The 71,486-nt window shown below is 41.8% G+C and overlaps 3 protein-coding genes across 7 annotated transcripts; 2 read left to right on the top strand and 1 right to left on the bottom strand.

Annotated features, from left to right (window-relative positions):
- Nucleotides 1-1,603: 1,603 nt before the first annotated feature.
- PTDSS1 (phosphatidylserine synthase 1) lies at nucleotides 1,604-28,348 on the bottom strand. 4 transcript variants are annotated; one of them, XM_015855909.2, is made up of 13 exons: nucleotides 28,082-28,348; nucleotides 23,041-23,132; nucleotides 21,568-21,612; nucleotides 19,440-19,564; nucleotides 18,002-18,160; nucleotides 14,266-14,417; nucleotides 12,671-12,812; nucleotides 11,485-11,597; nucleotides 10,565-10,630; nucleotides 7,753-7,852; nucleotides 6,713-6,781; nucleotides 6,140-6,209; nucleotides 1,604-4,903 (listed from the first exon to the last, which is right to left on the bottom strand). In XM_015855909.2, exons 1-13 carry the CDS (start codon nucleotides 28,258-28,260, stop codon nucleotides 4,794-4,796), a joined length of 1,422 nt encoding a protein of 473 aa, XP_015711395.1. In that variant the 5' UTR covers nucleotides 28,261-28,348; the 3' UTR covers nucleotides 1,604-4,793. The 4 variants fall into 4 exon arrangements, with proteins under 4 accessions (XP_015711395.1, XP_015711394.1, XP_085395528.1 ...); XM_015855908.3 differs by having other exon boundaries at nucleotides 1,604-4,906; XM_085539402.1 differs by lacking the exon at nucleotides 23,041-23,132.
- Nucleotides 28,349-28,513: 165 nt separating this feature from the next.
- MTERF3 (mitochondrial transcription termination factor 3) lies at nucleotides 28,514-42,264 on the top strand. 2 transcript variants are annotated; one of them, XM_015855910.2, is made up of 7 exons: nucleotides 28,514-28,912; nucleotides 30,856-31,008; nucleotides 31,988-32,177; nucleotides 36,865-37,012; nucleotides 38,235-38,306; nucleotides 40,521-40,682; nucleotides 42,005-42,264. In XM_015855910.2, exons 1-7 carry the CDS (start codon nucleotides 28,618-28,620, stop codon nucleotides 42,197-42,199), a joined length of 1,215 nt encoding a protein of 404 aa, XP_015711396.1. In that variant the 5' UTR covers nucleotides 28,514-28,617; the 3' UTR covers nucleotides 42,200-42,264. The 2 variants fall into 2 exon arrangements, 1 of the variants encoding a protein (XP_015711396.1); XR_014943320.1 differs by lacking the exons at nucleotides 36,865-37,012; nucleotides 38,235-38,306.
- Nucleotides 42,265-42,421: 157 nt separating this feature from the next.
- Nucleotides 42,422-46,225, top strand: UQCRB (ubiquinol-cytochrome c reductase binding protein). The gene is made up of 4 exons (XM_015855911.3): nucleotides 42,422-42,466; nucleotides 43,455-43,526; nucleotides 44,712-44,878; nucleotides 45,995-46,225. Exons 1-4 carry the CDS (start codon nucleotides 42,448-42,450, stop codon nucleotides 46,070-46,072), a joined length of 336 nt encoding a protein of 111 aa, XP_015711397.1. The 5' UTR covers nucleotides 42,422-42,447; the 3' UTR covers nucleotides 46,073-46,225.
- Nucleotides 46,226-71,486: the final 25,261 nt, after the last annotated feature.

A 71,486-nucleotide genomic window follows, 5' to 3' on the forward strand; every position in this document is an offset into this window, starting at 1 on the left:
AGTTTGACAACATGGGCAATTTGCAGGCCTGCATGTACGGCACACATAATTGAAGTTAACAGAAGTTACAAAGTCTTTAAAACTGAGCCAGGGTGGCTAAAGTTAGTGGCCCCAAATTAGAAGCAACGTCTGAAAACCCAGATAGGTTTGTCTGCGTGTTTGTGTTACAGCATCACCCAGAGGCTGCGATGCAGATTAACGCCTGTTGCAGCGCACGTTGTTCGGATGTTCTCATGTACAGACACAGAGACTGTGCTGCACCAGGGCCTGAGTATTTCCAAGGGACGTATCTACCAGATGAACTCGATGTATACATACGTACTCTCAGGCATTTAATGCACTATTTTTTCTTCAGCAAGAACCACCAATGTACAGAATTAGAAAGCACGATAATCGCAGGACATATTTTGGGTTACATCCATAAGAATGCTACCGCTATAAATTCCCCTACTCCAAAAATAAAAAATAAATTAAACTATCCAGTTATTCCACGATCATCTGAGAGCTGAGAGCCACAAAAGCCATGAAAATTAAACCCATGTGTCTGCTCAGTATAGTCTGGCACTTACATCGTTGCTGATTATAGGAATTCAATGTTTACATTTTACATTCTTTCCCAGACTTTTTTCCTTCCCTGAATTGAAGTAAAAGCTCGCTTGGCCTTACCATGAAACAAATCAGACCACTGAGAGCAGCAGGATTGTGTCTTTGTGAGACAGGCAAAGTCCAAACATGAGACAGCAATTCCAGCCTGAGAGATGATAGAATCAGAAGAAGATATAATCCAAATGAAAGATGTAGGAAGGAGCTGGAAATAAAATTTGTTAGCAAACATTCTGAAAGCCTTTCAAAAGTGACCGTGCTTTGGGCTCGTCTTTTAAATATAAGGAAACTTGGTATGTTTTGCTGAGAAGCTGCATTAACCTGCATCGCAGCCTCTGGGTGATGCTGTAAGTGTAATCAAGTGATTCTTGAGCCCATTTTGTAACTTGGTTCTCCCATCCAATAGTAAAACAAATTCCTAAAGACTAACTAAATTTAAGACAAGACTCATCCTGTAAAATACAGAAGCCCCAGAAGACATCGAACCATTCATACTATCAGATTTGCTGCGTGGAAACGATAAATCACAGCAAAATCTTAAGCTGCTGAGGAACTGCTATAACTGTCAGCAGGAAATAGCATACAATAGCGTAGTACAGAATCACAGAATTATCAAGGTTGGAAAAGACCTAGAAGATCATCTAGTCCAACCATTACCAATACTTCCCGGCTAAATCATATTCCTCAACACAACATCCAGCCATTTCTTGAACACTCCCATGGTCAGTGACTCCACCACCTCCCTGTGCAGTGCATTCCAATGCCTGACTACCCTTTCTGAGAAGTAATACTTCCTAATGTCCAGCCTGAATCTCCCCTGGCGCAGCTTAAAACCATTACCTCTAGTTCTATCACTGATTACATGAGAGAAGAGGCCAACCCCCAGCTCACTACAACCTCCCTTCAGGAAGTTATAGAGAGCTATAAGGTCTCCAAGTAACTTCTGAAGGTAGTATATAACTTTTTTCCTATGCCTTACAGGCACAGACAAGCACACACATAGAGTGACATGGGTTGATTTACTGAGTCATTGCAAAATACAATACTTTGCAATCAATACAGAGCAATTCCATTCAAAACCATTAAATACACGGTAACATTTGTGTCCTCTTGTGATAACATGGTAAAAAATACTCAAAGTTTTAACAGCTGGAACATCAAATTATCATCTTCACAGAAGAGTAACAGAAGCACTGGTCAAACTCACACTTCAGAAAGTTAGTTAGATGCTGTGTATAATCTATACAGCAACTTTAGCACTTGAATCAAGTACTCCAAACTAACACTGGTTTTCTTCATGCCTGCATCTTAAAACTCTTCATTTTCATTTAGTCAACCACATAAAGTTCATGCTAACACCCTCTGCTTATGCCATGCTGCCCCAAATTACCCCCCCTTCAATGGCTGACAGCAGGAATGGACAGCCTCCAGAAGGCCAATTCAGCTCTCATTAGCAGCAGGGGAGATCACCAGAGGACAGAGAAAGGAAACAACATCAGAAGCAAGAAAGAAAGAATGAGAAAGTGAGGCAGAACCAGCAGTTGAAAACAGAACAGTGCATCTGTGACTATTTCAATGCACTGTTCAAGCAGCAGAATTCATACATGGATGCTTGTTGCTAAACAGCTCAATGATTTGCCATTGTAGGTGTCACACACTCCAAATTCAGCAGAGCATACTAAATGATAAAACCGGGATCACTTCAAGTTTATAATGGTGATCAAAAGCACCTTTCCAACGTGAGATAGCACAAAGCTCATCCCCAGAGATGACAGGGCTGAAAATACAGTTGTCAGTCAGTAGAGGACCTGTGAGAACATGTGTGAATTCCAGCCAGAACTGTTAACAGAGGACAGGAAATGTAATTTTCCAAGCAGCATTTGAAGAGCTGACTTAAGTTTATGCTCACCGTAGCCCTCCCTCTTTTAAGGAGCAAAGAAAACTCAGCCAACCAAACAGAAAAATCACAGGAAATATTAAAAAGGTGATGTTACGCAACATTTCTTCTAGGCCAGCGCTGCTGTAACAGCATAAAGAACCAGCTTCCACCAGGATAACACTTTGTATTTGCCTTTTTCATATTTTTTAGGGTGCAGTTCAGGAGTGTAAGCACCAGGTCTGCAATTACAAAGCGCGTGCTCATCCCCACAGGCAACTAGATAGTGTACTTCAGCACCTGTGTGCACATGCAAGGCCTTGTACACACAGTTGGTGTGTATGCACCTTGCAAGTACAAGGCATGCTCTCACCTTTCAAAACCACAGCACTTAATGTATCCAAGCCATCAGACTTCCAACCTCTTGCTTTGGTATTGAATCGACAGAAAACGTACAATGCCACTCTGCAGTCATACACAGACTGACTTATTAATAAAAAAAATAAAATAAAATAGTAACAAGTCCAAATATCCAAAGAAATCTACAAATACATTCATCAATATGCAGCACACCACGAATAAAGACAATACATGGAAGTGAATGACAACCAAGTACTTTCAGGAAAGCTTTGAAGTCTCCTTATCATTTTTCTCATGTAACATTTAATGTTACCGTATCGACCATTAAATAGCAGCTTCTACGTTACCTCTGAAGTTGTACAATTGCTTTGATTGAAAAAGGGAGGGGAACGAAGGGCCTCCAAGGAATTCAGCAGCAACACAGTTAAGTGCATTGAAAATGACAATTTGTGGCACATAGCAATTCATGGCTTACACAGGATACTTTTTTTTCCTATTTACAGTATCATACACTTGTATAAAGTCTTTGCTGCGTTTTCTTCAGTATTTACTCTGCGGCAAACTGTGGTAACTTAATCAGGGAACAAGAAAACCCCAGTCTCTTTGCAGATTAATAACCAATAGGTATTAGCCTTACTTAAGCTATCTACTTCTATGAACTCCATGAATCCCAAAATCAAATCGGCACAAAACCATTCTGATAATTTAATACAGGAATAGATTGTTCGCGATTGTTTACCTCTTGACTTAATCTCTGTTCACAAATGGCACGTTATCCACTTTGCTAGACATCAGAACTAAGGCTTCACAACAAACAAGCCAAAAAAAAACCAACACCTGCATGAAAGAGTCCTTTTGTTGCTGGGTATCTGACTGCATGATAGAAAATACCAAATCAGTGTGGTATATCACAGTAATATCATGCTACCTCTCAGATACCAAAGGCTACAGAGTCTTCGCAAATCATTATTTATAGAAGCGGTAAGCAACTCAACTTCAGCAGAAAACCTGCCTTATCATCAGGCCTGGCAGTACATCAGAGCCTCCAAAGCAGTTTCTGCTATTGGTTTGAAGAAGCTGGGATTTCTTGGTTCCAGCTGAGGCAGAGGCAAATAAAAAGAGAGTAGAAAGAAACACTGAGCACAAGGTGACACAGCTGAAAGAATGACTTGAAAATGCAAAGCTAAGTACTGCGGTCAAAACAACTAAATGACATAACAGTGTAAGAGGCATGGCCTGCCCTCCCTACTTTGCAATAGGTTTTATGTAAGTATTTAACAAAGCCTGACAAAATAAAAGCATGTAACAATCAAGCAGGACAACACAGAACCAAAAAGTCATATTTGAAGGTCAATTTCACATCCTTTACAAGAAATCTGGACCCATTTCTTAGCTGGTAAAACGCTGTCACCAAGTGTGGAGAGCCTTTAAATAAAAGCAAGCAGCTGGATAGGAGTACAGAAATTCAAAACATTTACTGACTCCTGTATAGAAAAGTTGTGAGACTGAGAAAGACTGGCAGTTGCTTTTAGTCAAAGGATTGCATATTCTTTCAGACAACAACAAAAACAAAAACACAGTGAAATAAAACAGTCCCATGGACCATGCAAACTGATTATCAGCTTACTAACCTTTGTGTTTACGTCCTCAACTAAGATACTAAAAACCTGCAACACCTGAACGCAAAACAGGGTGTACCTGTTATGACAAGATTATATTCTTTCCAGCATACTCTTCGTTAGCTTTTGTTACCACATGCTGAAGAAACTAGATTTAAATCAGTGAATGGCAAGTCTCAACAGGCAATGATTTGCACTACACTGGTGGCTCCGTCTTGACCATCCTTATCTTCAACAACTTCTTTAAAAACTAAAATCAATCTTCCACTTGGAAACTCAGAGCCAAATCTGAATTTCTTTGTCATATCACGGTAGAACATCTTCAGACGCCTTTCTTATTTCTTGCCAATTCCATTTGTCACTTTTGACCGGGAGTGTCGATTCCTCCTTCGAGATGAATGGCTTTCGCTATTGACTGGGTGTTTTGGTGGACTGTTGTCAGCACCTGCTGAGAAATAAATACTTTTTGACTATTTGGCATTAGTAAGTTCCTGCCTGAAAGACAATAAAGCTTTCTAGATCTAGTGTGGAATAGTATGGAATAACTCAAGCTAATACAAACTGGCTGGTACTTGTACTCCATCTAGTGGCCTACTAAAGCAAATCTTAAAGATTTCTGCAAAATTCCTCATCCTAAAAGAAATTTCAGTTTTCTATAACAAAATACAGCAGTGCAACATCATCTATTTTAAATGACATCAACAGTATAGATCTTCACACTGTTATTGCTGTTATTGTACTGTCAGAAACTGAGAGCTATGAAGTCATAGATTCTTTGCGAGAACATTCCTTGTTTCCAGTCTTTCATATGACAGCCCATGTGTGACTGAAAAAGCAAAAGTAGACAACAGGGACTGAAACATGAAAGAGGCTGAAGTTTGCAGTTAATGAAGAAACAGATGAAGTTAGAAAATATATAACTGCTTGGCTAGATTTGTCCTGCAACGTGAGAGAGACTTTTTAACTGCAAGCAATTTAACTCCAAATAAAAACTCACAACTTCACAAAACTGCAAATAAGTTAATATCAGCATCTAGAAAAGTCGCATAATAGCATATGTAAAAAGAAGCTCTGATGTGGGTGCTTATCAATTACTGCTACATATGATGCATAGGTATTTTAATGTTACAAGCACAAGTGGAACATAAGCTTTGACGAGCAACTTCCAGATGTGAAGTCTGATTTATTTTTTTTCCAATATGCCCACAATAATGAGTAAAACAAGGAGTTAAGTAACGTAACTGGGCTGTAGGGTAGGGAAAAGGTGTCAGCAAAATGGGTTGTCTTTGCTTAGTACAGAGAAAGCTGTTTATGACAAGAACATAAGCTCCTGGCCAAGCTCTTGACTGACTTAATAAGTAAAAATAACAGCATTACCAACAATCACATGTTTAAAATCAAACATGCAATGTTCAGGTAGAAAACTCATTCAGAACAGTTATGAAATAAATTCCTAAAACTACAACAATGATTTAGAATAGCAGCAGAAAAATGAAACTACTTCATACATTTGCAATGAACTGGAAGAAAAAGGGCAGTAAAACCAAATATCTTTGTAGATAATTCATCTTCATAGCTCCTGTAGGCTCATGAAGGAAGCCCATTTGTCTCCAAGTTTCATTTCCTAATGCTAAGCATTAATGCTACCACATTGAGAATACACATGCAAAAGTGGCAATACCTTTACTGAATTTAGAATGAAGCCAGGAAGCATCTGGACTGTATGGGCTGTCTTCACTTTCTGATAAGGTCTGTGAAAAACAAGAGGGACACGTGTCATTAGGATGCTGGTTATTGAAATCAGTGCTTCTCGAGCTCACAGCCAGACTCACAAATCCATACCATGGCAGACCTCCTGATAAATCCTGATACAGCCTGTACCTACCCTTCCTAGTTAAGAGGCACAAAAAAGATGATACAACTCACTAATTGGCAGGTAATCTGTTGTGAAATCATGTGTTCTTAATATTCCCCTAGTGTACCACCTGTACAGTGTGAATGTTAATGAACTACTCATCCCTGAATTCTTTGACAAAATCACAGCTTAATTTTGAGAGACTAAGAGGACTTTCCTTTAGAAACCACAGTATGATCTGGGATCTGTTCAAGGCTCCCTGAACTTAGAGTGCTTTCTATTGACTTCAGACTCTGGACCAACCTCCTCTCCCCCATGTATGTCAGCTCTGGTAAAAAAAAAAAAAATAAATTAAAAAAAAAAAATCTAACATCTAATTAGGTATAAAACAAGAAGTACCTTTTCTCGGTGGCCATAGTATTCTGCGTACCAAACCATGCCATATAAACACAGGAAAGTTGTAAAAGCCTAAAACAAGAAAGGAGAAAAAATAAGTTATTTTTTTCTTCCCTAAATTCTTTGCTAGTTCAAGATCTTTGAGTTCCAGGACATTCCACAGCTGGAGACTGCCACGACCATGAGAATACGTACATAGAAATGACTCACATACATGACTTGGTACAGTCACCATAATCAGGCAGTTGACAGACACTTGTAGGTATGTACCAGGAGCAATAAGTCTGGGAGAAAAGAATTCTCCTTCTCCGTGCACTGTCCTTCATGCTGCCTTTCAGTTTGCTTTTGCAGTGTTCTGATCTGGGCAGCAATTTAGTTCTACTCTTCTGAAGTTTTTGCAATAAGATCATCATGCTAAATAACAGAAAATCAATTCCAGCTCCCTACCACCTGTTCAAAGCTGCAAATTTCCCTTCTAAATGGACAAGTGTTTATTGTCTATTTTTCAATGACAACTAATAATATGTTTGAGATGGGATTTACAAGGTTGGCATGACTAGCATATATTATAAAATGGGCATCTCATGCTGCATTTGCACTAATCACAAGGAAGTACTGAAGGCAGAATTTGCCTGATAAGGTAGGGTTTATGCAGTTGCAAGACCTCAGTGTGAAACACACATTACTCATTAATGCTAGTCATTAACTCCTGCTCCTTTCCAAAGGGCACCATTGGAATCATCTCCAAAATTATCTTAAATTGAACTGCCATTTTCTCTCATAAAGATAAGAAGCTCTCAAACTAGAGTTCATCTCATTGGTAAGTATCATTACAGTGGCTACATTATGCTCTGTTGAGAACTGTGGGATATAAGTTATTCTAGCCCCTTCAAGATGTGTTCTCAATGACTTTGCATTTGCTTTTCCTAGGATGCGCACAAAACTCCTTAGTTGCATTTCCCCACAGTGACCCCCTGCTGCCAGTTTAGGTGCTTCTGATGCTTTCACTATGCCTTATGTTTCATAAAAGATGTCTCACTTACCACACAGAGAAGCCAAAACACAACATACAGTATTTGTGTTTTGGAGAAAAGATCCTGTCCAAATTTTATGCACACGATAGCTTCAAGGAAAGCAATAACCCTGTGGGTAAAGGAAAGAGAGAGGAAGGATTATAAATAATAATAACAATAATAATAAAGATTTCACTCATTGACAACCCAGACTCAGGACTGCCAGCTCTAAACAACACCCAAACTCTAGTGAACACACAGCTCCTCTATGACAATATTAACTGGGAGACTCTGGGAAATCTCTTTTTTATTCTTCTCTTTCCTTCTGTGTAAACAGCCTATAAAAAATGATCATCTAGCAGTCCAAAACTCCACAACACTCTGCTTGCACAAGGAGCAAGCAGGAGCATATGCTAATAGCAGAGAATTTCTATTTATACCAACCACTATGCTTCAGCCCTCATCAGATAAAAAGTCTTTTCCATGCTGAACAACCAACAGACTCTCTGTTTTGTGAAGCAAAACTGCTTCAGATATTTCTTGACACAAATTTGCTACAATTCCAATTAGACTATTTTGCTCACTTCAGATGGATCTTAATGAGAAAAATAACAGTGGAGAGTATTAGATGTTCTCTGAGAACCTGCGTATTTATTCTGGTTTCTGTGTAAAGCCAGGTCCACACTACAGCACCGGAGGATTTATGATGAAGACTGCAATATTTACTTCCCTACCTGGCATTATTAAGAATCAAAACAAGTGTATCCAGGTCTCTCCCATCACCAGATAATTACATTTTTGAGGCTCAGAGCTATGGAGTCTTGTCTAGCATGTGGTATGTAATAAGAGGGCTGTGGATCCAAGCCAGTCAGCTGCCAAGAACAGCCAACAGCACACAGGTCCGTCCCTCCATGAAAGAGGAGGAAAGATATTTGTATGATTTGGTCACTGACATTGCGGACACGGTCCTGATACTCATTAATAAATTGCAAATAATGCATTACAGCTGTTTTTGAACCATCTAACATGAACTGCAGCAGCTAAATGTGATCAAAACATTGTGAAAGTAACACCTTTTCTGACACATTACACTAATTTGCTCAGGAAGAGTTTTAAATCAAGGTTGATATGCTTACCACCCTCCTTAATGATTTTCAGAAGAGAGAAAGTAAGAATTCAGAATCATATTTTCCTTTATCTTACAAAGGATTAAATTCACATCTATTCATATTGCTTTCTTAATAGCACAGAACTTTTAAGCTCCCCCCAAACAGTTTAAAACATGTCTTCTACAAGACTCTGAGATTACCACCTGTTGTCGAGAAAGTCTTTTAGGGACTGATATGTATGTATGTATTGGAATGATTTGTTCCATATTATAGTAAGATGTCTTATTTAAATTGAAATATCTGAACTAGTAGGTAAACATCAAATGAACTAGCAAGATGCTTATGCACAAACAAAGCACATTTGTTTGGTTCTAATTGTAAATTAAATAGTCATATTAACTGTATAATTGATGAGTTATCTTCAGTACTAAAGCACCGTCTATACAATTACCAGGTCATTAAGCTGCAACAATTACCAAGAAAAATGCTTTTAGGGGTTATGTATGTTATAATCTCTCTTTATCAATCCAAGCATTGATAAGCGTGTTCCAAGGAGGAGAATCCTCTGCAGGTAAGTAGAGGCATACAGAAAATATTACAGACTCCTACAGAGCAGTAATAAAACTAAACAAGAACAGAACATTACTACCTTTTGAAAATCCAGTGGAAGTTATGATCATGAGCTGAACACAGTAATAGGTCCATTGAGGAAGATGGTAATTCAGTGAACGAAATCGGTACTTAGGTTCATCCAAACTCAAGGAGACCAGTGACACATTCTCCATAGTACATTTAAAACAAGATTACAAATCCCTTTGATGAAATTTCAGCACGTTCTGCTCTCATCTCAATTAACTGTTGCAAAAGGGATATTGCTTATGGTGGTGCACCTGAAAACCTACCTGCTAACTCAACACTTTCTGAAACACTGAGACTAACAGCAAAGGTGAGAAAGACTTTGCCAAAGCACTGTCTCTAAATAAGGTCCGAACATTTTATGGATCACTGATGTGCTATTCTAATTTAAAACAGCAACAGCTTCTTCTATGAAGCACAAAAATGGTTCAGACAACGGAAGACAAAGTAATCTCCATAATGATAATAAAATAGCTGTTTTAATTTACAATCAATGTAATCAGAAAAGAGCTTTTTGGTTAGTTTCTTAAAATATATATACATATATGTGTGTGTGTGTGTGTATTTCACAAGACTTAGTTTAGGATTTCTTATGCTTGCCAATTTGTAGGTTTCCAAATTAGAGACCAAACCAGACATTCATGTGTTACTTATTTACATTAAGCTGTCACAATGCAACAACAGCATACACTTCTGGTTTCAAGAAGGGTCCACTCTTGTCAAGCCATCTGGAGAAGGAAGCTCTCACAAGGAGCAATCTTGCCAATGCTTTATTTAAAGGTCTCCAAGAGACAGGAAAAAAAATCACAGGGTAACTATTGTTCAGAGTATTCTCTCAAAGAACAGCACAGGTATTTTTGACAACCGTGGCTTGTTTGACCATCTTTTATTGCAATTACTCAAGCAGACGCAATGTCCACCTTGACAGTCAGGTGAGCGTTACTCTAATGACAAGAAGGCAGTAGGTGCAGAAACTTTATCCTTTACACTAAAAGAATAGGGGACAGACACTGGCTATACCAAAAACCTGTATCTGTGCTGGAATCATGCTTAACACCTGTCCAATTTTAAGTTTTGATTGCATCAAGAACGCTTACCCGAATACCCAGCACTGAGTTCCCACCCTCTTGCACTGTGTATCAGTGAGGTATGCATAGTATTGCCTGAGAAGGAAAACATAAGAAAATTCTTCAGTGATGTTAAAAGTTCCCAGAACATTTACATTTAGAAAAGTAGTTTATATTTCAAGTGGATCTGTACTGAAAATGAAGTGCAGATGCTTGAATTCACATGCAATCAACCTGGATATCTACCAGACGGCTTCAATTGCAGCAGCAGAGATTATCACACAGATCAAATGGCTTGAAATAACACAGAAAACAATTCTGAGAGCAAGGAGTGGGAAATTACCTGAACTAGGTGAGTAAAGCTACAAATTTGCCTCCTGCTTCTCCACTGAATCTCCATTTCCTTTGTGCAACACACAATAGCCTCAGAAGAATTAGAAAACCCCTTACTTTTTCACAGTTTCTTGGTTGTTTAAGACTTCTATAGACTATGAAGTGTACTAAAATACCTGAATAAAACCACTTACACAGGAGCTTACAGGATGCCTAAGGTGATTTAATTAGCAGTGCAAAATCTCTGCATGTAACTCCTGAGATTACCAGCTATAAAAATCACTGTATTTTATGAATAAAGCAATGTATGTCCGCTATGTAATTGTCAAAGGTAACAACATTTTACTCATGAATACGAAATTGTTTGACCCTATCTTCAAAACTGAGTGAATTTTATCTTCAGCAGTGTCACAGGAAAAAAAAAAATTACGAGGACAAAGTGAACACAAGACTAAAAGGAGGTTAATGTTTCTACACTTGTTTACAGTGCTTATACATTGTTATGCCATTCTGAATAAGGTAACACTGTTGTTATTCACAGATTACACGCAGTTCTTAGGCCCCTGTAAATTACGCTACTCTTAAGGTAAGAAGAAATACCATGGCAACAAAATTACCTTACAGTAGGTGCTGTAATGATTCCTATGAAGAGAATCCTCCCCCAGCTTAACGGGTGACTCGCTTGGAAAACAAAGATATGTTTCAAAAAGAACGTGTTCAACTCAGTCAGCTAAAACAAAAACAAAAAGTCAGTTAACAGTTTTCATCTTGCATAACTTCTAATGATTTACCAACAAAAAAAATGTACATAGATTAACATGTTAACTAAAACAGAAGAAAAACTGTTTACGCTCCACTCTAAGCATACTTGTTAGGCTGAGAATTTATACAGAGCCTAAGACAAATAAGGAATCACAGAATCACAGGATGGTAGGGAACAGGATTGGAAGGGACCTCTAGAGATCATCAAGTCCAACCCCCCTGCCAAAGCAGGCTCCCTACACCACGTTGCACAGGTAGGCGTCCAGACAGGTCTTGAATATCTCCAGAGAAGGAGACTCCACCACCTCCCTGGGCAGCCTGTTCCAGTGCTCAATGTACAAATAAAAATGTACAAATAAAACACAGAATTCTCTTCTAGACACCTCTAAGAAAGTATTTGGTCTCTTTCCTGAAACTTGTTAAGAGATGACATGCTAAGGTCCACTGCAGATGTCTTCTGGAACCATTCCTACTCTAAATCAGATAGGAATGATTAAGACTAATTTGTAAGAGAGACAGAAGATATCGTATCTATTGTTTTGAGTTTTGTTTTGTTTTTTTTTAAACACACTAAACACTTCTTATTCCATTTCAAAAACTAAATGTGATAAATTAAAAATGTGGTCTTAGTGAAGTCTGTTGGCATTTGCATGACTACATGCTCAAGCACCTGGGACATATTAGGGAGTCTTGCTGGATCACAGCCAGAATTCTGGGTACCAGAGAACCATCTAATATTCAACGTGGAAGAAAGAAAAAGACAAAAGATAGGAGTTTTTAAAACTGTATCAGTTGCAAAGAGAAATCTGACACTCAGTGAAAAAACCTGTAACTTCTTTTTTCCTAGAGATTCTGTAATTATGCTCCTGAACTATCATGTAACTCTTGTGAATAATGGCCTGACCCATTCTGTATGATCAATTCATTTAATCGTGTGTTTCAATGACAGACATGCATTGCATTAGAGTATCTTCTAACCAAACACAGCCAATAAGTAACTGAGCTGATGGCAGCTTTGATTTCACAGAACTTATTTCTTACCTGCCAAATGATCATGAAAAGATAGATTCCAGCCACTCTTTGAAATGAAGACTTAGGGTCAAACCAGCGAACATAGGTCCAGCTGGCTGGGGTGAACTGTAATACAGCCCTTTTGATTTTCCCTGTGGTCGTGTGAATATCCCTAGAAAAAGAGAATGGCTGGAGTTAAAACAAGGAAGATGTGAGGAAGAAAAGAAAAAAAAAGCAATAGCCATTCTGCTATAAAAGGCTGCCCTTCTCAAGATTGAGTCTAAAAGCAAAATTCACCTATCATTCTCTCTGCGAGGGAAAAAGAAACAATCACGATAGTTCTGCAATTGCCCAGGAAAATCTAGAGGATATTTATCCTTATAGCCTATTCTTCTACCCAATGCCTCTTTTTTTCCAGAACTCATAGGTATCTGTCCTTCAAAGAGATCAGATTTGTTATTCATTATGCATATATAAGAGGCTGGCTCCACAGGTTTGGACATAGCGCACTTACAGCACAAACAACCCTTCCAGGTCTCATATTTGAAGCAAGGGAATCTTCTGGTAAGAAGTGCAATAGCACTGTTACAAGCTAGAGGATCTTTAGATTTCTTTTTGAAAGGGGATGTAAATGGAGGTTCATCTGACAGATGTTACAGTTTTTGCTTTTGATAACATCAAGTTAAGTAACAGCACCAAAGGGACTGGGAATTTTAAGAAAAAAAATAGTTCTGCCAAAGATATTCTACTGTTTTAATTCGCAGTGAACTCGAAACTCAGCATTCTTTCAAAATTTGGGAAAACTGAATTGAGACTAAAGGTTGGCTCTCAGAACTATGTATATATTTGCGAGGGAAGAAAGCCGGACAGAAAGCCCTCATAGGGAAAGGAACTGGAAGTCTGAGCTCAAGCTCCTTTTCCTTCTCCAATAGAAACTCAAGGCATTGGTTTTTGGCAATCCATTTTATTTAAACTAGTCTCATTTATGCTTTTGGTAACGTACAGATAACTGTGCTTGCCACTTACTGGCAGGGAAGAAGGTGAAGGAAGGGCGAAAACTATGGAAGAAAGCAAACCTGGGAGAGATAAGAACTGAAACTTACTGGGCCATGAGCTGCCATGTGCAAAAAGGTCTTTATTTTGCAACTTGATTTATTTTACAAGGTCAATAGCAGGGTAAGGCAATTCAAAGCATAAGTTTAATCAGCCTGATCTCTCTTCTGCACAGATAACTAATGCTGCCAGACTAATGTCTTATAAAGATAAGCACCAGTGTAGTGTTAGTGTATACAAAGAAAAGTTCAACTTGTTGTGTTCACTGTCTTCTTCAAAGTTTTATTGGTATAAATAATTAACTGAAAATGTAAGTAAATATTTTTTAAACTCAGGATTAATGCCTGTAACTTATATTGCAAAGGAAAATTATATACACATAATCATATTTTAAGAATATATGCTCTATAGGAACAGTAATTAGATAGATTTTTAACACTTCAATTTACAGCACTGTTAACATGCAGTCTGCATGTGCTATCTCAATACTACATGCATATTTCAAGACAGCTCACTTCCCAAAGTTTAATATTAAACTAACAACATTTAATCAAGCTTTAATTTAGACCTACTTGAAGCTTGCCCAGTGATAGGTCCTCATCTCCAAGAAACGACAAACTACCATGCCCAACCAGATGCCACCCCCGTTACAAAGCAGGATGTCCAATATGACTTGATCCCACCAGCATTCAGCAAAATTAGGCAGAAGATGCATGAAGAAGAGCTACAGAATACAGCAAAAAGATTTTGGGTGAGGAACAGCACAGAAGTCATATAAATTCATTCTCAGGAACACATTTTAAAAGATTGGCTTTTTCATATTTGTCATACCTCAAGGACATGAGCCACAGACACTGAAAATTTATGGGAGTCCTTCCATTAACATTAGAACGCCTTGAGTAAGTCTAGATAAGATCACAGAGGTCCTTCTCCCCATTCCCTGTTGGGACTATGTTGTATACAGGGCTGTGTTGGATATAAGGACAGCGTTCAGCTTTCAGCCGCAAAGAACATACACAGAATACTTACAGAAATGAAATGAAGCAAGCAAAACTACTACTTGGAGTTGCCGCGTTTTTTTCTTTTACTAAAACAGGTGTTTTGTGCTTAAAAAAAAAAAAAAAAAGGAAAGAGCATTTTTCTTTGCTGTTATTTGAAGCAGTATGTTTGTAACAAGCAGTAAGTTGCAGTAAGTAGAATGGATCTATTTTAAAATGTATTTACTGGAAATATTAAAAAATATATAAAAATATTTTTTGGAATTTAAGACTTAAAACTTCTTCTAATGTAAACACTTCAGAATTCTTCCTTTCAGTATTTTTTTGGAAATTTAATGACCATGAGAAGATTTAGAATTCACCAATAAATCAGACAATACACGCTTTGCTGTAATACTTGATCCAGAATGGCTAAAACCAATTGAGAGGGTATTTAGGTCCCTCTTCCTAGTCAGTCTCTGATAAGCACTAACTGTGAAGATACTATTAAGATACTGGAAAATAGGGCAAAACCAGCCAACATCATACTGAAAAGCTGCTGGGATGGGGATATATCAAAACATATTTAGGCTTTCCCTGGAACACGTACGAATGATGTAGTTCTTTAGCAAGTGGCTTCCCTCTGAAGTAAATCAACAGCTTAACTGAAGACCACAGTGAAATATCAGTGAGGCAATTAACGGTATCTGCAGATACACTGGGTAACTTTAAGCTTTTGGTAGAGTGAAGGACAACTGGCCAGATGGCCACAGTTAAGTCAAGATATAAGCATAAATTAATGTGAGCCAGCAATGGATTCACTTCTTCCCATTCTCATTTGAAAGAAATAATTGTATTATTTAGTTCATGTAATAATAATAATAACAATTTAAAAAAATAAAATCACACCAACCCAAGAATTAGAGACTGAAAATATCTACTTGTGGACTGGAAACCAAGACATCCTTATGTCAAGCAGTTCCCCTTGGAATACACACAGAGATGCTTAACAAACTATGTAAGCTAAATAACCCTCCCATAAACATGGCACATTTTGTCAGTTAACGAGTTAACAAATAGACATGATTTATGCACCTGTGGAAGATTATTGGTATGATTTTGTAATAGAGTATCTTTGGCTGATAAATGTAGAATAAGATACCCCCTCCCAAATATCCAATATGTGAAAAAGAACATGAAGAATGTTCTCTGTATACAGCAAGAACAAACAGAAGTCAATTGATAAAAATTACAGTGACCAGCACTGACAGTGTCCCTTCCTTTGAAAGTCTTTCTGAAGTGTACCTTCACTGTCAAAGCCACATGAATTTCAACCTGTAGAAAAGAAATCTGGAGTTTTCCCCCGCAGGAATCAAGCAATACAAGATTGCTCGTTATCTTGCTACAAACAGCTTCCCCTCCGTGTTTCAAGTAGATTTAACATGAAAGGGGCACTAGGCTATGAATCTCCATGTGCAATAAACCAGCCAAAGACACCAGAAGTTACAGATAGTGAGGCAGTGAAAAAACAAACCACAGGTGTCAGCCAGCCAGTTTCTGAAGTGCTTGCTGCTTTCCCAGAACAAGAGATCAAGGACTGCTTGAATCCCAACTTTAATCTGATAGACAGCAGCATGAGCCAAGTGTCCCATTTCAGGACGGGGAGCCAGCTGAAAACCATTAATGCTAATGGGAGATGCACAGCTAAATCCCCATGTAACTGCCCTGAGAACTTCTAAAGGTTTCTAGTGACTCTTCTGAATTAACTAATTCATTAAAAATCCATTTGGGTGGTGATAACTCTTCTATTTGTTGAACCTCACCCAACACATTGTTTGATCCAATGATCCACCTTTCAACAACAGGGAATACAAGACACCTCACGTGGTGTCAAATTGAAGATAATGGTTTGTGTGACTGAACAATAAGAGTGTGAGAAACAAACCCTAATTTAAACTTCTTTTCCAGAGGAAAAAAAAATAATAATAAGTAAAATAATTATCAAAGCTATTCTTTGTGGCTGGGTACTCTGACCTTAAACAGCTTCAAAATGACTTAAGAAACATCATCAAATGCTACAGAACAAAACCATTTCTTTGAAAAGGAACTCATGACATCAACATTTTCAAACCTGAAGTTTAAAGTTAGACAACCAGATCCTTATCTACATTTCTGAATTATAAATGCCCTCTATAGAAAACAGATTTTAAAAGATTAAATTCAAGTGTTTACATCTTTATTTAGTGCTTTAAGTGTGACATTTTAAACTGTGTTGTTTCCAAAGCTGATTAAAACTGGGCTTTTCTATTTTTGTTCTGAATCGTCCACATCATGAAATTAAACTCGTTTTTCATTGGAACAAATCCATACATTTTAGGTAACACATTCTATCAATCGACCTCTAGGTAACATGCTAACTAGATAATACTTGAAGAAACAAGAAACTATCAATCAATTTGAATTCTCAAAACAAATTTAACAGGAAGGACCAGCAATCCAAGCAATAGTCTAATGATTAACTCAGGTATCACAACACTTTTACACCAAAATAGGATTTAAAGGTGTCAAAAGACAACATGCTTAAGCACATGCTTGGGAGAACTGCTGTAAAGCTGGATAACAAACAAACAAAAACGTGTGTGGTACCTCAGATCATGGTACATGGTTCTATAATAGGTGTGAACTAGTTTAGATCCTGGTCCAGAAAAACTACGTTTTTGTCAGTGAAGATGAATAATCGAGGCTTTGGAGTATGATGTAAGAAAATGAGTGGCTGTGCTCTCAAGCCTCATGACAGAAAATGTCACACTGCATTATGTCCTGCCATTCCATACAGACTTCTTCTCATGGGTCTCTCACTTTCACTGGGGATCCTGGAACTCCTTTTTGCTGTACAGTATTCACAACTGTACAAAATGTTTAAATATTGTTATATTTGGAGCAAGGGGATAAAGACGGTAGATACCGCAAGGTGAAAAGGGGAATATATGTTCTAAATCAGAATATACAAACCAACACCTGAAGTCACAAGAGTGTTGGCTCCTATAACAGCAGAAAAAGAAAGAGTAGATGGCACCAATATACTGTCTGAGATTTCCCTCATTTCAGGTAATACTAAGTCTCCTTTTAGGTAATAGAAAGCCATCATCTGCCCAACTTACCTAGAGCCCAGTTGCAACTGCAATATTTGCTGGCATCTAGTTGATAAGGCTTAAAATATGAATGTATACTGAGGACTAGTAAGTTGTCCTTCTAGTAACAGTCATGTTTCCCCCCAGAACAATTAAAGTCCTACACATTTTCTCATACTTGAGATAAATGAGTGACCTACCTCAGTAAGCTCCCAGGTGATGCTGATAGTCCAGCACAGGCCATAGCTGCGGATCAGTAAAGCTTTCATTGCCCAGCCCCAGAAATGCCCAAAAGCAAATATATCAAAGTGGCTGAGGATTCTCTCCCAAGTGATAACATGGCAGTTCACAGCATACTCCTGTTAAAGACAGAATAAAAAACAAACAAAAAGCCTTCAATGAATAGGCAAATGCAAAGACGTTAGAATGAAGTAAATAATTTCTATCCAGTGCAACATGCCTGAAATTGTAAAGATAATTTTATCTTTGATCCCTTTTATCTCCTAAACTCTGTGAGAAAGCTTGTAGTGTTAAGACTCAGTATTACCACGCAGCTCCAATTTGAAGCAAGAGAACTAATGATTGCTAATTCTCACTGGTTTGAGATGTTGAGATACTCATCCCAATATTCACTTGGACATCTTTTTGTCTTACTTTCCTCACTCAGTTTCCAAGAACATATTCATATTGAGAAGGTCCCGTCATAGGGCTGAAGGGATAAAAAACAACAAGAAAGTGATCTTATAACTGCCCTGTCTCAGATGAGCTCACACAAAAACTTTAAGTGATCACATCAGGATCAATAGTACAGCATCATGTTTTTGCCACTACAGTCAGAAAACCCGCTGTACAGTAATTTGGCAACAATACTAACACTAGTCCTCCTCTGACCCAAATCTATTTCTAACTCAAGTGACAGGAGCACCAGGTGAGCCTGGCTTATGAACACACTCTACATGTCAGCTCCCTTTTGTTGCTCAGCAACGTCACTAACAACCATGCTCACGTTGCATTTAGGAATGTGCCCTCTCAGTACCCCAGCAGCAAGCTGTCCATGCCTCACCACCACCACCACATAATCCTGCAAACCAAAGTCACAGTCAGGCTCCAGATCTTACAGCTGCACAGTACATAATGCAGATTAACTGAGGTGCAACATCAGAAGCATTCAGTTTTCCACAGAAGGAGCTTATATGCAGCCCTCACTATCAATCAACTAACATAAGGTAAGTGCACTGTAAATAATACCATTCTTTCTTACATGTTACAGGGCAGTTTTGCAGCTGCATTAATGTGTGGTAACTGCTATTGGCAAATAGCAACTTACTACATAAGAGTATCAGTTTACTTGCTTAATCTTGAGGCAAGACCACATAATACCAGATGTGCATGGTGCAGAAAAACAGAGAGCAAAGAGAGACGCTGCTCAGGAGGAGTAAATCGATGTGACAGAAAAGGGTAAACTGACAACTCTTGCTTCTCCCTAAAATAACTCTCTTTTGGTACTCAAATGTTCACACCCTCTTTTGCAATGCAAATTTGTGCAGTTATGTTAGCAAATAAAGATGCATTCTTTCCCACCCAGGTAAAACACACCTAAGTAGCCAAAGTGTCCAACAAGACGCCAAGGATACATACCATAATATCTGCTTCCCTTGTGGCATATCGAAGATTAGGATCCAACCAGTACATGACTGCTTTCACCTGCTCAAAGTTAAGGAAGAGCACGAACACCAGGAACAGAAAATACAGCACACTGAGACCTGCAAAAAAGACTCTGCTTTAGAATCACACACATAAAACTCCTTGGGACACAGAGACCAAAAAGCTGCCTTGCAAGTGATACTCAATGTGTGCCTGGTTTGCACAAATAAGTTTTCTACACACAGCAGTTACACACCCAAAAACCTAACGGACAAGTCAGGTGGTAATGTTTGAGCACTCGGGCTTTCTTTCTTATCACCTCCTGTTTCACATTATATAATATACATTCAACTGTATAAACCCAGCCAAAAAAGATTCAGTCTAGATAGTTTCAGCATGAGTAGCACAAGTCTGTGATCAGAGAGCTCTGCAGTAAATGGCAGATTAGGATCACAGGATTTTTGGTTTTTTTTCCAACACAAAGATCAATTTATTAATCCCACTTGGCAATTCTGAGCTGTGCACAGAGTAGCTACAAACATGAACCAGCTTATTGGCACAATTAGTTTTGTAAGTTGGAAAACTCACTGTTTCAAACCTTTCAAGGTAAGGATAATGATGTTTTTACACCATTATACATCATGAAACACTAACACATTTGGGACAAACTCCACTTTCTTCCCAATGCCAAAATACAGCTTTATTAAAAGAATAAAAGCTTGTAAGAAGTTAAAAAGAGTCCTGCGTAGGTGTGTGGGTAGACAAAGCTGTTTCTGGCAACACATCTTTACATTATTCACAAGTTCACAGACATCTAAGACCACATAAACACTACCACTAGTTCTATAGTCTAATACTCAAACTTACTTGTGTCCTGCAATGTCATGGAAGGCAGAAAAATTAACACGAGTAAACTTAATATCTTCCAACTAAAACAAATTATAGCAATACTTAGGCAAATATATATATATATATATATATATTTTATAACTAGAGTATGCTAGAGAAGTAGTTCCATTCAAGTGTACATGTGTGTACAGGAAGTATATACTGCCCTCTGCAGTATACTCTGCAGGAGTATACACATATGCGTGTGTATATATATACATATATCCTAAAAACAGAACATGTACACAGATGCCCAGCTACTGGAAGGAATGTGGCTTGCAGGTGGGATACATTCTGAAATATAGAGGGCATGCAACTCCTGCTTTTCATATACTGCACAGGTGTGAGACCTCAAGCCAGTAGAAGCAGAATTACAGAGGGGAAAATGCTGCTCCTGAATGACAGAATTAGAATCATAGAATCACCCAGGTTGGAAAAGACCTTGAAGATCATCAAGTCCAACCGCAGCCTAACCATAGTACCCTAACTCTAACAATCCTCTGCTAAATCATATCCCTGAGCACCCACATCCAAACAGCTCTTAAACACAACCAGGGATGGTGATTCAACCACCTCCCTGGGGAACCTATTCCAGTACTTAGCAGTTTTTCTGCCAGGAGTACAGGGGCTCTAACTGAGAATGTTCTTTATACTTGCTCAGAAGGAAGCAGCAGGACCTGTGTTTCCCCCAACAGGATCAGGATTCGTTAAGGAGTGCTATCTCATCAGCAGTACCCCTCAATGTCAACAGATGAGTAATCAACCAATTTTGGAAGCTACTTATTTTTAGCTGCGCAAAGTGACATGAGAGAGATGCATTCATAATCCCTGCAAAAAAATAAACACTGTAGATAATGAAAAGAAGTGCCCTGCTGAACTGGATTTAGTCAGAAGTCAACCAGCTCATACAGTAGTTACAGAAGCTTTTTAGAGTGGGAAGAAATGGTGCTACAGAGAGGGAACGGAATTAGGACAAAACTGGATTAAAACAAAGAATTAGAAGGAATGTTGATGATTTAATTTATACCATCTTGACACAGAAACTCCACTGACATTTCCCAACATAATTAAGAACAGATTATCAGTAATTGCTCAGAAGTGGGAAAGAAGAGTTATTCACAGAAGTGTCATGCACAATTATTTTTCATGACAAACCTATTCAGCTCATCTGGGGGGAAGGGTGGGGGCCTTCAATCCCACAGAAGCACCATATGAATTATGAAGGTAAACTTACCAAAAACCATTCGCCATATCGCAGGGTGGGGGCGTGTAAAAGGTCCTGTGGACAGTAAACAAAAAGCCTATTACAACATAGCCAATAAGTGCCACATAATCTGTTTCTGAGCTCTCACAAGAAGATTTGGCACAAGCACTGAGAAATTCTCCATTAAGGTGTGTAACATACCATAACGTTTGGGGATCCTTGCTGTATAATTAAGAAAAAATGGTAGCAGCAGAACTGAGAGGGACAAGACACTGATAATTAGTAGGACTAAGTGTTCAGTTATTTTAACAGTAATATATTATTTGCTTATACTTTATCTCAGCTAAGAATCTCCTGATCTGGATTCCAGACCACAGCTGACACATGGCTCGCTATCACTGAAGTAACCAAACACAATTTTTTGCGCATTAGCAAAGAAAATTGGTGCTCAGCCTTCTAATGACCACAAAACATTAGCGAACAGGCATACAAAAAACTTGCAAACTAAATTTCAGACATCTAATAGGATTTAAGACACTCGTGTTCTTTACTAGTGTCACTATTATTTACTTTAGAGACAGTGATTACACTGACTTTATTAGATCAAAAACCTCTGAGCCCAAAAAGCAGAAGAGGTAAGACTGGTTTAGACATTTCCACTTTGACATGAATTACACATTCAGGTCACAAGAAGTGGCTGAATTTTCAGTACATGCTGTGGATTGCTTTTTCACAGTTAGAAGCATGACATTCATTTTCCTCTGACATTCAGTTTTTTGGGGATTACTTTGTGAAAACCATCAATTAATGAGGTTCAAACACAAGAAAAACACATTCCAACCCTGAAGTACAGAACAGTCATGAACACAATCACTGTTGGCTTATTTCTGGATGCTGCCACCCCTGAGATTCTTTGGAGCTGATGCAATAATGATTCTCTTGCAGAGAGCAATAAGCAAAAATTATAAATAAATCAAATCAGGAAAGATGTTATTTCCTCCACTGGATTGTCGCCCAAATGATTTTCCCCTTTTGCACTTTCTGCTCCCATCACAATTACCAGAATGTTCATCTGACTTTAATTTCCACTGAACAACTGTGGTTTTGCATTGTAATATGATTTACATGGCTCCTAACTATCGCTAGGTGATTAATGTACTGTGCTTTGTCTCTAAGAATGTATAGAATGACACTGTTAAAAGCAAAAGTAAATTCAATTAATGCATTTTTTCAGTATCTGGCATCATTACTACTTAACAGCTCTGAGCTAGAACTGTGCACCTGCAAATACAGACACTGATTCTGAAACCCTGACTTCCTCGTTAGATAAAGACAAACTATAAATAACTTATCTTTCCTTAGAGTGACTGCAACCCATTTTTAGACTGTTCTGTAATATAAAGGAATTCAGAAGTTTTAAAGAGGTATTTCAACCAAAACAAATATAGTGACAATAAAGAGAAATCTACATGTTGCAAAAAGCGATGTATGAACCTTACTCACCATTGGGAAAAGCTAGAACACTGATGATTAGAAAGAAGAAAATCACAGAGAGGATACCCCTCCAAATATTTTCCTCTGGGACAGAATCATCCCTGAAGAGACAGAGAGCATCAAAGTGTTAACGTGTCATTTTAAGGTTGAAGTTGAAAGACACTGAATATATCATTATTTAAATGGAGATTACATAGAACAAAGTACAAGAATTAAGCATGCTGGTTATGTACCAAGTCAAGATAGGAATTGCACTGAGTGACTTTCATTGCTCTTCTGGCTATCCCTGTTTTCATGGTCTCTGCAACTACCTCTGTTCCCAATGACAAATACCTGGTGCAAGTGCCAGGACAGGGCAATTAATTATTGCAGTAAGCCTTTAATATTCTACTGCCCCAGGTTGCCGTATCCTACTCACAGCCCAGAGAATCCCTGTGCTGGGGCAGGAGAAAGCCCACAGAATAGTTTCCATGCTGTGTGAGGTAACGTACTGTGTATAACAGTGACACAATTGAACTTAAAAGAACCAGAGGAAAATACCAACCTGCTTTATGATCTATTAAGCCATAGCTCTGAATGAAATACCAGGTAACTCTTGTGCTACTGTTTTATTATGGCCAGAAGAGAGATCTAAGAATTCAGCTTGGAATAACAAGGCATGCTTGACTGAGCTGTTCTTTCTTTTCAAGCTGGTAAAAAATCAAAGGCAAAGAGCAGCCAAGATGACCAGAAAACATACCCAAATCTCATCAGCAGTCAGACTCTTGCAGACTTCAATAATCACCAAAAAACTTCCTACTACAGTAATAAGCACATTACTAGTAATATATGAAGTATTATTTTACAATGTATCAGCTACTACTACTCCAAGTTTTACCATCTTGACAATTTTATGTACTCTCACATTGTCAGATTATTTTCCTTTCCCTCAGAACTGCACCTTAACAGCTCCATAGCAGACCCTCACCATCACCAGGCACTTAAGCACTGCGTTAGTTCATCTGTATGGCAGGAAAAAGAACATTAAACATGAATGGTTCCTCTGCAGGCCTTTGGGATTCCATACAACATTTCTCTCAAAACAGCGGACCACCAGTCAGTCCTGCAGCCACACTGCACAGGCTGAATCCTACACTCCTGGCCTTAACTCTGGCTTCCTCAGTAACCCCAAAAGCCTTGTGTTACCCACAGCACTTCAGGTGGAGCCCCAGATTTCAACAGCTCAGACGAAGCCATATTCCTGCTTTAACATACACAAATAACACACACTCACATGCTGTTACTGGTGTCATCAAGTGGGGGGATTCCTTGTTATTTTCTGAAGAGATCGGAAGTTATTGAAGTCACATCACCACACAGTTCAGTGCAGCCAGCTAAGAACTGAAGGACACTATGATTGCATCAATAGATTCTCACTTCAAGGCCCTCACCTCTGCTTATCAGCATTCAGAGTATCACTCAGTTCCAGGGAAGCTGTTCTAATCTTATTGATCTGGGGGGGAAGGAATGCCAACAAGATGTTGCATGCAGCATTAAACCACTCCTCGTTCCAAGTGAGCGATAGAAGCATTTTATTTTAGTTGGAGTTACCTCTGAGAAGGGATAGATACCCCCATCCTCTTACCAGAAGCAGGTCAAAGCAGGCATCAGCAGGAGAATCACACAGAATCCCAGAATGACCCGGGTTGGAAGGGACCTCAAGGATCATGTAGTTCCAACACCCCTGCCTGGCAGGGCCACCAAACATACACATTTACTAGATCAGGTTGCCCAGGGCCCCGTCCAACCTGGTCTTGAACACCTCCAAGGACGGGGCATCCACAACCTCCCTGGGCAGCCTGTTCCAGGGCCTAACCACTCTCCTAGTGAAGAAAGGAGACTCACTGCTGTGTGCTAGTTAAGAATTACAGCACTCTCCTGGAAGAGTTATTTTGGGGAGCACCAAAAGAAACAGAGAAGCAAAATAACTGTCAGAGGAAAGAGGCAATCACAACAAGCTGCAATCAGGAAAATGTGCTAAATCATCTCTTCGCTTCGCCTTAGGAACTTTGATGCTGACTTTGAAATATAGGCATCCACGCAGCACAGATGAGGCTTGTGTGGGAGGACAGAAGAGAATTCTTACAGCTTAAACCCACTTGTCAAATGCATTTTTCAAGACTGATGCTTTCTGCAGAGATAATAAAAAAAACCCCAAAGTGTATCATAACTGCACAACCTTTTCCTCTCTCTTGATCTTCTCCCAGTTCCAGAGCACTGCAATACAGTAACACGTTACAGAAACATAAATTAGTTACTGCATCACAAAAGGAAAAAAAAGGAGGACGCTGCACTGAGATAAAAGTAGTTAAAGCACTAAATTTAGAGCATGTGGGAGGAAAAAAACGAGTCTTCCAAAAATGCACCTAAATGCATAATAATCCAGTTTCATCAAAGGGATGTGAATAACTACAGTTCAACACCCTCACGGGTCTTGCTCCTGTTCCTATAAAACCATGCATTCGTGCTAGAAGCTGCCAGTCTGTCACCTCCCTCAGTCCTTCCTCCGGCAGCAATATGCCCTCCTGCAGGGCCACCATTTCCCTTCTCAAGGGAGGAAAAGAACAAGGAAAGCTAGAGCCACTCCACTCCTCTGCTCTGGGGTGCAGCCTGGAAGCAGAGGAGCCGCTGTCTGGCTCATTCAGCAGGAAACAAGCAAGGCAGCTGCAGCCATTGTCAGAAGCACTAGAAGGATGTGCTTTAAAAACAGACAACCCACTGCTCCACACTTTAAAATGGAGAAGCTAAAAACACACTTCTTTCTCTGATTTACGATTACTGATACCAGAGTTACTGCTGTCTGAAACAGAGTTTCACCATCAATTGTCAGCTCAAAGAAAGTATCATCTTACTCTCATTGATCCCAAGGGAGATCCCACGTTATGGCTTGTTGCATCCAAGGGAAAAGCATTTTCTAATTTGATCTGAACCCTCCCATATTCCTGGCACTGAGCAATTACAGAAGAGGCAAGAGAGGCTTCAAGGGAAGCAGAATTTCCTCTGCCTGCCCTGTAGTTCCTGAAAACAAAAATAATTTACTGAAGATGAATGTATCGTGGAAAATCCCTTGCTTAACATAATTGACCAGGAGCACTAAGAAACAACTGATAGCACAGAGGAAGCAAAGAAGAATCTGTCACATCTGTGCACAATGTTTAGAACCCATGAGGTAGAAATCCAAACACAGTCACTGCAGACTGACACAGTAAGCTGGTGGGAGTAGGAAGACAAGAGCTGGGAGCACACACTGACAGCATGTCGGGGACTATTCCCTCTCCACCTCAGCTTCTCAATGAGAACATATGGTTTGGGTAGCACACCAAATAAGGCAACAGAGGCAGCGCTTTGGTATCACCCCCATTTAGAGAACTCCTAGGACAGAAAGGGTGGAAAAAAGAAACATAAAAGAAAGCAAAGGATAAAGAGTAACTCTCACAACCTGAGGAGAAGAGGAGTTAAAAGAGAAGTTGATAGGTACTTAGACACAGGAAGTGAGAAGAGAAGAAAGGCAGACAGAGAGAAGAAAATGAAACCGAAGTCAGTTAGAAAGCTACCAAGACAAGCAGAAATAAAAGCTAGCAACCCTCTTGGGGAAAAAGTAACAACCACAATATTAAAGCAGCATTCCCAGGGCCTTGAAGGAGTCGTAGTTCTGAGCTTGCTGGCTGACTCATCCTCCACTTGGAAGAATTAAAGGTAAAAGACCTTTCTTCTCCCAGGGGCGAGTGATCAATTCCATTAATCCTACAGATGACATTTGGATGAGAATTTGCCAATAACTCATAATTTTGACTTAAATTAGATCAATTTGACCTAAATCTGCCCTACAACAGAATGATTTATCAGATGGAGACAGTCACCCTCAGCTAAGATCTTGCCACCTGAGTAGAACAGGGGGTCTGTTCATCAAGAACACCTTCATTGGGGCCATATATAAAAAGCAACAGGAAAACACACACTCAAGGCCATGTGCTGCTACACCCTTTTACTCTTCATGCTATTTTCTCAGCTCAGCCCAGTCTTGATCACTACTTTTGCAGCCCATATAACCTATCCATTTGAATCTTTAGAGTAATACAGATTACACACCAAACTGTATCACAACCCTAGGGATAAATAATGATGTTCCACTGTCAGAGGCACAGTATAATCAACAAGGCTACAGCGATTTAGGATTAAATACGTATCACAGCACTAAGGCATTGATGAGTCCAGAACACAACACATCAGTTTAGTTAGAACCTCACAGGAATCAGTGTTTAATCTTTTCCAGCCTCAATGACTCTGTGCTATTGAGTGACGTGGTTTAGTGGACATGGCGGTAATGAGTTGATGGTTAGACTAGATGATCTTAGCAGCCTTTCCAAACATTAATGATTCTATCAGAGGCTGCATGACATCACTTAGAGAAGGATCATAACACCATCATGTTACCAGATCCACTCAACAGAAGGAATAAAACACACACACAACCTAAAAAGCAGCTCAGTGTACCCCACAGAAGGCACTGCTACACCCTTTGCTCACAAATGGGGCTCCTGGAGTTACCTGTGCCCACTCTCAGCTTTATTACCACAAATGAGTGCAGCAGTGAAGCCCACAGAGCTTTCCCTATGGTGGAGAAAGGACAGGGGCCTAAGTCAACGTGTGGTTACCCTCAGATAAAGTTACACTAAAATGACTGCACAAAGCAGCCGCTTCTGCCCGCTGCACACTTGGTAAATTATCTACTTGGGTGATGTCATTCCTGAGCTCCTTGATAGCCTAAGGAAAGCCATTTTTTGGCTACTGCTCAAGACACACATGCATCTTTAGTCGTAAAGGGAGCCACAAGACGGCGGACAAGCCCAGGGAGGGGCAGCAGCAAAGGACGGTCCCCCTAAAGGAGGGTCTCTCCGTAGGGCTCCCTCAGAACACCGCGCACCGTGCACCCCGCCCACCCTCACCCCGCGGGGACCCCCTCTCCTTCCCCCTCACCCCGGGGACGTGAGAGGGGAGGGGGCACCCGCACCTGGTGAAGGCGAAAGCCATTAGGCTGAGGATGGTGAAGCTAAGGAGGGTGATGGTGTGCGGCCGGTAGAAGAACTCCAGCGTGATGTCCTCCACCTGCTGCTCGTTGATCATGCGGAAGTGCAGGCGGTAATTCACGTCGTCCTTGCTCAGAGTCCGGCTCCCCACGCACGCCGCCATCTCGACCCCCTTCCCCTCGGCTCGGCCCGACCCGCCCGAGCCCGGCGACGCCGCCGCCGCCGAGGGGAAGAACCGCCGCGCCCGCCGCGCCGAGGGGCGGACCCAGCGCTGCTGCTCACCCACGAGACCGGAGAAGGCGGGGGGGTGGGCGGAGCAGAGCCGGCTCCTCGTGGAAGCGCTGGGGCGGCCCTTTCCTTCTCTGCCGCCCCTCTCCCCGCTCCAGAGTGGTCTCGCCCGAGCGCCTGCGCTCTTTGGTGTATGGTGGTTGTGAGCGTGGTGCTGGTGATGCCCTGTGGGTGAGGTCAGCGTGGCGTCCGCTTTGCTCCCTCTGTCTCTTCGGCTCCACGGAGGTGGTTGATGGCCGTGTGGGTGCGGCAGGCCGCCCGCTGCGGCTGGCTGACGGCCTCCGGCTTACTAGGCCCGAGGAGCCGCAGCTGTGGGGCGGCCCCGCTGCCTGCGCTGCTCTCCGGCCTCAGGCTTCCACCGTGGAGGCTGAACGTGGCTGTAGGACGCTGTGCTCAGCCCTGCCGTGCTCAGCCCTGCCGTGCCAAGGGTGAGGCCTGCGCTCCCAGAAGCAGTTTGCCTGTAGCGGTAAAGCAGGAGCAAGCACCAGAGACAGTCTCTGACCTGAGCACAGCCAAGCTGTATGAAGGTAAGAGGCCTCAGGGAGACTTGAGTTCAGTGTTGCTATTGGCACTTCTTGTTTTCTTCTTAACTGAAGTCCATTCCACACTTTGTTCACATCTGCTGTCTGGTCTCTATCAGCATTCAGCATCAGTAAATGTCATTGGGTGCCACTTTTTTTCTCATGTGGAGGAATTCAGTGATGCATCTTTGCTTCATCCCACTTCGTCTGATGCAGTTTTGTCTGACTGCCTCTCTGCTGCCATCTGTCACATGGCAACAAAATGTACCAAAATGCCTGTGGGAAGGTGCAGCATTTCCTGCTGTACCACCAACATCCACCTCTGACATTGCAAGCCAACAGAATAAAATAGGAGGCATCACTTTCAGAGCAGCCCTCACATTTAGCTGACTTTCTTGCCTTCATTTGGTTTTAACCCCATGACTAACGTAGAATCCCTGCTGTAGCTCCATTGCATATAAACCCAAAATCCAAAGATAGAGCTAATCCAAATCAAGTTGTAATGTGCTGGGCTGGAACAGGTCCTTGAACACGTTTTGTTTTCATAACTATCTGCTGTGGGATGGGGGAAACCAGCCCAAAACAATTCACACAGCACTAAGGGTTGTTCCAGGGTAGGCAACAGGAGACAGCAAAGTGAAGAGCTGCTATAATGAGAAATGGTTGTCAAATTGTCTCCTGAGGGAAATGGATCTCCTTGATGTTGTCTGCCTCACTTCTCTCTGCTAAATGTTTGCAGAGTGGCTCTTTTTTTATATTCATATGTGAGTGAGGACATAAAAAAAAAATACTGTTATCTGAAAATAACACCGGTATGCTGAGGAAACGTGATGTGGAGTTATAAGGCAGTCTTATATGTTCAGATTCAGCTTTGAGCCCAGACAGCTTGGATCCTACGGAGCTTATTTTTGCGGTGGCTCAGAGCTGCAATTGAGACCTGTGTGTTTGTGCAGCTGGTTGTAGAAAAAGTGCAGCAGCAGATCTGCCAGATCAGCCACCTTATATGTCTCTGCACCTGCAGCACAGCTTGTTTATGTGCCAGATTTTGATCTGCAGGCACATTTACTGTTGTGCAAGTATGTGGAGCAACATGCCCAGTTGGCAGTATGTAATGAGAAAGACACAGCTTATTTTTTTTTTATTATGATTTATTAATTTGAGATCTGTTTCATGATAAGAAGTTTAAAAAACTTTGAAGCGGGGAAAAAAAAAAAGTGCATCTGTGGTATGAGAATGAATCGTAGTCTATATTGATCCTGAAAGGAAATGCATCATATCCATATTGACTTCTGGTGAGCTCTTATTATTTAAGATGTAAGTGTTGCTGAAAATGTTTTATTGTGCTTTTCTTGCTCAGGCTTTAAAGGGGCAAGAGTTAAAACAGTTGAATTAGTCTATGCAACTCTTCTTAGCTCAAATTCTTTAGCTGTCAGAGGTGGTGGTAGTCAGCAGCCATTTGTAATGGGTAAGACATGGTCACACAACTGGAGTTGGCTGTGAAATACCTTGAAAGTTAAAAACAACTGCAGTTCAAGTACTGTATTCAGAAGACAATGGACCTACCAGGTAATTAAAAATAATTGTTCCAGTAGCTTTTGGTCTGGATGTGATCAGGCAAAAATGCATCTGGGAAGACAAGAAGCCTTTTTCAGTAATGTGATATGATCTGTTGTCTACAGTGATGAAGCTGGGAGGCTGATGGCAGCCTTGCTGGGCGTTTGGCTCAGATTTAGCCTTATGAGCAAGATCTGATGGACAGTGACAAGGAAATGTCACAGAGGCAAAAACTGGGAGCAGAGTCTTTTTGCATGTGCTTTTAAATAACAGTAGATGAGCTGTTCATTTCTAGCAAGATGTTCTTGCATTTTGAAATGGATTTGAGGAGATCTCCATAGCATTTGAGGGGAGTGGTTTTGTCAATCACTTTATCTTCTGTATTTATTTCTAAGACTGGGATGATGTTCCACCTTCATCTGCTTTGGAGGAGATTTCTGAGGAAGAAGCTGTGAAGATCATTGCTGATCCAATTCTTCCCCCTCAGTCTTCCACACTTCGAGATTATGTTGATCACTCAGAAACCCTGACCAAGCTTGTCCATTTAGGTATGTGTGATTTGGTTTACATGTTTTCTGTGTGCCTGGAGCTTTGGAGGTTCTGCATGCAGGTTTGTATTTTGATCTAATTGGTAGCTTTGTAAACTTGAAAATTTCAGGCTGTAGAAACGATGACCAGTAAGAAGGGCAGTAAGATATTATGCAGGGTGAATGGAAAAAGACAGGTAGTCACCTGCATGACTTACTGCAATGCTTTATTAATTGAAAACAAGGCTGTTCTTTAATGTGTCTCCCAGAGCTTGTGGAAATAGGGAGCTTTTTCTGTAACTTGCCTAACTCCATTGATCTTTTATTTTTGCCTGGGTAAGGATATTTTACTTTGCTGGGAAAGTTACTGCAGCTCTCCATCCTAAGAAGGAAGGAGAATGGTTGCTATGCAGAACCATGGAACTGGGACACAGTAGACTGAAAAGGAAAGGAGAGAGAGCACCTTCCTTTGATCAAAAAGCATTTGAACTGTGCAAAAAGAATAGTGGATTCGTGGTTGCTGCTGCCTTCCTTGTTTCACAAAGTTTAAGGAATCCTAGAAAAAGGTTGGTAAAAACGTATTTGAGAGGGAGAAATCTGGCCCTGTCCAATAAGAATTTGCTATGTGTGAGTCACACACCAGAGGCACTTCACTGCGAAATTGTCCCCTTTCCTTGTGTAATGGAATTAGTTCCTTGTACATATTTCTGTGCAACAAGACAGGTCTCTGCATGTGATACATACTAGCATGCTCCATTTCTCACATGTGGGATTCACTGGAGATGTCTCCCTTTAGAAAGAGTCTGAAAACAATCTGCTTGTTTTATCTGGAACATTTCCATAATATACAATCTTAGTGTGTTGAGCAAGGTATGCTAATCAAGAGGAGCATAAAATAAAACATATTACTCCTTAGAAGCTTCAGCGTGACTTTCTGAAACACTTATAGGAAAACAGATCTGTGTTTAACTATAACGGTCTCTCATTTTATTTGTTGTAGGAGTTGACTTATCTCAAGTGGAGAAACGTCAGAAGGCAGGTCAACTCTTACTGACCTTGGACTTTGAAAAAGATATAACTAAAATACTTCTGTTTCTGAAGGATGTGGGTATAGAAGACAATCAACTGGGACCATTCCTGACCAAAAATCCATACATCCTTGGTGAAGATGTGGAAGCTCTAGAAACCAGGTATGCCTTTAAAGTATCAACAGGGTGCTGAGGCCCTAGGGTTGAAGTTTCCCAATTGGCTTAAGCTTGTCTGAACGTGTGCTGCTGCCACTTATATTCAGCTCCTGGCTCCACGTTCCTTTCCCATCAGTCAGTATTAACACACGGTGGTGGTGTCAAAAATCAAGTCAACACTCTGATCCATTTGAAAACTGACCATCATATCAAATTTAACTGCTTAAGTTTTCAGTCTGACTTAAAAAGATGTAAAGCCATATCTCCATAAAACGATGAGACGCATACTTCAGAAAGGAGAATAAACAGAAAAGACTGTCTCTTTTAGTAGCAACTTGGAATTTACTTACCACGGAGACTGCCCCTTGATTACATAGGCTCCAGAAGACACTGTATTCTGAATATAATAGCTACTTGACTGAAAGTAAGCACTAAAGAAATAAGATAAATGCATGTATATACTCCTTTTTCTCCAGAGGCATGATTTGAAAAGTGATAGGATTTGTGTTGGAAGTTATAACTGTGACTACCAATTTTGTTGGTTTTAGTGTTGTTTGAACCAAGCTGTTTAATAGTTCTACCTGTTCTCTGCCAACAGTGGAACATCCTCTTTATCAGTAATTATTTCATTAACAATTATTTGTCTGGTCAGTTCTAGAGATATGACATAACGGTGGTAACTGTGAATATACATTCACAGAAGTCTCATACAGTTGGGATTGTTAACTTTGGAGTATTGTTCCTAGAACTTTAAAGATGTCATTTCTATCTATGACAGGAAACACTTCACTTTTAAACAAAATCCTTCCTAAAATTAAACATACCAAATTAAAAATACTAAAGATATTTAAGATAATACATAGCAATATATTTTTTTCCTTAAAAAAAGAGTTCTTAGTTCTTCATTTATCCAAAGCATTTGAATATAGGTTTTGCCCATATATTTTTGTGCAAAAGTTCCTTGCCACAGTGCTGATGTGATGACTTGTAAATGTGTTCCAGTATTTCTCCTTGCTGGTTTATGGATAGAAACAGTTTCTCTTTATTCTTTTGTTTTACTGCTTCCTTCCAAATGTTTACAGGTGGGATACCATTAAATTATGAAGCATTCAAGGTACCAGCACCAAACTATACTGATCTATCTTGTAGCCATAGAGATTCTAGCTTTCTTTATTCAGCTGTATTTGCTTGTTGCCAATCTTTAGTGGGAGTTAGATTCTGAAATGGAGTGATTTAATTCTTCTGATCTATACTTTCATTAGGTGTATTGATTATAGACCAGAAAAACTACAGGAGGTGGACACTGAATGTCAAAAGTACCTCAAGGAGGCTTGCATTAATTGAACACTCACATACATGCATTTTTTGCTTTGTAAAGAACTCAAAATATCCTAGTATTTAGTATTACTTTAAAAACCTCTGTCTGCTTGGATTATGCAATAGCTTTCCAAGACTGAACTCCGACAGTACATCTTTATGGAAACAGGTATACTGGCATAGACTTGACTTTTTTCTTTTTTTCTTCTGTTCTTCCATTTGCTTATTCAGTAAGTGGCCTTTTAGAAACAGCAGGCAAAACTAACCTAGCTCATTTCCAGCAGTAGTCTTGATTGTCTGAGTTGCTTATGTTTCCAGAAGAGAGTAGGTTTTGCTATAGTAAACTCTGTAACGCACCTGTGAACTTAGAGTTGTTTTTCAGTGACTGTTCTGTGTCAGTCTGGGAGATTGAGGCTGAACAGAGCAAGCCAATTTCTTATACATATTCTACAGCTTGATTATTTTTTTTCCTGTAAGTCCATCTCAGATTGGCATTGATGAATGCCTTTCTGCTAACATTAAGGTAAGTGTTCTGCAGAGGCTGAACTTGTCTCAGCTGTCTTTTGAAAGCTGAGTATCACCTTTATATAAACACTCCATCGCAGATGGACATGGTATCCGTTACATCACTCTGGAATGTTTTATTGCTATGGATTCCACACTGCCAGGAAACAAAACACAAATTTTCATAGATTTGGCATTTGACTTCGGATAAACACTGTAAAAGTCAGAACATTCCATAATTCATAATAATTTGACAGTTGCAAATCAGTGTCTGCTCTGCAGCTGCACCAGATGCTTTGTTTTTAGGGTATTGTTAATGATGACTTAAAACTGTTAACATGCTACATAGAACTGCTGACCCCTGCAGTAAGAATGAGGGCTAACTTTAGTGCCAATTCGCACGAAGTTATCTTTAACCTTGCTCAGATTAAATTACTGTTATTTAATGGACTGTTTTCTACAGTCAGCTGATTACTATCTTGCTATCCCCCTTTTAAAATTCTTGCTTTTCCAGGTAGCACAGAAGTGCTTCAAGTGTGAATCTTAATGACTTGTTAACAGAAAATATAAGGAGAAGAGTCAGAACGACCAGAAGTTTGTTGGGTATTTTGACTGCTTACTTAGCTATGTTTTTAAGATGCTTGACAGACATAGCCTTGAAAAACAGAACAGAAGAAGTACAGCACAGCCAACCTGCAGCATCCAAAAAAAAATGAGATCAACTATGAAGGAATAAGCCTCTATTTTTGTGTCCTGTATTTCTCTCCCTTGTCTTCTCTTTTTGTCTCTGAAGGTGCTGTAGCCAGCAGTGTCAGTAGTGCCTGGAGACAAGGCTGCTACCCTTTGAGTTGAGATGCCTCCTTAGGAAGATTTGGTTCTCTGGAGCTTGTTCTTATGTCTGTTCTGTAGAGATTTTTGGCACATTGTGATCTAATTTCTGAAACTTTGTAGAAAGGGATATAGTGACTGGAAGGTATTTTTACTTCTTCTCTCAAAAAGATTTAATACAGCCTCTTCTTGTCCTACTCCAAGAGGAAGCATCATTTGCTGAATATCTGCTTCTGCAGAACATTCTGCAGTCTAGACAGTATCTCAATTGCTGTCAAATCAAATCAGTTCTTATATAACTAATTTTCATCTAACAACAATTCCTGACATTTCTGAATGTCTGTATTCAAAGCAGACCTCTTTAAATGGTTCTTTGTAAATGGTGATGTAAGGATAGGCAATAGCATATATAATTTTGGATCACCCAGGAAAGGTAGATGTCACAATCTAGTAATAAAGAAGAAATCCTTTATCCCTCTCAAAGGATCAGGGCTCATGCAGCACTTCAAAGGTGGCAGTCTCCAAATAGAGATATTTCCCTTGCAGCTGCCATCCCTTAAAGGTTGTTATGGAGGGGTGGACCCAGGATCTCCCCCTTCTGGCCAGACAAGTGAGTTGCTTCCACCTGTGCTCAGGGCTGGCTATGCCCCTTCACCAAGTGTTCATCCATTTGCCTCCCGCTTCCCTTTAGATATTTATAAACATTAATCAGATCTCTTTTCAGTCTTTCCCTAGGCTGAACAAACCCAGGTTACCCAGCCTTTCTTCTTACAGGAGATGCTCCAAGCCCTTTATCATTTTTGTGTCCCTCTGCTGAACTCCTTCTAGGAGATCCCTGTCTTTTTCAAACTGGGGAGCCCAGAACTGGACACAGTGTTCTAAATGTGACCTCACAAGGGCAGAACAGAGGGGGAGGATCATCTCTCTTGATCTGCTGGCCACATTAAAAATGCATCCCAGGATACCATTGGCCTTGGCCACAAGGGCACACTGCTGGCTTCTGATGTTCACCTTAATGTCCAGGTCCTTCTCTGCAGAGCTCCTCCAGCAGGTCAGCCCATAGCCTGTACTGCATGTGGTTATTCATCTCCATGTGCAAGACTTTACACTTGCTCTTCTTATACATAATCATGTTCCGCCCTGCGCAGCTCACCAGTCTATCCAGGTCTTGCTGAATGGCAGCACAGCCATCCAGTGTGTCAGCCACTCCTCCCAGCTTTGTATCATCAGCAAACTTGCTGTGGGTGGACTCTATCCCTTCATCCAGGTCATTGATAAAGAGGTTGAACAAGACCAGGCCAAGTACTGATCCCTGGGGATCATGGCTAGTTACAGGCCTCCAAGTGTACTCTGTGCATCAAACTCAATGAAGTTAGGAAAAAAATAATCTGAGTTGGAAAGAAAGACAGTTCTGATAAATATAAAAGCTTTAGTCAGTTCCTTCACCTTTCTGACAAGCAGATGTTTTGTAACTAAAATACTTGGACCAGTGACTGAAAGTGGGGACCTATTGTAACAGAACAGCTGATTTAGGAATGTCTCTGGACAGTGTCTTTATAGGTGGCGTTGTGTGATATTTCTTCTGCAATGTTATTGGCAAAACGGAGATGCATGAGGTATATTACTCTGTTCTTTCAGCAGTAGAAATGGAATTCATTAAAATAGCAACAAGCTGTGTATATCTTCTTGTCTGTGTCCTATGATGATCTATTAATGTGTTTGTAATCTAGGAGGCAGGCTGGTAGTTAAATGTAGGTTAACATAGTTATCTGCTTAAGTACATCTGGAAGGAATTAAAATCTGTCTTCAGTATTGACATTCTGCTCTGAGGTTTATTTAACTTCTAATTAATTGGGAGGGATGGTATTTTGCTTTTATCATAACTGCAGATTTCCTTCTAATTATTTTTGGCAGAGTTGCATGTTAATGATAGAACATCTGTCCGTTTACAAGATATCACTGAGGAATTTAAACAAGTGCAGAATAAATGGAGGCAATAAAATTTTCATCACTGGATTTTATTTTGTTTTTGTTCTGTTTCTAGAGTGGCTTACCTAAAATCAAAAAAATTTGGTAATGCAGAAATTACTCAGATGGTCTCAAGAGCTCCATATTTGCTGTTGTTTTCAGTGGAAAGATTGGATAACAGGCTGGGTTTCTTCAAAAATGAACTTGGCCTCAGTGTAAAAAAGGTAAAAACTTTACTCTGAAGTCTTTAAGTACCTTGTCAGTGACATCTCTACAGCCTTAAAACATGAATACTTAGGTTTGTCATCACAAAGCTTAGTGACATTGCCCATGTAATGCAGAGAATTACAGGACTAATAATGTGATTTTAGCCTTCTAAAAAGGTAATAGGACATCTAATATTCCAAAAATCCTGAAGACTTTAATCATACAGTGCTTGAAGGTGATCTGCTGGTTGGATATTGTCAAACAAGCATGTGTGTACGCAGTTCTATTACTTGCGGTGATTCACAGAACGGAATGCTTTGCTGAAAACTGCATGCAGCTTTATAACTTTTGAGCAGATTCTCTCTTTTCTGTAACTGCAACATACTTAACAGCAAAAAATAGTCTATTCTCCAAATACAAATCAAACTAAACACTGTCATGTGCTCAGATTACCAAGAGTAATCTTTGAGACCGCTTCTGAGAGCACTACTACTACTATTTAGAAGCTTTAGCACCGTGCTTCGGGATTTTGACAAGAACTAGTATTTTAAGCTTCCTAGAATGAGTGGGCAGCATTAGTTGTTTCCTGCAGCAACTGGTGATTGCAATAAATGTCAACTTTCAAGTGGAATCTCGTGTTCTGCTGTTGGCTTCTTTAGCTAAACAGTCATAGCTGTCACAGTGCCTGTTCTTGGCCTTTCCAGGCTTCAGGTAAGAGATGTATGTAGAAAAGAGTTTAGTCCCTGCCTTGTACTTGGGGCAGATTACAAGTCATCCCATGACTCAGGAAGTGTGGAGAAACTTCTTGTGTTTCCATAATACAATGGTGTTAGTAGATCCTAAAGTAGACAGATAAAGTACTGCAGCTGAAAAATTCTATTAATAGCCTCTATCGGGTAGTGTTTTGCTTAACAAGAGAAACAACTCAGGCACAGAGAGAGAGAAAGGGCTCTTCAGTATGCTTTCTCCTGGGGAATGCTGCTACTGTGTCTTCCAGTCTGTTTTGTAGTGGTATATTTTTTGTTATCCAAATGAACGTGACATTTAATTTTGCATGAGGATTTAATTTATCAAAATGCAAAGAATTTACTCATTTTTGTATTAGAGTTTTGATGAAATGTAAGCGAAAGTTCATTTCTTTTCTAATTGCAAAATGAAGTTTTTCCCTTCGTGGATAGGTTTGTAGGCATGCTGTCATTAACAATCTTTCTTTTGTCTGTGGGTTTTTCCTAATTGCAGACAAAGGATCTGGTAATTCGTTTTCCTAGGCTGCTGACTGGCAAATTAGAGCCCGTAAAAGAGAATCTTCAGGTAAGCTTATTAGTAGATGTGAAAGCATATTCCCTATCCACATAGCTTAGGAGTTGATTGAAAATAAAATTCCCTGGAGAAGAATCCTGTACAAAAAGAGTTCCATGAAATAGTTTTGGGAGAGACAGAAAATAATTGAGCGTTTTGTCAAACAGCTTCTTTTCCTCTATGGTTTGCAAGCATGCAGCATACTTGGAGCAATGTCTTGTTCTGTCTTCTATTCTGATGTAGGTTAGAAACTTCATCTGACTCCCGTCCTGCCAAAAGTTGCTAGCCGATGACACAAATTGTTGCCCATTCCTTTACAACGAGTGAAAAATAGAGTTTGTTCCTTGGGCTTTTTAGGTCTTTGGTTGTGGGGTTTTTTTTCTTATTTTCTTCTTAATTACGATGGGTTTTTGCTAACTCATTTTGTTTATGAAGATTTAGGAGGAAGAAATGTGGTTTTGATTATTTTCCTCTTGGCAGGTAGCTAGTGTGCCAAAATGTGCATTTGACACCTATTGTCTGATAGCAGATGGTCATTATTAACAACTGTTGGGTAAATAACTTTAAACCCACAGGGACTCCTTTCCCCTTTGAAAATGGAACTATGTATTGGTTTAATTACTGTGCTGTAAAGCTGGCTAGGCCAAACAGCATGATGCAGTCTAACAATTTGAGAAATCCCATTCTCCTATAATGCATAACTATGAATTAAAATATGTAATTTTTCAGATGGACTCACCACTCTGAAGCCATTAAGCGCTGGGAGTCTTGCAATCTGAAATGTGTGTGTGGCAAGGGTGGAGACTGGAAAGTAGCAGACTGTTCCAATTAATAGTGCTTTCTTTTTAATGAACATTGTTTCCACAGGCTGGGAAGTCAATATATTACAATGAATGCGTTTTTTGAGACTTTCAGTTCTTGGTAACTATCTTTTGTCTACCTACAAGGAAGCGTAAAGTGTAGCATTCCATTCCAGAACTAACTCTGCAGTGGAGTTGGTTTCTCCATTGGTTTAACACCAGGTCATAGTTTGAGTTGTAATTCTTAATGTAATAAGCTTCCCCTGCCAACTCAGATCTGTGGAAAACACCTCTGTAGTGCAAATACGTCTCTTCATATGTGAATGCTGTCTTACTTGGTTAGTTTTTCTATGATAGGCAAATATTTATAAAGCAGATCAAAAAGAATCAGGAGTTGGAAGACCTGATTTCAGTCATCTTTGGAAGCAATTGCCAAAAGTATCTTAAAAGGTATTTTCAAAACCCAGATTCCAGACCCTTCACTCTGCATTTGCCAGGGAGTCCTGGAAAAGAGCTTTAGTGTTGTCACACCAAACTGGACAAACAAAAAGCATCATCTTTTTGCCAGCTGTGAAGACAAACCTGAGTTGGATTTCAAAGTCTGCTTTATGTTGACTGGCAAGCATAAAAACTTCATGATTGAAAGCAAGCTCCTTGTAAATGTCACATTTGGATAGAAGAAGTGGCTGAATTATGAGATGCTTGGATGCTAAACTCCTTTATCAACAACTCTGAACTGCTTGCTGCCTGCATGCTGGGAGAAATTCTCACAGCTTTATTGAAAAAATGTGTTTTATTTTCCTGTTGAGGAATGATAATTAAAGTCAAGGCAGGCTTTGAAAAAGACATCTTACTTTAGATGTGAACCAACTGCAAAATGAACTGAACAAAGTGCATGTTCTGCACAGCTCTTTCAGTAGACTTCAGTTTAGAATTGAAATTATAGTCCCTAATATAAAAAGAAATATGACTTGAATACATTAGCAAAAGAAATAACACATAAACAAAAGTAGTCACTTTGATTACTGTGTTTTACTGGATTCAACAGCTCCACAATGAAAAAGCTCTTTTGGAAGTCTGGTATTGGAAGTGATGAAAAACTCTCAGGGGATAATTTTTATGCTTGTAACTGCCATGCGTTCTGAGATACAAGTGTTTTTTGGTTCACATCTCAGACAAACTGAAAAGTAGGTAGCATTCACACAGTGATCTAAATTTCAAGAATGCTCCATAAACAAATTATACTTTAATTCAGGGTGATAAACAGTTCACACTCCCTGACTTCAAAGGACTAGATTATTATGGATTGCATTCATATTTCTGTGTAGTAAAACATAGAATAATTTTACATTGGTTTATTTCACCGGCATGTTAAAACAAGCTAACTTTGTTGTATCTGACTTTAGAATGTTATTCTCTTTTTCAGGTTTGTCTGGTTGAGTTTGGTTTTCAACGTAATGAAATTCAGCAGATTGCATTTAAAACCCCCAAGATTTTAACAGCGAGTAAAAAGAGACTCAGACGGACATTTGACTACCTGCACAACATAATGGGCATTCCCCACAACATGCTTACTCGCTTTCCTCAGGTGAGATGTTAACCTAAACTGTAGGTGCTATTTGCACGGTCTAATTCATTTCACCATCATTTTCACACCTTTTTGTAACAAACCATAGAATCATAGAATTACCAAGGTTGGAAAAGACTTTGAAGATCATCAAGTCAAACCGCAGCCTAACCAGTACCCTAACTCTAACAATCCTCTGCTAAATCATATCCCTGAGCACCCACATCCAAACAGCTCTTAAACACATCCAGGGATGGTGATTCAACCACCTCCCTGGGTTGATGTCTTCAAGACAGATGTTGCTGTGCAAGAGAAGACAAGGTTTCTCAAGGATTTCTCAAATGTATGTTTTCTGAACTACTGGTTTGATGAAAGTGGAGGCTCACTGTATGCAGGACATACTCTATTTATATGTGACTTTTACTCTAATTGAGTTAACTTCTATTGGCAAGTCAACTATTGTTGTGTATTGACTAAAAAGCATAAGTTGTATGGGGCAAAATATGACTTCTCTTCTGGATTTTGATTACTTATCTTATTATGAGCTACATCTACCATTACCTAACACTGATGCTTGCTGTATCTCCAGTTTGAATCTCGCTTTTGTTTTACTTGACCTGTACGTGATCACAAGCCTTGTTCACTACTTTCTCAGTTATGTTGTTGTGGCTTTGTGGTTCTTCACCTTGTTATTTTTGTTCCTTTTGTTTGGAAGAGAAAGCGGAGAGTTTCTTCCATTCCATGTTTTTGGGAAGCCAAAACAGCAGCCATCTTCTCTCTCCCATCCTCAAAAGTCAGGAGTTTCAGGACAGGGCTAGGGCAATTCAGTTTCTATATATTATGGCCATTAGTGCATTCTCAAGTGCATGCTTATCTCCATCTGTTACTGCTTCTCTAATACTAAAAATATGATGCTTCTATGCTCCAGTTAATGGCCATTTCCCCTTGTCCTGTCCCCACAGACCACTGGGAAGAGCTTGGCCATGTCCCTTTGACTCCCTGTCTTCACTTTGGCTGTGATTGTGATTGCACAAATTATACCATATAGCTAACTTAAATAAGCATACTAAGTATCATGCTGGAGAGTTATATCACTGATTTCCCTGGTTTATGTATTTCAGTATGTAATATTGAAACAGTTATCTAGAATTTAAATCATTTGCATATAGATACAAACTACGTGATGGTTGACAAAATCAACGAGGAAAGATGTAAATTATGTGTTTTCTTGCACCAGTTTGTCTGAAGAATGTTTTATTTTAGATCCATCTGAGTCTGAAATTTAGACTACTTAAAAGATTCTCTTCTGTGATTTTAGGGTTCTTTCTTTCTTCCTTTCTTAGGTTTTCAACTCAAGGCTGTTACGAATCAAAGAGAGACACATGTTTCTTATATTCTTGGGAAGAGCCCAGTATGACCCAACACAACCCAGCTACATCTCTCTGGACCAGCTCGTGTCTTTACCTGATGAGGTGTTTTGTACAGAGATTGCCAAAACGTCTATGCAGGACTTTGAAAAATTCTTAAAAACGATTTAATTCTTAACACACGTTGAAAGGAATAGAAACAAGTTAAAAGAAAAAATAAACATTTTTAAAAACTGCTTCCTTTCAAGGTCTCAACTTCCTTATTGTCTAAGAATTAATTACATCCTACGGGTGTTTCATAAGTAAAGGCCTGCCCCCATCACCGCCCCGTTCACGCCGCGCCTTCTGCGCATGCGCCAGCGCTGCGCCGCCATTGACGCAGCGTCCCCCAGCAGGCAGTGCGCCGCGCCGAGGTCAAGATGGCGGCGAGGGCAACGGGTGAGGAGACGGGGGGTTCGCGATGGGGGCGGCTGCGGCGCAGGGCTCTTCACATCGGGCTTGTCTTCGTCCTGTCGTCCTTCCCGCGGCTGTGGAGGGGCTGCAGGCCGGGGTGGGGTGTTAGGGACGCGTTGGGCGCCGTGTGTCCTTGGCTTGTGTCGTCTCTTTGCGACCTCTGTCCCTACCTTCCCTGAGCTTGTCCTTCAGCTCGGGCCTCTGTGGGGCTGAGGGGCTCGGAGGCGATAGGAAGGAGCTTTCTGTAAGGCCTCGGGCTCCTTTGTCCTGCCCGAGTGCTGGCGTTGCTCTCTGTCCCTTAGTGATGTTTCTTCTTCTTCTAGGGGAGGGCCTGGAGCATTTCCCCTATGAGGAGAGACTTAGGGAACTGGGTCTGTGTAGCCTTAAGAAAAGAAGGCTGAGAAGGGACTTGATCCATGTTTATAAATACCTGAGGTGTGGGAGCCATAGTGGTGAGGCTGGTCTCTTTTCAGTAGTGCGTGGGGATAGGACTAGGGGTAATGGGTTGAAAGTACAGCATAGGAAGTTCTGCACGAATGTGCGCAATAACTTCTTTACAGTGAGGGTGACGGAGCACTGGAACAGGCTGCCCAGGGAGATGGTGGAGTCTCCTTCTCTGGAGATATTCAAGACCCACCTGGACGTCTACCTGTGTGACATGATGTAGGGAGCCTGCTTTGGCAGGGGGGTTGGACTTGATGATCTCCAGAGATCCCTTCCAACCCCTACAATTATGTGTGATTCTGTGATTCTCAGGTCCTAAAGCTTGGGAGTATGAGGTGTGATAACTGATTAGAAAAGCCTGATAGCAGAGCACTGCTCTTAGCTCAGTTAAGAGTAGTGGAGCTTGAGCTATAAGTTCAAGTGGTGCCTTACTGCTTCTGAAAGAGGTTGACACATATTTGCATGCCTTTGTAGTGGTGTGGGATGCTGAATTTTATGCTTTTCTCCAACTGATGACAGTTGTTTTTAGTTTCAGGAGGTGGCCGCCTGATGGACAGGCTTCGAAAGTGGTACTATAATGCAGCTGGATTCAACAAATACGGTAAGTACTTCACTGGGCCTTAAAGCTTTTCAAATATAACAATCCTCATAGCAGGACATGGGGAAATGGTTTTAAGTTAAAAGAGGGAAGATTTAGGTTGGATGTTAGGGGGAAGTTCTTCACTAGGAGAGTGGTTAGGCCCTGGAACAGGCTGCCCAGGGAGGTTGTGGATGCCCCGTCCTTGGAGGTGTTCAAGGCCAGGTTGGACGGGGCCCTGGGCAACCTGATCTAGTAAATGTGTATGTTTGGTGGCCCTGCCAGGCAGGGGGGTTGGAACTACATGATCCTTGCGGTCCCTTCCAACCCAGGTCATTCTGTGATTCTGTGGTTATGGTTGGTAACCGGTCAGTGTAAGCATTTTGATGTGTTGTTTTATCAGTATTAGCTGCTACATTTATTTGTGGAAATAAGTTAGAAAAAAATGACTTCCTTTATTTCTGTATTTCCTTTCCTTTTCTGTGAAATGCCTCTTAACAGTTAAAGTCAGGCTGGAGCTGTTGAAGTCACTTCTGGAAAACAATTCTGAAAGACTGATTCTTTTTTTTCCTACAAAGTCAATTGCATGCATTGCTATTTGCTAACCTTATTAGCTTCCCAAATGCTACCACTAAAAATGAAGAGATTGATGCTAATAGCAGTCAGTCTAACTGGGATATTTGTGCAAAGTGTTCAATCTGCAAAAAAGGATTTAGTCTCTAGCCTAATTTATGGTCAAGTAACTGTAAAAGTGATGTTCCTATAAGTAAAGGAGATTACAAGAAATTGATAGTATCGTACTTAATTTGTCCATTGTTATTACGGAGCTTGTTTCAGCATCTGTGCTGTGACTGATCGTGATAGATTCAGCTTTTAAATCTCATACATAGACTGCCATCTGAAATGCAAGGATATAAAATAGAGCAGAAATCCACGCTCAGATCTGTATATCTGATGAAACACATAGAATCAAACATCCATTTTCCATATTCTTTCTTAGGCAAAGGAGCAAAAGCAAATACGTGAAAGTAAATATTCACAGTTCTATTCTCTATGAGGAATTAGTGTTTCTCATAGATTTGTCTGGGTTTTTTCCTTATATTTTTGCATTTGAAGTGTTATGCCCAAATTAAAGAACATCTTTGTTAGGTCTTGAGTCTTATTTAGGAGCATCTATTCAGTGATACTGTGAAAATATTTTTGATACAGGATTAATGCGAGATGATACGTTGTATGAAGATGAAGATGTAAAAGAAGCACTGAAAAGACTTCCAGAGGATCTTTACAATGAAAGAATGTTTCGCATAAAGAGAGCACTTGATTTAAGCTTGAAACATCGGATCCTTCCGAAAGAACAGTGGGTAAAATATGAAGAGGTGAGTGTGCTGAGTGTTCTCAAATAGCTCTTAATGCCAGGACTGTGATCAGGTTTGGGGACATGGAATCTCTATGAAGAGGTGCATGCTTACATGTTATTTAAAATAAGTAAATCAGTGTGTGTTCTATAAAATACCTTTGAATAACATTGTGTTGATATTCTGATTAAAAGTCTGGATCTTAATGGAAATTCAGATGCTTTATTCAAGATGACAAAAGCTTAAACTACAGCTCAAAACTATAGAACTCTTGTCTTCAGATGAAATATTTCCTTACCTCACAGCTTAGATTACCCTTAAGCAACCTTTTTATTATAATAAGCGTCTTACTTGTAGTATGACAACCAAATCAAACAAAATCTGCCTTTTTGGCTGTAGCTAGAATGTTTCTTTGCTGTGGAGAACTCACAGGTTTGTCCATTTCATCTTTCTCCAAGTATAGGGCAGAGAGGAATCTTGCCACTAAACTTTGGACTGGAAGATAACACAAGAGCTTTAATTTCCTCCTAGAAGCAGAAGCTGTTCCTTGTGTTATTGGTCATATTTTGCTGCATTGACTATTTGATTGCATGTGTTGATTGAACAGCAGTTTGATTAGCAACTGAACACAGTCACACTGAACACAGGTGTCCTATTGAATCTGTTTGCAGTGCTCTTTAAAGCTTAAGTAGAAAATAAGTTTCTTTCGTGCAAATATTATTTTACGCGGACCTGATGAAATTAAAGTGGATCTTGCTCATTTGGATACCTGTCAAAAAAGCAAAACAAGAAAAAACAAAAACAACTCCGTGTTATTTCTGAAGCTGAAAGCATCATTTTATTTGATAATGCTGTTGAGGCATTAGGAATTAGAAGTGGTTACATTAGGGAATTTGTCTTGCAGACCTGACAAGACTTGGCAGATACTAAGTCTCTCATTTCAGAATGAGTAATGTGATTCTTTTTTTCCCTTTTTTCCTTTTTTAACCCCCAATCTCTTCCACTCCATAGATTGCTTTTTAGTCAGGTCTGAGAAAGAATGAGAGAGAGGTGATCTGCAGGAATGGTTTGAGTCATTTCTGGGCCTCCCTTTTAAATACAAGCATATTGAAATGTGGTTTTTTTTCTTTTTTTCAGGATAAGCCTTATCTTGAACCGTACCTAAAAGAAGTAATTCGTGAACGACTTGAAAGAGAAGCATGGAACAAGAAATAACTATTGAACTACTTCATGCAAACAGCCACATCTTTCTAAAAGTTTGGTTATTCGAGTCTTCAGGGAAGAGCATGTAAGGCTGAAGGAATACTTGTTTCAGCTTGTTCACTGAGTCTGTTCGTCCAACTAAAATAAACATGTCAAAGTATAAAATCTCTTGGGAAGACTTCTTTAAAAATGTTAGCAAGCTAACATTCAGATCTTTCCTATGAGCATATACATTACACATTAGCTTAATGGTATGTAGACTTTATTCCAGCTTCTTGATTCTTACTCCTTTCATAGTACAGCTGTTTCCTGTAGTTGGAGGGTTAGGAAGGGAACACCCAGAATTGCTGGTTAAGTTGTTAGCTTAAAAAAGGAGGTGCTATTTCTTTCATCTCTTCTCCCCGGAGGTGAGAATACAGGGCCAGTGCTTGTGTTGTGTTGCAGTAGTGACAAATGGAAATGGTTCCTTAACCATAAAATCGAGGAATATTTCTCTAGCTTTTTATACTGTATGTGATGCTAAAGCATAAAAGATGATTTTCATATAAATCTTAGTATCTGTCTCATTTCAGCTTATGATATTCTTATAAATGATAGAAGTGCTATGCTAATGTGCTTTCTGCAGTATAATTAACTTCCCATTTCTATTTTTTATTAGCCTAGAGGATATTGCTTACAATAAGTGGCATCAAATATTTTAAACAGTTGTGCTAGCAGACTTAACATTAGAGATGTGTGTAATTCAGGCTGTGCTTAAACACAGGAATGATTCAGGTGTATCTGGAAATACCAGCTCTTGCTGGCTGAAGGCCCTGAGTTTAATGGCTGTGTTAATTTGATGCCTGTTTTGTGTTATTACACGCAATCTTGTGTGATAGTAACAAAGTGTCTTTTTTGTTATGTCTGACAAATGCAAAAATCCATTCTAATCCAGGATCCTGGCTTCTAGCTTTGCTGCTCATGATGCTAACTAATCTTAATGTTCATGCTTTCATTGCTTGCATCTCTAGAATCACAGAATCACAGGGCTGTGGGGGTTGGAAGGGACCTCTAAGTATCATTGAGTCCAACCCCTCTGCTGTAGCAGATTCCCTACAGCAGAACACACGAGGTAGGTGTTCAGATGGTTCTCAGATATCTCCAGAGAAGGAGATTCCACAACACAATCTCCATAATGGACACAGCCATTCCTGGGTGAAATATTTATCCCAATATTTCACACCTGACATGGTAAAAACAAAATGGTGTGAAAATCTCCGTATCACCAATGTCCCTTAAAAACTTTGCAAATAGATTACATTAAGAATGTGAGGTTTCTTTCATCTCCTGTCTTAAAACCTGATCATTGAAACATACATCATTCGATGATGCATTTTTGGGAACTTTTATTAATAAGTTAGTATCTGTTTGATCCTAGTTTTGATCTAAGGTTAACGTGATTCAAAAGCTTTTTAAAAGAATGGGGTGGAAAAAAGGGTTTTGTTGACACGAGGCATTTGAAAGTAGGCTGAGCTTTGAACAGAGTGCAAAGCATCCATGCTCCAATTGACATAACAGCCAAAATCCCTGACTTCTTAACATTCGTATTTAACATTTTAAGAGTCAGAGTCAAGTAAAAGCAGCATTGTATTGAAGTACCCCAGTGTGATTCCTATTTTTGAATCCTTAACTTCTTCATTAAAGACGCCTGGGATGGGGAAGAATGAAATTGTAAAGATTAAAGACATGATTATAATATCAATAATCTCCATGTAATACAAATGTAATGCAACTTGAGGCCATTTCCCCTCATCCTGTCACCAGTGAGAAGAGACCAACCCTGCTCTCACTGTAAGCACCTTTCAGGTATTGGAAGAGAGCAATCATGTCTCCCCTCAGCCTCCTTTTCCCCAGACTAAACAGCCCCAGTTCCTTTGGTCTCTCCTAGGTAGACCATATTCTCTAAGCCCTTCACAAGCCTTGTTGCTCTTCTTTGGACCTGCTGCAGCTCCTAAATGTCTGTTTTGTACTGAGTTGCCCAAAACTGAACACAGTACTCGAGGTGAAGCCTCACCAATGCCGAGTACAGGGGCAGGATGACTTCCCTAGTCCTGCTCACCACACCATTCCTGATACAAGCCAGGATGCTTCTTGGCCACCTGGGCACACTGCGGGCTCATGTTCAGCTGATTGTCCATCAGCACACCAAGGCCCATTTCCATCAGGCAGCTTTCCAGCCACACCTCCCCAAGCCTGTAGGGTTGCCTGGGGTTGTTGTGACCAAAATGCAGGATGTGATACTTGGCCCTACTGATACTCATACAGTTTGCTTTGGCCCATCGGTCCAGTGTATCCAGGTCCCTCTGTAGTGCCCTTCTCCCATGAAAGAACTTGTAATTTTAAGTCATACAATATAAAAGGCAGCAGCACCTTGACTGGCAGCATCTAAACTTGACTTTGAAACCTTGATCTTCACTGATGTAGCTTTCTGGATGTAAGGTCTGTACAGATTCCATAAACAGGAATATTTTTCTCAGTTTGAATTCACATTTTTGGGCGCATCTAAACATCAAATTAAGAGAATCTTCCTTAATGTTGTTAATCCTGCCATTTGATGACGGTTGTAGCTTCAATTATTTTAATTGTTTTTCAGTGAACCTTTACATCATTTAAATTCCCTTATTAAATACACAGTGAAATATAAGATTCCACTTTGTGGAGATCTCATTTGTTATGGCAGACTGATTTCTTTAAATTTTCAATCAGCCAACCAAGAAACAATGGATATTTTTTTGCAGCTCTGTAACAAGAAACATATGCTTGTTTTACATCCAACTCCCATCCAAAGGAGAGCTACAGCAGATATAAATCTCATAAGAATTTTGATGAAACATCACGCTTGTCATTATAATGGAACTGTTTTAGGATTAATATGGTAAACACATTCCTACTTGAAGCGTTTTCTCTCTCTAGACAGCAGAAGTCAAAGATTATCTTTAGGATTTCACCACGATGCTGTTGCACCTTTGCTTTCATGGTCTGGAGCTCCAGCTGTGGGAAGGGCTGCCTGTGCAACCCACAGAAGGCAAATGCAACCTGCACCACCAGTGCTCTGGGGGAAGGCCAGAGATGGAACTGGGAGGCCCTCTGGGTATGCAGCTGACTTTGGTGCCCTGAGTGACTTCACTTCTTAGCCTCTTTTTTTCCAGCCAGTCTAAGTCCCCAAAGGACAGATCTGGAAAGTACTTAGGCGACTATATCTGTGGTAAACAAACAGTTTGGGTTAGGATCTATGTGCCCTTGGAGAACTAGGCCTGATCCCAAAGCTCAGTTTCCCAAATTCTACTGCAAGTCATGCAGAGGTGCAGGTTTCCTCCGGTGTAGTTTTGTAAATGCTTCAGTGTCAAACAGTTCTTGGCTTGTCCAAGACCTCAGTGCTGGACCAGGTGAGAGGCTGGTCAAAAAACAGCCTGGGATGCCAGAAATCACATACTCTTCTATTTAGCTGGCAGTGTGGGTGTTCTCAGAGCAAGCCTTGAGAAGACCACATCAATACCTTCTACTCACTAGCGATTCAAAGCTAATTTATGCTGGCAGGCAATGGGCTCTATTCCTTCATGAAAAGTTTTGAATGCTGCTAGAGAAGGTGGCACCCGTGTGTTTTAGCTTTGCCCCCTGCCCCCATAGTTCATGGTGCTCACTGAGGCTCCAGTCTTTTCTTCTCTGAAAATACATACCTTTCATTGAACTGAGTTGGGAGAGGGGCCCAAGCTGTCCTTGTGCTGTTGCCAAAGTGCCCAGACATAACCAAGTATCTATTTCCCCTGGTCCAACCCCATCTTCTTCTTCTCATGAAAAGCAGAAGGGCTTCCAGAGGACATCCCAATAGTCACAGCCTGGGGCTGGGAGTGGATATTCACATCTCTGCAGTGTAAGAGGAGACCTAGGTCTTTCTCTTCCAAGGCCTAAGTGAGTGTTATAATTGCCATTACTGTTTTATGAGCGTGTGCTGCTTCAGTCCCTACTTTGGGAAGGGATCTGGGGTTTGAAACCTGATCAGAAAGAGGTACTTCAGCACAGCTGGGCTGTGCTTTCTTCAGCGTTTCCTAAAGTGGTTCCCTGCTGGCTTGTGCAGATCTGGTTCTTTGTGTCTTAAGTCTTCTGGATTGCGTGGGGAGGCTGGATAGCGAGACACCCAGCAAAATGCTGATGCGTTCAGTGTTACAACACCTAAGCCCCTTTATGAAGCCTCATACTCCCGCTGTGGCCTGGCAGATTGAAATGATTGTTTATAAGCAGCAAAGTTCAGAGCCCAGAGCTCAGATCTCTTCAAGGCACTTCAGAGGGCTTTTGTCTGCGAGTTGTGCTCCCCAGTGGAGTATTAGCTTAAAAAGATACTGTTCTGAAAGAGTCATAAAAGCAGCTAGGTATGTTTGGTTTACCTCAATTAGCTAAAATTTCTCCAAATCCTGAAAGATTCTCAGCTGAGCTCTCACACTGAAGAATATGGAAGGAAACTCCTTTAATTTTCCATCAGTGCAAAGGCAGGGCTGCGCTGATGTTTGGAGCTTGCCTATTAGGGCTAATGAGACTGTTGCGGGAGTGTGAAAGTGGTTCTGATAAAAAGCAAAGTGCATTCTGCTGCCAGGTGAGGTTTGGCTCAGCTCTGCTCTGTGCATTGCAGAACCTGAGTTACCAGAGAGTGAGATCAGCATTTTGGAGCTTTATTATGGCACTTGTCCCTGCCTAAGGCTACTTAGGCTGTAGAAGGGCAAAATCGGAACCTGAGTCTGCACTGACAGCATTGATGGGTGGGCTTTTTGGTTTTGTTCATTTTCTTTTTTTTTTTCCCCTACAAAATAAAGAATAAAAAATTCTGTGGAAAAATCTAACAAAGCATATTTCATTCAGAAGTACAGCTGTCTTAAGGAAAGACTGCTGTTCCCATTATAGGGCTGGTCATACAATTATGACAGATGTTTCCTATCTGTAGTTTAAAGCCTATATGTAGCAGCCCAGGTTCACCTGGCTTGATCCAGAGAGCATCGTTACCTGCCCCATCTGCTGTCCATGCCCTGAGGACAGCTTCTGCTGGAGCAGCAGCTCCTGCTGGAGAGCCTGAAAGTCTGCGGCTGCTCCCTAGGGCTGGATTCAGTACAGGTTTGGGGTATGGAGCACCTGGCTTTGCATAGCCTCATTCTTAACTGGTTGCGAACTTTGTGGAAAGGAGGGGAGTAGTCCTCTCCACTCCTAGAGCTTTGGGGGATTTCTTTGATTCATTTTTATACTTAGCTTTTAATCCATGTCTATAACCCCACGGATCTGCTGTGTGCCTGGACACCTCCACAACAGCCGTTAAAGCCTCTCTGCTTTACAGTGATCCAACAAACTGTTTCGAGAAGAACAAGAGAAGGTATGCTTTGAAAGGGGACTTCTCTCCCAGCTGCTTCCACCCAGCACTTCAACAACACATAAGACACAATAAAGCACGTGTTGACATAAGTGATCTTCAAAAAAACCATTGGATTATTTTGAAGGAGTATAAACACACGTGGGGAGAGTTATCATCCTTCACCCAGCAAAACAATTACATCAGTGCCGCTTGGACTGGGATCGGCCTTAAGATCTCCCAGATGTTGCAGGCAGCACGATTGCTGACCGGTTGCTTGGTGTAATTATAAGCTGTTAAAGGGGTGTGGAGGGGGGGATATGGGCACAGAAGGCCTTGTGGCAAGGCGCCAGCTGTATGGGCTGTGCTCAGGCCTTAGAAGGCCTCTCCCCTAGTGTCCTGGGGAGCCCTTAGGACTCGGTTGGCCAAGTGTTGGTAAGTACCCCTTAGCAAGAATGAGGAGGATAGGAGGACCCAGCAGTGCTGTTTCTGCAAGTAACACATTTGGTGACCAGGTTCTTTCAGGTCTTTGCCAAACGCCCCAGCATCACCCATGGCTCATGAAAGCTTCTTCACCCCAACAGCAGGTGGGGCTGTTCCACAACAGTACGATCACCACCAAAGCATCCTGGCATTGTCTTCTTCCCTTTTTTTAATTTCATTTTTCAGGATGACAACACTTTAGAGGTTTATGACCAACAGGAGAATTTACTACTAAGTCATATACTGATGTAATGAAATCTAATATATGCTGTGTAATGAGTTATGAGATGTTATTTAGTTTCAGGGTTTTATTACTTCAATCAGTTATGACCATATTTCCTTTTATATGATTGCTCACTCTTTAAACATACCAGATGACTGTATAAAGAACACCTAATAAAGTCTGGAGATGTTAAAATATAAATGTTTTAATTTTTGCCATAAATTTGTTCTAATTCTACCAATAGTGCCCTTTGCATTGGAATTGATGCAGCCATTGTCAGGGATGCAGAGATTGTTAATGTTGTCCTGGCCCCATTGTAAGCAGTATCTGTGTGACCCTGCTTGATTACAGGTTGCAATGCTAGTGCTCGGTCCACAGATCTGGAAAGACTTTTTGAATATAACTACAAAGATAGAAAACTTCCATCTTTGAGGTAAGATTTTGTCTTAACTTTCCCATCCCTTTCACCAGTGTAGCTGTTACATACTCACTCCTGGTTTGGAAACCACCCTTCAAGAGAGGAGAATTAGGCGTGTTCCACCTTCTACATCAAAATCAAATGCACGAATGCTCTCCCCAGCCACATTTTGGCAATCCTCCTAATTTTTTTTTTCCGCATTCATTTATTGTGTTTAAAAGTCCTTCGGGATAACTTAATAGCAGCGGAATTATATAGCTGTGAAACAAGATCATAATTAAGTCTTTAATAAATTCATGTTTAAGCAAGTGAAGCACTTCCACTACTGAACAATCGCAAGAACCAAAACATGTGGATTCTCATTCTTGATATATTCCTAGAGAGTCCTTCATTCTCAAAATATATTGTAGGGGACATTTTGTGATGGCTCACAAGCCTCCAGGAAGACTTTGTGTCCATGATAGAATCGTAGAATCATTAAGATTGGAAAATACCTCTAAGATCATCTATTCCAGCTGCCAACCTAACCCCACCATGCCCAAAAAAGACATTTTTTCCTGATATCCAAACTGAAAGTCCCCAGCATAATCTTCACTGACTCTTGAGCTGGGCACTTCTGCCCAGGTGTTGTTCCTAGCTGAAGATGAAGCAAACAGAAGTGTTTTCAGCATGTTTGAGCTATTGTAGCTGTGACTGCCACCTGCATCATGGCCCAAGAATGACTTGGTCCCAGCATCTACTTGGGCAGTCAGTGGCAATTAATACTTCTATCATTAATTGGATAAATTCAAGGTGAAAATTTTGGTGAGTAATGACTTTGCTGTTCACAAATGTAGGGTAACAGTTGACCTAAAAAGAATCCTCCAAATGAACGGCCAAGCACACTTAAAATATGTCTTTCTACAGTAACAAGGCGCAACTTAATCCCATTAAGAAAATGTTGGCAGTGGCTCAGTGCTGGAGAACATGCTGTTGAATTGTCCCGCTCTAACCCAGGATGTAGGAAGCACTGAGACAAAGCAGCACACTGAACTTGACATATCTCTGTCCTTCAGGTCCTTAATGATGCAATGAATTACTAATGTGTTTAATATTGTTTAGCTGCAGAAATTGTCTCCTATGCAAATGCCAAGCAGTTTCATGCTTACTGTATTCGCCCTATATGCTGCTTCATATGTAGAGTTTATTTGCATAGCCATAAAGCACAGACCTCTGAACCAACTCAAAGGAGCAAGTAAGTGCACATTATTTTAATTAGCAAGAATCAATCTGTATTTCATATCTCATAGTTAGCAGATAAAAAGACAGAGGAGTTTCTCTCTAACCAAAAATATAGCAGAAACTTGGTGTTTTTCCCCCTGGTTTGATGTTTTACTTTGTCCCTAGTTTTGTCAGTGGAACCCAGAGTGCTTTTCTCCAGGAATTTTGTATGTGGCACATATGTGCCAATATAATTGACTTCTCTTATTTATAATCAAGAACAATATTAAAATATATTTTGATATATTAATAGTTTGGTTGGACTTGATGATCTTCAAGGTCTTTTCCAGCCTGGGTAATTCTATGATTCTATAATTCTATGCAAACATCAAGAGTGAAAGGTATTAATCTTCAGCGCTGACCACTATGTTGTTATAAAGGTATTGCTCTTAAAATATCATCTGTGGGGCTTTTCCCCTCTGGTATTCATAATGTCATTCTGTTGAGCTGAGTGCATCACTCGACAAAGCTTTGTGTCTCTTTTTACTCTAACAACTTCCATAAAGATTCACACTGACAGCTCCTGCAATAAGACATGAGGAAACATATTCAAACAGAGCATGTGTTTTATAGTGTGAGATCAGGCAGTGCGCTCACGTGTCAGGGTGCAGCGGGGAATAAGAGGTAACTATAGATATGCACACAACACACAAACCCAAGTGATTATCTTTTAGCTCTTGATCCGTACTCCAACATCCACTGCCAAACCAACAAAAAAAAAGCAGTTCCCACTCCATCATCGCAGAACAAAACTTTGTTGTACAGAATAAGGTTTGGAAACCACCAAAGCAACTGTGTGGCCATGGTGTGGCCCTGATTTTCTGATACGGGACACAGAAATGGGGCTTTTAATGGGGGCTGCGCTGGGCCAGCAGCCACACCATTGGGATGGTGGCCCCTTGTCACATCCCATGGGCTTTGGCAGGGGACCAGAAGGGCTCAAAGAGATGATGTAAGCTAGGTGGGCTCATCACCACACCAGCCTCAGTGCTCCAAGGGCAGCTTGTTGACAACAGAAGCAATGTGACACAAAATTCCTTGTTGAGAGGGATTAAAAAATACAGAGTCGTGTAGAATATGTTAAGCTCAATTACATGAGTCAGGAACCAGTGTACGGTTCGAGGAGCTGGAAATAATTCCAGTCTGTCATATCAGGAGTCTCCTTCTCAGAAACAGGCTGTGGGAGCAGCGGCAAGGCAGTCATATGGAGAGCAGATGTCTCCAGAGAGCTGAAAAGAAGATACTTTGCTAGTTCTAAAAATACTCGATATGAGAAGGTGATAACAAGTGCTTCTAAAGATGAAACAATTATTTATCATTGAGGAGACAATTTTTACTGTTTCCTAGAACACAGCCCTATATGCTTGAATAATCCAAGACTGTCGTAGAGAAAAGGTACTGATTCATGACTCAGCAGGATCTGTAATAGCAAGCAGATTGCACTTATTATTTAACTATGTGCTTTTCATACCACATTTTATCACAGGCTGTCTCACAGCAGAGAAGTAGAAAGACAATGAGTTCCCAGTAAGCAGTTGTTCTGATGTACAAAGTAGTATGGTTACCTTTGCCATTTGAAGCTTAGGTATGGTATTTTTTGGCACTTCATGTAGGAACAGCATTGTGGAGACTGACTCAGTTTGTAACCTCATGTCCACAGATGGTCAGTGGCTCCATGTGTGGGTGGAGATGAGTGAAGAGTGGTGTTCCCTAGTGGTCAGTACCGGGACCAATGCTCTTTAGTATCTGCATCATTTACATCAATAGTGGGACCAAGTGCACCTTCAGCAAGTCTATGGATGACATCAAGCTGTATAGTGCTGCTGACACACCAGAGGGGTGGGATGCCACCCAGACCCAGAGAGGCTTGAGCAGTGGGCCAAGGTGAATCTCATGAGGTTCAACAAATCCAAGTGCAATTTCTGGTTCCTGAGTTGGAGCAACCCATTATCAATACAAGCTGGGGGATGTAAGGATGGAGCACAGCCCTGCCAAAAAGGACATGGGGCTACTGAAGGGTGGTGAGCTGGACATGAAGCAGCAACTTACCCTCACAGCCCAGAGAGCCAACCATATCCTGGGCTGCATCAAAAGAAGTGTGGCCAGCAGGGTGAGGGAGATGATCCTGCCCCTCTGCTCTGTTCTGGTGAAGCCTTACCTGGAGTTCTGTGTCCAGATGGAGAGTCCTCACTACAGGAGAGACATGGACCTGTTGGAGCGTGTCAAGAAGAGAGCCACTAAAACTGTCTGAGGGATGGAACACCTCCTGTGAGGATAGGATGAGAGAGCTGGGGCTGTTCAGCATGGAGAAGAGAATCTCAGGAGACCTGAAGGCAGCCTTTCAGTATCTAAAGGGGGGCTATAAGAAAGATAGGGACAGACACTTTAGTAGAGAATGTGATAGGGAAAGGGGAAATTGTTTCAAACTAAAAGAGGGAGCTTTAGATTGGATAATTTTTTTTTCACAAATGTGTGGTGAAACATCGGAACAGGTTAACCAGAGAGGAAGTGTGTGCCCCACCCCTGGAGAAATTTGGGGTCAGGCTGGATGGGTCCCTAAACAACCTGACCTAGCTGTAGGTGTCCCTGTTCACTGCAGGGGAGCTGGACAAGATGACCTTTAATTATCCCTTCCAACACAAATAATTCCATGATTCTATAATTCTACCATGGAGTTGGCTGGCTCCAGAGGGCCTCTCCAAGCAGTAAACCTGCTTGTACTGTTCCGGAATGAGGCATCAGAGCAGAACTTCAACTCAGCCCACAAGTACCTTGGGAAATGTTTTAAGCACCCCATTGAACAAGGAAACCCGAGGGCAGATGGAAGTTAAATGAGTGCTTGCTCTGCAAGCAAAGGCAAAGATGTGGAAAAGGTGCATGCAGTACCAGCACCATGCGCTCGGGCTGCTCATGCCCCAGAGAGGTGTTTGCAGTCTCCTCCTGCCACATCTGCTTGCATCCCAAAAAGCAGAGGCACAGCTCCCTCAGCTCCTGCAAAACTCCAAAAAATAGCGGTGGGGAAAACAAAGCAATCCCATCAATATAGGATGAGGTGGTTTGATCCCTGGTGTGAGATGGGCTGTCACAGACCATCGCCAACAGATCTTTGCCTCATCTGTTCTTAAAAAGGCATAATGGCTGTGCTCCCCCAACCCATATAGGCTACCTGCTTCTGAGCTTATCTTTGATTGTAGCTGAGAAGTTTGTCCTCGTATCTAACCTACATCTCCCCTGCTTCCAATTAAAACTACTTTGTCCCACTGTCAGGCAGCTCAAGGCAACTCTTCCTCTTTATGGTTATTTCTGAAGGCCAGTATCCCACTCCCTTCTGCCTTCCCCATCTTCTCTAGACAAACAACCCCAAGTTCTTTCAATCTCTTGTCACAGATCAGATTTTATAAACCCTTAACATCTCTGTTGGTCTCTTGAGACTTTCTATATTGTTTACATCATTCTCTAAAGCTGGTGCACTTTGCTAGACACAGTGCTCAAACTGCAACATCCCCTCCGTGACAGAACCCCCATCTCTCACCTTTCCCACCCCCCTGAGCACACCCAGGGGTGCCATGTGGTCTCTGATCTGCGCTGGCTCCACAGCATCTCCCAGGTTCCTCTGCCATCTGGTCAGTTATCTCCGTTTCAATAGGAGCCCTTTTGACCCCTTTGCTCTTTGCACATGTCTCTATTTAGTTCCATTTGTTGATTCTGGAAAACCTCTCAGATTTTTCATTGCTATTTTGAATTTTAATCCTGGGCCCCAGTACGCTCACAATCCTCCTGGCTTAGTGTGATGGGCAGATTTTATAAGCATACTTTATTCCATTATCCGAGTTACCAATGAAAATATCAAATAGAAACAGGCCCTGGACAGACCCTGGGTGACCCCATTAAAAAAGAATTTTCAGTTCGATGGTGAACTGTGATAAGTTCAGCATGTTTTTTGATCATTTGTGCACCCACTGACTAATGACTTCATCTGGCCTGCATTTCCTCAGCTGTCCTTACAGGAACGTGACAGGGGACAGATTCAATGTCCTGCTATGGTCAAGGTGTTGCACGACCACCTGCTTTGTCCTCCCCAACCCAATCTACCTTGGCTCCGCTATGGGAAGTGCTGTCCAGACTGTTCAAGGAATAAGTCTGGGTATTGAGATTCCCTGTGACTGATATCTGGAAACTCTTAAAAATTCAGTGTTTCTTGTTGGTGTTCCTTCTTCACTAGTGGGCACCTGGGCTCATTGACAGCCCCCTCCAAACTGAACTCCAACACTTCAGGCAGCTGCCAAGTGGGAGCAGCAGCACCTACAGCCCTGGGAAAGATGAGGGATGTGGAACTGTTGCCATGTCAAGGTAAAAAAGCATTCACAGGTAAAGGAAGGATTAATGTTTCCATGCAGTCCTTGTAGAGAAGAGAGAAAATTGAGACATTGTTTTGCTGAGGCCAAGAGGGGTTGCTGTTACAGAGAAGTAATGTTCACAGAAACCTTCCTTGGTGGAGAATCCTGGGATCCCAGGCAGACTGAGACTGACAGGGCCCTCTGGACCCCCCTGGCTCACCCATGGTCCAGCAGCAACACCCAGAGCAGGGGGCCCAGGCCCAGGGCCAGGCACCTTCTCTCCAAGGAGGAGACCCCACAGCCTCTGGGCAGCCCACACCAGTGCTGCAGCACTGTACAACACAGCAGTGCTGCCTGATGCTCAGAGAGAGCTCCAGCTGGTGCCCATGGCCTCTCAGCCTGGTGCTGGGTATCACAGAGAAGAAGCAAAGGCATGAGAGAAGGCTGCCTGTGCTCCCCAGACACAAGCACTGACCTGTTCCAGGTCAACGTTTTTTCATTCCTCACAGGGTAAGAGGCAAACAAACAGTTTTTGATATACGTTCTCATTGCCCTAAGCAATTCCTGACGCTGGAGGGTGCTCAAGTCCAAGTGCAGCCAAGCCCTGGACAGGATGTCCTGGAACATACTGCCCACATCAGCAGTGTCCCTGTCTCTGCTACAGATGCCTCACCCTGTCCCCATGCTCTCTACTGCCATGACCACAGCTGCCGCCAGACCTCGGGCAGAGCCATTTGTGCTGGTAGCTCTGGGCTATGTATATTGCACCTTGATATTCAATTCCACGCTGCCTTCAGTTCACTGGCCGGCAGCCAGCACAGCTGCAGCAGGTTTGGGGAAATTTGCCATAATGTGCTTGGGAATTCTTGTGGAAAGCAAGTTTCACCTACTACAGTGGAGGTGGATGTGTTGGAGGGACTTGGGTTTCTTTTTGTCCTGAAATACTCATTCCCACGTAAAAACAGAAGCGAGGTGGAGCTGAACATTAAGCCTACAAGTTAATGTTGGCTCATTGTTAATGTTGGCTCTGAAATTACACTCAGCTCATGCCCCAAATTAAAACCTGTGGAAGTAAAACATAAGTTTAACCAAAGTCCAGCCCTCACTGTTAACACCCATGAAGACTCTGCTCTCAACCCAGGTTTTGGCAGATGCTTTCAAAAAGCAGAGAGTTGTATCCTAACTAATGCTGAGCCAGGATGAAGCCCCATTGTGCCGGAGGGGCCACAGTGCCAGAGGGTTTCCAAGCCTGGAAGAAAACGGGACACAAAAGATCAGAGAAAGACACACAGTGGACATTATCTTTTTCCTATCAGTAAAAGCTCCAGCGATGTTTTTGGTTTCTGAGAATACTCTAATTCAGCATTTTGCTGCAGCGGGGTGGTCACCAGGCTTTGGAGTGCAGCCCAGCCAAACAGAACAGAGCTTTTCATCAGTTAAAGCCCAAAGAGGGAATAACGATCTCTAAGGTTTGTATTTATCATCGGATTTGGCCCACCGACCTGCCTAGCAATGGCAGTGGCTTGAAATGATTTGCACAAAGCCAAGTCCTAAAAGGCTACAGTAACGATTAATTTTATCCTTCCTTTTTATTTATCCTTTTTTCTTTTCCCTTCTGAAAATTCACATATTTCTGTCACATCTACATAAACTCTGCCCTCAGCCTGGTCAGCACAGCTCCTCACTCTCCTGAAACCCAAGGAATCCCAAAGAGGTTGGGTTTGGTACCCACCAACAGAGCTGGTCCTCCTGCACTTCCCTCCCTCAGTCATCTCGTGTCTCTGGCACATGCTGTACTCACTGCTGGCTGCAGGCTTCAAGAGCAAAAATAGCAAGCACTGCAGGAAAAATGTTTTCACACAGCTGTGGGGTTTGGGTGGTGAAAGTTCAGGTGTTTTCCATTCTATGGATGGGAGCATGTACGGGATAGCGAGTACCCACACACTGCCCTTGCACGTGACCTCATATATCCAGGCTAGAGAACTGCCCCGTGCTGGGATCCCTGAATTTTTGTCTGTGGGACAACAACATAAAAGACTGCAAAATTTCCAGCATGCTTCCCAATAGGAAGAAAGATTTGGACATACAGGTGAGAGCTCAACAGAAGGCCACCAAGATGCTGCAAGGCCTAGAGGGAGAGGAAGAGAGAGCTGGACCTGCTCAGCACGGAGGAGATGGAGCTCTGGGGAACCTCATCAATGTCTGTGATGAAGGGACAGAAGGAAGCAGACAGAGCCAGGTTCTGTTCAGTAGTGCCCAGTGTCAGGACAAGAGGCAGGGAGAACAAACCTCTACAACCAATGCCTGCCTTAGGCATGATTGCAGGTGTTAATGAAGGCTGTATGAATTTAGCAGCAGGTGGAAATTACATCTGTGCAGTGATTCCTTACATCAAGACATCAAGACATCTTGCTGATACAGATCCTTGGTAAACAACTAATTATTTCAGTCTTTGTTAGACACCCTGGGATCATGTCTTTGATTGATTGTAAGCTTTATTATCTTCACTAAGATTGTATCTTATGTTGACTGTGCACATACAATCCCATAGACAGAAACCATTGACCAAGTCTGGGAATAGGAGTGGATCCAGCAGCACCCAGGCTCATTACCTCCATGGTTCAAGGTGTTTAGGAAGCAAGAGGATCTGCTCTGTACTTTGTGACTCAACAGGAGGGCCTACTGTACCACTACCCTCTAAGTGGTAAGTAATCCAGTGTGTCCAGCCATCAAGAATCTTGTTGTGTCACTGCGTTAGTTACAGTTAAACTTTGTTAAATCACTGTATTGCATCCATATTGTATCAATGAATGGCCTAGCTTCTCTCCTGTGAGTGCAGTATAGTGTGGTTGTTTTCCATGTGCAACAGAAGAGGAGAGAACCAAAACCACTGCAGGAGGTGACACACATTCCTGCTTTTCTGGCTGTCTCAGCAGAGCGGCGATGACTGAATGGATGGGACTCCATGGATCACCAGCCAGAGCCAGAGAAGGTCTCTTTGCTGCTCGCTGGTAAATCCAGCTCAGCATTCATTCACTTTCATCTGAACTCACCTACGGTTCTGACAACTAAAGAAAACACATGCTTAGAGACAAATGAGATGCATATTGGATTTTATTCCACCTCTCCATAACATACATGATTGCTGGAAATTCTTTCTTTCCCATGCAGCCTTTCTTTCTGTTTATCTGTCCCAACTTTGAGCTAACAGCTGTTTTTACCTAGGAGGACCAGCTCACTAAGGCACTTTGGGATATAAAGCACATTTATGGTGAGACACCTGATAAATCCCTTTACGTTCCGCATCTTTCCTGTAAAGCTGGGTGGGAGCGTGGGGGGAGGAAGAAGGACCTGCTTCGGGATGATGTCAGCACTGCTGGGCACATCTGCCACAGATTAAATCACCATATAGCGGGCTTATTTCACAAACATATTTCTTTCGGGCTTGGAAGGAGACATAAAGCAGTGTATCCCTTCAATTTGCATTTGGGGAGCCTCTGAAAATCTGGGATCACCCTTCACAGCATGCCAGCAAGATTTACTAGTGCTGAGTCTCCCAGGTGATGATGCTGTACAAGCTGCATGAAAAATGAATCTTTCTCCTTCCGTGATTAAGTTGTGACTCGTCATAAATCCTGCAGAGAAACCAAGCCCGCTTCACTAAAAGCATAAGGGACCTTTGCAAAGCCCTTTAAGAAGGTGTGAGAAAGGGATCTCACCTGGAAGGAGAAAGCTCACAAAAGTGAACCTGTTTCAATTATAAAATACCCGTTCTCGGTGTTTCACAGATAAATATACCATGCATACCGGAAGGTGAAGTGAAAACTGAGAAAGGCATGGAAATAAACAACAGAATTTCATCACGCTGAGGATAAAACAGAAATAGACTGCTCTGTCCATCAGAATGCTAAATACAAAGTCATAGGAAAATGAAGGAAGAGGAAAAAATGCAGGAAAACTACATATATACATACATATATTATATGTAAATGTATATATTAATATGTTTGATGTGATCTTTTCTTAAGAAGACAGGTTGCACCTTCCGGGTGATGAAGAAGAGGCAGCCTGGAGGTGAGAGATCCCACTCCATCCTCTGGCTGGGCACTGGAGCAAAATGTGGGTGTTCCCAATGTGCCCCTTCTGGCCATGGCAAGCAGCACGTGCCAACCACAACCACGCTTGTTTTGCCATCTTAGGGAGAAGGGAAATCCATGAACCCACTATTTGTCCATGCAAGTTACTTCAGAATGGGACCAAAAGGTCCAAAAATGTCTCATTCTGAGCACTGGGAAATAGCATGAGAATTCCACCTCTAAGCCTGCCTGGAAACCACATCCCCACTTCTGTGCCTAAGAACACAAGTCTGGCTGGTGGGGTCCTGCTGAGTTATACCAGCTGTATTTTCACCTGCTCGACGATGAAGATTCATACACTAATTCCACACAAAGCACTGCCATGAAAGAAATAAACTAAGAAGAGTCTCCTTGCCGTGTCCACAAGCCCTGTTTCACAAATGAGTTATCTCAGCACTGCTGGGTCCGATCTCATGGAGCAGACAATACATTTGGTGCTGTCATGTAAATCATTTCCTTTTGAATACTTAGGTCTAATCAGCTTCAGACCTTGTTTTGGACACATTGTAAGTTTCATAATCTGGAGAACTCTCTCTGTTGAAATCTTTGCCTCCTGACCCCAAACTACATCTGAACAAAATTGTCCCATCAGGAGTTCAGATAATTGCTTGGCCTTTCCTGTCAGTCATAAAACAGACCAATCCAACTTTTTTGGACACTTCCCCACACTTTAATGTGCTTTTCAAACACATTCCGAACAGCATAACAGAATAGGAATGGTGCTTTTATAAATGTGTGGTACTTTATATGCTTAAGCAAAGAAATCAGAGACTCTCTTTGCTGGTGCCATATGTATTATTGTGTGATAAAAATTTACCAGCATGTAGCTCTGCAATTATTGTTCTTACAGCTCCATTAGTCTTAAATCTTATTTATGTACCGTGGGCTTCTTTCCTTCACTGGAACTCCCAGGCCCTGCCTTGCCTCTCACCAAGGTTGTGGAAGCACTGAGGGCTCCAGGCACCATTTCAGGACTGTCTCAAGTGCAGAATGAGCATGTTGAAGGCAAACACCTTGCTGCAGATTACTCCAGGGGGGACAGCAGCACGGCTCCCTGGGGTTCTTGGGAATGCCCACCATCAGCATACTCCTGGGGACGTGGGTCATGGGACAGGGAGACAGTGAGGACCCCAGAGATGAAGGAGTGCTGCCGGAAGGGTCCTGGAGCTGTTTTGCTAGAGGATGGCAAGCTGCCCCATGCACTTGGCCGTCACTAAACCCTGAACAATGAGAAGCATTGCAAATATTCAGATATCACAGACTAGAGCTTACCGAGATCACAGTCTCGAGTTGAAAGCCTGGGAATTCCTCAAGGAAAAGGTGTGGTCTGGGGCAGCGCATGTGGGCTGAGAGCTCTCCAAGTGCGTCTGCAGCTCTCAACATCTGACGAGAAGATTAAGTTTGTGGGTAAAACACACTGTGAAAATGGAAAGCAGATTGCTACATTTATCTGCAAGCTGAAAGGACAAAATGAACGTGAATGCTAGCGGAGGGAAATAACGGAAGGGACCTTCTGCATCGAGAATAAATCCTTCCAAAGAGCAGAAAGTGCAGAACCGTGGGGCTCAGAGACATATCCCTCAGGCACACATGTCCCCGCTGGGCAAGCAGAGGTGCAATGCAATGTGTGTCATCTCTTGGCCGGTCAGACACTGTACCCATGGAGCTGCAGCTGTGTGGACATGGGGGCCAGCTCTGAGTGTGTTACAGATCCATCTGGGGTCAGCAGCCTTGGGCAGGGTGACAGCACCCATGGGCTGGTACATTCATAGAATCAGAGAATTGTGAGGGTTCAAATGACCATTGAGATAATCTAGTCCAATCACTGACTCATCCTCACCCACCATGCCCACTAACCATGACCTCCAGTGCCACATCCACAGCTTTCTCAAACACCTCTAGGGGTGGTGTCTCCACCTCCTCCTTGGACAGCCTATTGCAGTGCTTCACCACTAATTCTGAGAAGAAATTTTTCTAATATTCAACACAAACCTCCCCTGGCACAACTTAAGACCATTCTCTCATCCTATTGCTTTCACCTGGGAGAAAAGGCCAACCCCCACATCATTACAGCCTCCTTTCAAGTGGCTGTAAAGAGCAATAAGGTCTCCCTCGAGGCTCCTCTTCTCCAGACTGAATGATTCCCATTCCCTTTGCCATTCCTCATAAGGCTGCTTAATTCTGAGCCGCTTGTACCCAGACTCTTCATGAATCTATGTTTCATGCTAAGCATACAAAAACAACTTCAGTTTTACAAAGCCCTATTTTTCCTCTCTCTGTTATTATGGGAAAAGCCTTAATTTCATCATTCCCCATACCATGAGATGGCATTTGGGATTTCCAGGCCAGATACCCACTGCTTCTCCAATTGCCTTCATGTTTCTTCACCCCTGGTGTGCTTTGCAGCTGCTTCGCATCCCTGGTGTTGTTGCAGGTTTGTCCTTGCAGTGCAAAAAGCTGAATGCGCTGCTCTGAGCACAGAAATGATCCTGGTCGAAGGAAAGAAGGAAGGAAGGAAACAGTAACGGTAAAAACACAAATAAATAAAAGTAAACTTTAAAATTTAATAGATACAAAATGGAATTCAATGAAATTAAATAAAAATAAAAAGGCTTGGCCGCGAGGTGTCGCTGCCGTCCCGGGTACAGGGGATGAATTGGCTCCGAGCTCCTGCGCTGTGCCCGGCCGCATCCCACGGGTGACCGTGGGGCTCCCGGCATTTGCATCACGTTGGAACATCATTCTTGTTTTCAGCCGAAGATATTCCCTTATGGAAACCCACCCCCTTGGGGTCTGTAAGTCAGATCTAGGTGGCTTGCAGTGATTTTTCCCGTGAGATTTGAGGGCTGGGGTTTGTCCTGGAGTCGAAGGAGAAGCCTCCTCTCTGCCTGGGGCTTTGTGCTGGCCACTTATGCTGCACAAGTCACTTGGCTCTCCCCTCCGATAATCCCTGTTGTACTGGAGGCTCACAGCTCTTCACTCTGCAGCATTGTCACTGTGCCACCCAGCAGCAACACCCTTCTAGCTGAGGGACATTTGATACATAACAAGTCCCCAACCCAAAAGTCCATCTCTGTTCAGACACGGTTTTCCAAATCCAAAGAGCAGATTTCCATCCCAACACTTCACTTTCTGACAGGCATTTTCACAGAATCATCAGAGAATCGTCTGATTTGGAAGGGACCCTTAAAGACCATCTGGCTCAACTCCTCTGCAGTGAGCAGGAACACCTACAGCTAGAGCAGGCTGCTTAGAGCCCCATCCAGCCTGACCTTGGGTGTCTCCAAAGATAAGACATCCACCACCTCTCTGGTAACCTCTCTGTTCCAGTGCCTCACTAAAGGAGAACGCTTCTCCAGGGCACAGAGCTGCCTTCTCTCTCCCCAGGTAAATCAGTGAAGGGCAGCCTGTGACCCTTCCCGACCTCCATCTGCCAGTTCTGGGTATTCCACAGGCATTTCCACATGACTTTTGGTGGAGAAATGTGGAACACAAGAATGGGGATAACCTCAAAAAGGAATAGAAAGGCAGAACTGGAAAGCTTCCGGGATTCTTATCTCTGTTTGCTAAGGCAACCTCTGGTGCTCCCTCTGGTGTCACCCCAACCCTGATACAGGATCACAGTGTTCCATGCTCCTCCTGATTGGGTTTTTGGAGTCTGCCCAGAAGCAAAGCTCTGCTCTGGGAACTGCCTTCAGGAACAAGTTGGATTTGGATGGGCAGAAGATAAAGCGAGCAGCAGATTTTTCACTGATGTATTCATGCTGTGGTAGGTTTCACAAGGAATCAGTAAATGAGAAGTGAAGTTATTTTGATAAACAAACATTGAAATGCAACCTTCAGCGTATCGAGTAAGAAGTCCTGGTTTGGTTTGCATTGTAACAGACACAGAAATAATGACAAACAGAGGAAGCAGAGGCTTGTAAAGCTGCCCGAGTAGCTCCATACGAGTCAGACTGAGAGCCATCAAATTTCCTTGTGCTGAATAATGTCCCATTACTCCCTGACTGAATAAGAGAGACCTCAATGGAGCTATCAAGGGATACGATTCCAGTAAGCTATACACAATCCTGGCCTTGTGTTCTAAACATATGTGTTTTGTTTTGTTTTTGTCAAAATCCCATTACTTCTTTTCTACAGTCTGATAAATCTCAGACAGCAAAATATCCCTTAAGTTACCTCAAAGGAAGAGTTGACATCAACACGATGGAAGTGGTGCTGGACCAAAAGAAATGCAGTTAGGTCTGTGCTGTGGTTACAGCTGACAAAGTAGAAGATGCCCAGTCGAGCAGCCACGAGTTTTCATTGCCTCTGAATCAAGTTCTGTTGTTGAAGAAATACTGTGGGATTTGCAATGGGAGTTTAGGCTTAAATTATAGTTAATAAAATCTGAGGCAAAAAGCAAGCAAACAAACAAACAAAAAAACCATATATGATGTTCTTTAATTATTCGGTATGATCTGAAACTGGTGCTCCCACTGGAGAATATCAGTTGTATCTCACATCCCTCTGGTTTCCGTCTCTAACAGCGCTGCTTGCTGGATATTGAACACCTCCTGCTGCAAGATTGCTGCCCCAGGATGGGACAGTGTGGGGAGGGTGTGGGAGGGATGGGGTTTATAGGGCAGCAATGACAGCTGCTGCTGGTGAGCACAGAATGCTGAGCCGCACCACCAGCTTGCTTGGGTATGACGAAGCTTTCTTGTTTTCCCTTTTTCTTTCCGAAGCTTAACCAAAAAAGAAAGTAAGAAAAAAAAGAAGAAGAAAAAAAAAGGAAAATCCCCATTGATTGCATCCAGCTGTTAAAGTTTTACAATACAGAGATCCCCAGTTGTCACGACCACTTCGTGTAGTTTAATATGCGGTCGTATTCTTTTCAGTTTCATTTTCTCCCCCGGCTTCAGTTAATAAAACACCTTTCGGACAGCCTGTTCTTAGCAGTCACAACGTGCCTGCTCCTTTTCTACAACGTGGAGCCCAGAACTGATCCCCAGACACACACGTGGCCACTGCCTGTGGGCTGCATGGCACACAGAGAGCTCCTACAGATGGGAGTCCCGTGTTTGTGTCATCCCCGTGCAAAGCAGCAGAGCAGCTCAGCATCTCAAAATGATAATTAAACTGCAAAAGGCACCAGGACACACTATGGGGCAGAGGGGCTTGCTGAGTGCTGCTGTGTGAGAGCTTCCTACTGAGCCTCAGTTGTCTTCAGTTTCATCCTTTTGCTTTTGTAATATTGAAAATCATTTGGGGAACCCAGTTAACGGGCAGTTTTATGTAGAAGGTAATGTACTACTGCACTAAATATGGGAGTAACTTAAAATAAATGGGTCTGGGTTTGTGAAGGAGCACTGATAAACATTGGGGTCAGCCAACATGCTTTGCGGACAGTGTTTAAGGAAACATCAGCTGTTAATGTGTGGAGCTTGAGGAAGCCGTGTCCTCCCTGTGCCAGTATTTATAGTAATAGTTTAATAGGAAGCTTCTAATGATAACATCTTACTACTTGTTTAATACTCTTTTACTCTGCAAAATAACAGAGATAATTTGGGAAGGAGGAGGAACAAGGATGCCAGGACTGGCTTGGGATGGAACAGCCTCAATGGGCAGAATGGATCCAAGGGAGAGAAGGGAAGGGAAGGGAAGGGAAGGGAAGGGAAGGGAAGGGAAGGGAAGGGAAGGGAAGGGAAGGGAAGGGAAGGGAAGGGAAGGGAAGGGAAGGGAAGGGAAGGGAAGGGAAGGGAAGGGAAGGGAAGGGAAGGGAAGGGAAGGGAAGGGAAGGGAAGGGAAGGGAAGGGAAGGGAAGGGAAGGGAAGGGAAGGGAAGGGAAGGGAAGGGAAGGGAAGGGAAGGGAAGGGAAGGGAAGGGAAGGGAAGGGAAGGGCAACCTTCTCAGCATATGAGTATGTTTGTGAGATGGAGTCCAACAAAAAAAAAGAAACAGAGAAAGAAACTGAATTCCCATAACAGCTGTCAGTAGCACAGGGCTTGTTTCGTCTATGCCTGCCCCTGTCCCCCAGCTCAGGGATAGTATCACCCCCTGCTGTTGCCACTGACTTGATGGGGATTCTGCTCTGTGAAGACATGCTCCCCAAGGGCTCCCTCCTACACCTTGGGTGGGGCTGTTCGTTTTCACCAAGTGATGGGGCAGAAACAGCAAAAGGAAAGATTCAAGGAAATTATGGTTGCTGTGTGGTTGTGGCTGGAGCTGGTTCCCATCTTCCCATCTTCAGCTACTCACCTGCATTCCAACATCCACAGGGCAAAGCAACTTGTCCTGGTAACAGAGTGGTAACTGGGCAGCTCTAAGTCCCCACTATGGGCAGGGCCTGAGAGAGAACCCAGCTGCTGCACTCCTCAGTGTGTCTGCACATGGCTGAAGTGATGAAAGTGGAGCAGCGGAAATCAGAGGAGTGAGTAAGGGACTGTGAAATAAAAGGATGCAAAGAAACCCCCTTGTGCTGTTCAGTCAAACTGCAGTGATGTGTTTCTTCACAAAGAGTCCCTCATCTGTTTTTAAGACAGGACTTTGCTCTATGTCCACATTAATCTGCAGGCAAAACTGTGGCTGGGATTTTGCATGGCACTGAGCATCATTCTGCAGCCAGTGCCGGGAGCCTCGGCTGGGTGTTCACCAACAAAAAATAATGAAATAAAGAACACACACATGCAGAGTTAAATCCAATTTATCAAACCTGTAAGTATCCCAGTGTAGAATGAAAAAGTCCAATACATCTCTGTCAACTATTTCCCTTTTTTTTCCTAAGATCAGAAGCTGCTGCTCATATGTTACTGCACACATTGCACGGAGACAAAGAGCAGTCTTGGACATATGGCCACTGAGCATTAAAGACAACAAATAGCATAACTCAGCCCACAAATGGAGGCTGAGCTCCTTTTGTGTCCCGCAGCATTCGGAGCTGCGGGCACTCAGCACCAAAGCAGAAGTGCCGATCTCCTCTGGGCTGTGTTCGTGGCTTAGCAGAAAGTCAGACTGAAAGCAAACAATGACTGCGAGTACCACTGAGCTCCTCAGCGAGACGGAGCTGCACCAAAGCTTTTCCTTTATGCCCCTGGCAGTGGCAGCTGGCTCTGCCTGGGCACTGCAATGGCATCGCATACATCCCACGGCGGTGGCACAACAGAATGGAACAGGGATGCTCTGAGCTAATGGCACCACCGAGAAATCAGAAACCATCATAAAAGCGGTGGTTGAGTTTATAGAGCTGGAGCTCCGAAACAGAACTACGGATTATGACAGGTTAATGGGGATTGTGACATTCCCTATACATGTAAATAAACAGTGAATTTGAGAACCTCTGTTTTCCCAAAGCAGCAGTAAATAAAAGTCTAACAGAGACCTCATGTAAAGGAACCATATGCTTATAATTATACAAACATTGTAGATCCCCTGTGTGAAATTTCACATCTTTATTGCTTCTATTTTAATGTTTACAAAGTTAGCAGTAATTTCTCGAAAACAAATCTGATCCTAAACAGGAAAGACAATTTCCTATAGCATTTTCATTTTCTGCCCCAGATCGAGTGCAGTGAGGACCGCTCCGATGCTACAAACACCCTCGCTTTCTCATGCCGCAATTTGGTTCCCGACTCTGGGATCTGTTTGGATGCTCCAGGAAGGCAGGAGCTGCTCCCTTCCTCGTGTCCAGATATTACACTGTTAACTGAGAGTGAGAGACAATGTGGTTCCAATCTAGGGTAGAAATGCAGAGAGCTTGCAGAGAAACGCCGCTGCCACTGCTTTGTGGCAAAATAAAGAGCTGTAAAGAGCAGCAGCGTTATGATGGGTTACCCTGTTCCTTCCGCAGCTTTTCTTGTAAAATACCAACTCAGAAGCAGAAGTAAAAGGAGCAGCTCTATGGCAGTCCCACATCATGAGGTCCCCAGCAAGCCCTAACCGCACTGTGATCCCATGCAGTGCAAATAGCCCTGCAAGTGCAGGGCATTGAGCAGCAGCACTGCCACAAGGAAGCAGAGGTGTTCAATATGTTTTAGCTGAAAGCAATGGGAGTCCAATGCCTCAGCTCTGGGTCTCTGGAAGAGGAATCCCATTTACACGTTGGGGCTGGCCAGGACCAATGAAACACACGGGGACCACATGGAAACATTGCACCCACTCTGTGCCCATAGGAATCCCTGCATCCTCACCATGTGATTCCAGAACAGCTCTTTATGGTGGAGGGGCAAAGAGCACATCTTTCACCTGGGTAGGTTTGCTGGTCATCCTGGTAGAGGTGGATTTTACTGTATAGAAATAAAAATATGTGGTGGATAGTTCATGGATTGTTCATGTCAGAATAAACCACAGCCTCTCGGTCAAAAAATAATATTCATAGGGAGTAAGAGGGATCCAAATGGATCAGCTCCAACGCCATCCACACATCTCTATGCAAACGCTGCTCTCACAAAAGCCCACAAAGCAGAGATGCACTGAGTACTGATCAGGGCACCACTTGTGCAGGGCTGAATTTCAGCCTCTAGCACCGACCCCGAGCATTGCTGCTCAGTTTATGACTATAGCAAGAGAAATCTCCGTTGACTTTCCAAGGGCAAAAGAAATTTACCTTTGCTTGTAATTAGCTCCTGCTTTTCAAATGTTGCTTTTGGTATTTCAGTTTTATTTTTATTTTCCAAGAAGAACAAACTGACAGGAAGCAAAAAAACTTGGGATGTGTGAAAGTGGTGTCTTCTGGTGCAAAGGAACAGGGGAAGCTCTTCATAAAACTACAGTTTGGAGGGCTTCACCCCATCTCTTCTGTTCGGAGAGAAGTATATCGAATAGAAAACGGTTACACAAGATCTATAATGCAATTATAAACTGAACAGTGGCCAACTTTTATTGTTGAGAAAACCGGAAAGGAAATCTGTTTAAAAAATGCCATTATTCTTCTCCGGCTGCTGCTGTTACTCCACCGCTCATTGTGCCGCTGCAGCCACTGTGCTGTGCACTGAGCCCTGGGGCCACCGCATGCCACTGGCTCTGCTCTCCAGGCCCGGTGCCCCCATCTGCCCCACACCATCCCACATCCAGACGTCGGGCACTGGCCACATCCCGGCCCCCAGCAGAGCCCGGAGCCCCGCTCCCACTGTGTGCTCTCAGTCCGCCATGCACTTAGCTCACTGTCAGGACAATTAACTGCATGCTCCTGAACAATGGCATTGTCTTCAGTGATGTCAATAG

Source organism: Coturnix japonica, chromosome 2 (genome assembly GCF_054131305.1).
Source record: "Coturnix japonica strain WE chromosome 2, WE-NBRP24, whole genome shotgun sequence".
In the NCBI taxonomy this organism is placed as follows: domain Eukaryota; kingdom Metazoa; phylum Chordata; class Aves; order Galliformes; family Phasianidae; genus Coturnix; species Coturnix japonica.

Bases quoted from the DNA above. Each gene is read 5' to 3' on its own strand.
- UQCRB (XM_015855911.3), top strand. The intron at 43,527-44,711 runs GTAAGTACTTCA...TTTTTGATACAG, and splicing joins AGCTGGATTCAACAAATACG to GATTAATGCGAGATGATACG. The intron at 44,879-45,994 runs GTGAGTGTGCTG...TCTTTTTTTCAG, and splicing joins AGTGGGTAAAATATGAAGAG to GATAAGCCTTATCTTGAACC.
- MTERF3 (XM_015855910.2), top strand. From the start codon at position 28,618: ATGGCCGTGTGGGTGCGGCAGGCCGCCCGCTGCGGCTGGCTGACGGCC. The intron at 31,009-31,987 runs GTATGTGTGATT...TATTTGTTGTAG, and splicing joins GACCAAGCTTGTCCATTTAG to GAGTTGACTTATCTCAAGTG. The intron at 37,013-38,234 runs GTAAAAACTTTA...TCCTAATTGCAG, and splicing joins TTGGCCTCAGTGTAAAAAAG to ACAAAGGATCTGGTAATTCG.
- PTDSS1 (XM_015855908.3), bottom strand. From the start codon at position 28,260: ATGGCGGCGTGCGTGGGGAGCCGGACTCTGAGCAAGGACGACGTGAAT. The intron at 21,613-23,040 runs GTGAGTAAGGTT...TACTGTCCACAG, and splicing joins TGTTCTAGCTTTTCCCAATG to GACCTTTTACACGCCCCCAC. The intron at 14,418-18,001 runs GTAGGTCACTCA...TGTATTCTGTAG, and splicing joins TCACCTGGGAGCTTACTGAG to CTCTTCTTCATGCATCTTCT.